This window comes from Euprymna scolopes, chromosome 30, assembly GCF_053919585.1.
Source record: "Euprymna scolopes isolate OS-2025 chromosome 30, ASM5391958v1, whole genome shotgun sequence".
Classification (NCBI taxonomy): domain Eukaryota; kingdom Metazoa; phylum Mollusca; class Cephalopoda; order Sepiida; family Sepiolidae; genus Euprymna; species Euprymna scolopes.
The window spans coordinates 20517306-20589394 of NC_136511.1; the positions used below are offsets into that span (position 1 = coordinate 20517306).

Here is a 72089-nt window from a genome sequence, read left to right on the forward strand (position 1 = left end):
ATTTGATCTTCAATAGATTCAAATATGAAGCGAGTGTTAGCGTAGATTTTGAATCATAAATTGTTAATTCGAATTTGAACCTTTTAGAGTTTAAAAGTTTCATTTTCTTGACTTTAAAGATTGTTTATATTGCAGTTCCCTTTAAATTAGAGTTAATTTTTCTAAGATGAAATTAATAGGTTCTGATGATTCAAAGAATCTGAGTATTTTCTTCTATTTTGATATTTAAATGTAAGATTATGTTTTAAAAAATGTTCCGTCTAATTTGAAATATTTTAATTAGTCACTTGAATCATGGAAACATGGAATTGAATACGATTCTTAATAGGTTCAAATACGAAGCGAGTTCAAACGTAGTACTTGAACTATACACTGTTAATTCGACGTTGAACTTTTTAGACTTTAAACGTTTCCATTTTATTTAAAGATTGCTTATGGTAAATCTGTTTTTTAAAATTCAACCTTTTTAAATTGGAAGTTAAGAAGGCTTAGTTATTTGAAAAAAAATGATGATGCAAAAATGTTAAAACGCATTAATTGATTTTTACTAGGTTCAAATATTAAGCGAGTTCAAACGTATCATTTGAACCATCAACTGATAATTCGACGTTGAACGCTTTAGACATTAACCGTTTCCAATTTATTTAAAGATTGTTTATATTGAGTCTCTCTTTTAATTAGATTAATTTTTTGAGATAAAGTAAAGTGGTCAGTGGATTCAAAGAATCTTAGGATTTGCTTCTATTTTGATATTTTAATTTAAAAATTTTGTTTTCATAAATGTTCTCCTGTCTAATTTGAAGTCTTTAAATTAGTTACTTGAATCCTGGAATTGAATACGATTCTTAATAGGTTCAAATACGAAGCGAGTTCAAATGTAGTACTTGAACCATATACTGTTAATTCGACGTTGAACCTTTTAGCCTTTAAATGTTTCCATATTATTTAAAGTATTTTTATATTGAATTTCTCTATTGTAATTAGAGTTATTATTTTAAAGATAAAGTAAAGAGACCAGTGGAGTTAAATAATCTTAGTATTTTCTTATCTTTTGATATTTTTAATCAAAGACTTTGTTTTTAAAATGCTCTTCTGACTAATTTAAAATATTTTAGTTAGTTACTTGAATTATAGAATCTAATACAATTCCTAAGAGGTTCAAATATGAAGGGAGTTTTAATGTTGTACTTGAAACATAGACTGTTAATTCGGCGTTGAACATTTTAGACTTTAAACGTTTCCATTTTATTTAAATATTGTTTATATTGAATCTGTCTTTTAATTAGAGTTTTTTTTTTTACTAAAGTAAAGGGGTCACTGGATTCAAAGAATCTAAATGTTTTCTTTTATTTTGATATTTTTAAATGGCAGATTGTGTTTTTAAAAAAAAATTTTCTGTCTAATTTGAAGTCTTTTAATTAGTTAATCCTGGAATTGAATACGATTCTTAATAGGTTCAAATACGAAGCGAGTTAAAACGTAGTACTTGGACCATATACTGTTAATTCGGCGTTGAACATGTTAGCCTTTAAACGTTTCCATATTATTTAAAGTATTTTTATATTGAATCTCTCTATTGTAATTAGAGTTATTATTTTAAAGATAAAGTAAAGAGACCAGTGGAATTAAAGAATCTTAGTATTTTCTTATCTTTTGATATTTTTATATTAAAGACTTTGTTTTTAAAATGCTCTTCTGTCTAATTTAAAATATTTAAGTTAGTTACCGGAATTATAGAATTTAATACGATTCTTAAGAGGTTCAAATATGAAGCGTTCAAGCATAGTACTCGAACTGTTCATTCGACGTTGAACCTTTTAGACATTATACGTTTCGATTTTATTTAAAGATTGTTTATATTGAAGCTGTGTTTTAATTAGAGTTTTTTTAAAAGATACATAAAGCGGTCACTGGATTTAAAGAATATTAGTATTTCTTTCTATTTTGATATTATTAATTTAAAGATTTTGTTTTTATAAATGTTTTCCTGTCTAATTTGACATCCTTTAATTAATTACTTGAATCCTTTCTTTATAGGTTCAAATATGAAGCGAGTTCAAACGTAGTACTTGAACCATACTGTTAATTCGGCGTTGAACCTTTTATACTTTAAACGTTTCCATTTTATTTAAAGATTGTTTATGCTAAATCTGTTTTTTAAAGTTCAACCTTTTTTAATCGGAAGTTAAGAAGGTTTAGTTATTAAAAAAAAAATGATGGTATAAAAAAGTTCAAACACATTACTTGAACCACGAAATGGCATCGACGGATATAAAAAAAATGTCTTCCGATGGCATGACCAACGCTATCATGACAGTTAGGTTTGAAATCGTTATTTCATCTTAATATGACTAAGAGGATTATAAATCTTGTCATTGTAAGTCCTTAGTTGAAGATTTCCTTGATTTTATTTATGAATTATTTTTTATCATAGACATTCTTCTCATCTTCAACGTTTCTTTTTTAATTCTTCATTTACCGTTCATGTTTTATTGTATGTTCGAGGCTCAATGTCAAGTATTTTCAGTCCATATCCGCCTTCAAATAAAATCAACGTTTTCTTCTACTTGCTCTTTGGGTTTTTTTTAAAATATAATTTGTTTTCTTTTCTCTCTGTCCGTCTACTCAACTATCTGTATGTTTTTTTTTATTATGATATTTAAAAAAAAAAAATAAAGTAAGAAGGTAAAAAAAAAAAATATTACAATTGTTTTTCTTTTGATAGAGACGCTGGAGTTTGGCTGATGAGGATGATTTCCCCTTTTTTATTTCAGCGTCTTATTTATACTTTAAGAAAATCTCATTATAAACGAAAGAAATTAATGAAAAAAAAATTCTTAAATCGCTGGTAGGACTTTTTTAAACGGTTGTTTATGAAACTGATTTTTTTTTTCTTATACATAGAGACATACACACATGAAAGCGAACAATATCTGAGTCATACATAAACGCATACATATATATGAATGTGATTATTATATTATTTATATACTAGAGTTGGGACGATTAATTTTAATCGGAATCGGGAACCGGAAAAATCAGAGCTTTTTGGAGTATCGGCATGGGTATCGGAATCGGAAAAATTTTAGCCTATTTTCCGATGCCAAAACTGATTCCTTAAATTAACTTTTGTTTTTTTTTAAATCTTTTTTTATTTGATTTTGGTTTAAAAAAACATCTATTGCTTGTAGTAATAATCACATAACTATTTATTGATCTAAACTTCCAGTAAAACTAAAAACTCTAGATCACCTCAGATGTAAGTGTGTGTTTTAAGTAAGTGTGTGTTTTACGTTTGAGAAAATCTATGCACATGTAAGATGTGGTTTTACAATAATCGACGGAAATAACACGTTTATAGTTAAACATTTTGAAATTTATAAAGAATCGGAATCGAAATCAATAATTGTTTCGGAATCGGGAATTTAGTATTGGAATCGGTAATTGTATCGGAATCGGGAAAAATATTTAAAATCGTCCCACCACTAATATATGCATATGTAATATGAGACACGAGGTGCCTTAAATAAGCTTCCGGATTTTTTTTCCGTAGGGGCACTTTTATTGATAGTGCCCATATAAACTCTAGTCTCCTTCGAAGTGATCTCCTCCGTCTGCAATTCCATTGTCGTAACGTTCAAACAACTTCCATGTGACCACATGAAAGTCCTTTTGCGTGAGCGTGTTAAGGATCCTTGTCACAGCATCTTTTATCTGATTTCTCATAACGACACTCTGTAAGCGTTTTTCTCTGAGTTTAGGGAATAACAGAAAATCACAGTAAGCAAGTTGTGAACTATAGGAAAGGTGCGGAACAGTTTTGATGCCAATTTTGGTCAAATAGTTTGTGACAAGGATGTAGCTGTGCAAATCTCCAGCATCTTCAGTCCCTCGCGAATAATTGTTTTTTAGTTCCCACACTGATATCAAACTGTGCACTTATTGTTTTTATAGACATGCAACAGTCCTAATCCATAAAATATATTCTTTGGCAAACCAACTCTGATGTTCCAACTTCTATTAGTCCTCTTACACCTACCATCATCCCTCACATACCCTCTGCTTTTTTTTTAATCTCTTATGCCACCTACAGCCTGACGCACGATTAATACAAGATGATCAAAAAGTAGTCAGAAGCATTCCAGACGTGTCTCTGGATTTTTCCCCAGGTTTAAAACAGAATTGTATTGCATATCGTTATTCTAAATTATCCTCGTGGCCAGACTGCATCTTTGAAATTGACCAGCTGTGAAAATCTGGCTTTAGTGGGGTGTATTCCAGTTTCTGTTGTAGCTGCTCATTTGAACCTAAAATCATAAAACAGATCAGTCATTTCATAAGATATGTAACGTAAACATACTGTATTTTTAAGTGTCTACGGCAATTTGAAAAGCTTCTGGTAAAATAAGTATGGACACTTATTGAAGACACTTCGTATATATAGTGCATCCTGCATAGATTTTTAGAAGTTATGTCTTGATTGCTATTAATATATTTTTATATTTATATTTGGAGAAATACTGTGAAAGGGCTTTATACATTAAAGACAAGTATATTTTATTATGATTATTATTCATACAATTCTCTTGAAATATTAAACTTTTTAGTCGGCGAAGACTCGTTGTATTTATTCGGTTCTGCTCCTAATTTAAAAAAAAAAAATCTTCACGCTTCTACAGAACATCTATCAGACATACATACACAGACACAGACACAATCAGACAGACAAACATACACACACACACGCACACACCCATATGTATTTATATATATGTGTGTATATATATACGTATATATATATATATATATATATATATTATTCTAATGTAAATATAACATGCGGCCGCAGCCGTGATTGAGCTCACTGCACGAGTTTGTAGTGTAATTCAAATCTTGTCCGTAGTTGAATATTTGATGCTTCGCCAGGACTATCAAGGGTTATTTTCATTGTGACGCCATCACTAGATGGGTTGACTACTACGGCTAAGAGAGGCCTATATACCATCAGATGAATTTTTTACGAAACGTATCTAAGAACATTGCCAGATATATAAATTACTTTTGTGCTTACTTTGCGAATAATAGACTCAGCCGTTCATGGACATAAGAATAGAACTCTCATACATACACACATACACAATGTGACTTTTATATAATTGTAGATATCTATCTATCTATCTATTTATCTATCTATCTATCTATCTCTATATATACACACATATATATATATATATATATGTATGTCCGCATATATATATATATATATAATTATAAAACTCAAATTACCTTGTAACGGGTGTTGTAACCTTACATTCGGTTTACGACTTCCGGTTGCGCATGCTTACATAAACATAAACCCATAACAGCGTAAAGAAATAAACACAAATCGCTACTTTTTCGTGTACGTTTTCAGCGTCCCAATTGTTTTTGTTGTTTTTTTTTTCGCATTTAAATTACAAAATAAACAATTGTTAATACCTTCAGCATTTTTACATCGTCCATTTTCGTATTACGTTTAAATTATTTTAACGCAATTTTATTACAAATAAATCAACTTTAACCCGTTGACAACCATAAGAGCATTGTACAACGGCGATTTACCCACCACCTTCCTTTTTTTAAATTTATTCTCAATTTTTAATACATCTTTCTTAAAAAAACATTCATACATTTTCTTCTACACTACCAACATAAATAAATAACCCCTAAAATTTGTTTTTTTTTCTTTGCGTTACAAATAAATAATCAACGCGACAATAAAACGTATTGTTTTACTGTGTAGGTTTTAAATTATCCAAATAAACAATTCTTAATACTTTATGCATTTTTTACATCATTCATTTCCGTATTACGTTTAAGTTATTTTAACTCAATGTTCTTGCAAATAAATTTACTTTAACTTAATTAGTTTTATTGACCTTATTATTAACATATAAATTAAATATTTGACCCTATGGGTCATGAATGTTTTTTTTTTAAATAAATGAAAAAGTTACATTTTATTTTCATTTTCCGTTTAAAAGACCCTTCTTAACATGAGGAAAGTGTTTTTAACTATTCTGTATTTTCAACTAACGATTTCATTCAAAAAAGATATATCCGCATTTGAATTTTACTTTAAGTATTATGTTATCTGTTCAGTGCACAGTTTCCTATAAATATGACAAACCACTTATAATTCAACGGTTGTAAGTTTATTTTTTTTAATAAGCAATTCCGAACGGAACGACTCATAGAAATCTATCAATATTCTTTTTAATATACCTTCATAGAAATTTTTCTATTATGTCACGAAAAACTATTTTATTTACCTCACAAGTGTCAGGGTCATACATTAATTCCATAGCTAATGAAACATACTGACCCAAGGGGTAACGGTAGTCTAGTGTGTGTATATATATATATATATATATATATATATATATATATATATATATTAGTCATCCATATACAGTACTGTTTCCCAGCTTATCAGTGCGGCTAGACAGGCAACTACCTCATGCCAGGATTTAAACGCGACCGTCTGTACGACAGTCAAGGCTCCTAACCATTACGCTATTGGCGCCTGCTGATCGAGTAGTGAGTTTAACGATGTTTTGACATCGTCCGAAATACCTCCGCTCGATTTGTTTACACAAAGAGCGTCGCTTATATATGCTAATGGTAATTAGTGTACCACTTCTCAATATGCTCAACTCAACATGAGGAGCATTATCTTTTTTGTTTTATTTTACTTCAGTCGAAGTTCTCAGAAATCTAGGGGCCCTCGACTAGGGGTTAACACTTGAACTCTATATGAGATACATAGATATTCGAATGTTCCATCAAAGTTCTTTATCTCTCAAGCACTGAGTTAGTAAAGAAATTGAGAACATAATTTTCCTCTCCTCAATTAACCATTTTTATACGTTGTATATATCTTTCATGTTGGTCTCTTGGTCTTACTAGATTCCAGGACAAGAATTTATCTAGTCTGGTGGAGTATCCAGCTTCGTGCTATTACTTGAGGTAATATCACTTGGAGAAGGTGCACCATTCCTCGGAAAAGCTGTGGGGTAGCCGTAGTGAGGAGATCTTATTTGGGCTGCGAATACTATGTGATTTTAGAATATTTGGTCAGGGTTTACTTCTATAGAAAAAGTATCCTCATGCCAGATTGTTCTGACACACCCCTGTACAGAGAGACCTTAGACACTCGAGGATAGTGTCTAGTAGGCATTCAAGTTCTCTGAGTTTTCATATGGCTCACTAAATTAGATTTTTGAGAGCAAGAAATACCTGAATACGCAACGTTTCGCCCAATTTATGCGGGATTTTTCAATAGGGATGGTCATTGACGAGAGAGTTGGAAGATTTGGGGGTTATATATAATGATGGCGGAGAGCAGCGTGTTTTCCGTATGTAAATTAGATGTCTATATACATATATGCATTTTATGATTGGAGAAAATAAATTAGAGTAAACTAGCGTAGTGGATTACGTCTAAAAGTAAAAATATCGTAGAGATTTAAAAGATTGCGTCTGGAAATATAACCGTGATAGATTAAGTAAATAAAATGAAACGAGATTACGAAGGGAGTTTTTAAAAATTAAAGATAATTGAATTGGGTTAAAATAGCGTAGTAACTGTAGATGGCGTCTAAAAATAAAAATAGGAGGTGATAAAAATGAGGTCTTAAAATAGACAGGGATAAAATAAAATATAGTAAATAAAAAAATAAAAAAAAATAAAATGAAGTGAAATTACGAATGGATTTATTTTAAAAATCTTTTAAATCTCTACGATATTTTAACTTTAACACGTAATCCACTACGCTAGTTTACTCTAGTTTATTCTCTCTAATAAAATGTATATATGTATATAGACATCTTTACATAAGAAAAACACGCTGCTCTCCCCCATCATTATATATAGCCCTAAATCTTCCGACTCTCTCGTCAATGACCATACCTCTTGAAAAAACCCGCATAAATCGGGCGAAACGTTTAGTATTCTGGTCTTTTCACCTCCATTATATTTAATATCGTCGGATTTAATCCAGTTCGACAATCATATATATATATAACTACTTCATTTACTCACATAAATTTAATATACGAAAGTATAGATTTATGCGTAAACTTTAAGTATTTACTTCAAAAGTGCTCAATACGTAGGTAGAGCTAGTTAGTAATTTATAAAATATATACATTCAAAAATAAAAAAAAAACACCGTATAAAAATAACACTAGCGAATAAATACTGGGAACTCAAAGAAAACGGACATTCGCCGGTAGTCGAATGGAAAATAATAAGACAAGCTACCACGTGCAGACATTTAGACGACCCATGTAAATTATGCCTCCGTGAAAAATTTGCTATCCTGTACTTTGAAGAACCCCAAAATCTATAAAACTGTAGACGAGAAATTGCAAACTACTGTGTCCACAAAATAAAACTTACTCTAGATAGCGATACAAAATAGCTTTAAAACTAACAATAACAATAGAAAACAAACAACTAAATAAATTAAATAAACATGAATATACATAAACGATAACACATATATATATATGTGTGTGTATATATGTGCATGTATGTGTGTACACATAGGTATATTTATATATATATTAAAAAAAGGAAAACGTCTACCTTAAACCACTAACCTAGTTCTAAAACAGATCCTTTGTTCGATAAAATGCATGCCCATTGGCTGATAGGAAGGGGCGCGGTGGATACTAGAAAGCTGATTGGCTAACTAAAAATCCTCAAATATATAAAAACAAGAAACAACCACAGAATTCACGCATAAGCCTGACGAATCCTATAGTGGATGAAACGCAGAATATTCAGTGTAGCTTAATCGCCATATATATTTTATTAATTACTATATATATATATATATATATATATATATATATATATATATATATATATATATGCATGTGCAACTGCCCCTACAGGAGGTATCCTTTGTCTTTCGAGACTGAACGGAAGCATCATATATATATATATATATATATATATATTATATATATACATATATATATATATATATATATATATATATATATATATATATACATATATATATATTTATGAGAGATACACCGGCACAACTACTATTTTATTAATAGAGTTTTTCTTAAAAAACAAAAAGTAGAAAATTTAATTGTAACTTTACATAACGAAATTATATTCTTCGCATATAAGATTGAAGTCAGTTGTGTAAATTAATAAAACATTTCTTTTCGGAAACTTTGTAAAATAGGTGAGCTTAAGTACCGCATGTTAAAAATGAGAAAAGAAAATATAACAAATAGAAATGTTGTATTTAAAAAGGAAAATTGCTTTCAAAGTATATCTATTTTCTTATTTTCCCTGAACTTAAATATATATACATAGATACACAACCCCCCATATATATATATATATATATATATATATATATATATATATATATATGCACGTATATATGTATATATGTGTGTGTGCGTGTGTGCGTCTGTGTGTGTGTTTGTCTGTGTGTTTGTCTGTGTGAATATTTATATATGCATATAAATGTGTGTATCTATCTATCTATCTATCTATCTATCTCCCCTCTTCTCCTCTCTCTCTCTCTTTCTCTCTCTCTCTCTATATATATATATAGAGAGAGAGAGAGAGAAAGAGAGAGAGATAGATAGAAAAATAGATAGATAGATACACACATTTATATACATATATAAATATTCATACAGACAAACACACACATACACGCACGCATACCCACACACCCACGCATATATATATATATATATATATATATATATATATATATATATATATATATATATATATATACATACCCACAGATAAACTGTAAATAAAAAGCATTTTATCATTATTCCCGACATTTCAAAGTTTTTAAATTTCTCATCAAAATTTTATTCAAAATAAGGATCTTCTAACAGTGTGTAGCCATCTTTTACTTTAAATGTTCCGCCCGAAGCTGGAGAAAAAAGCACGTGAAACCACCGTAACAACACATAAATGTCTCTTGTCTTCTACTCCGAGGCATCACCTCCTCTATGACACCAAAATGAAGAAAAGTAACAAAAATAAATCATGAACCAAACTTTCCACCCAGTGGCGTAGCATCAGATTGTGCCGCCCGCGGCGGTCGTAAAATTTGCCGCCATCCCTCCCCTGCTGGCATATAATGCCTGTTTTGCCTCCCATCGCTAGAATATAATTACCTGTTTCGCCTCCACCGCTAGCATATAATTACATATTTTACCACCTTCCACTGGCATATGATTACCTGTTTTGCACCCACACCGCTGGCATATGTCTCTTTTGCCTCCCCCCTTCTGCTGGCATACGACAACCTGTTAAAACCTTCAAAATTCCAAAAAGCACTCAAAATATTTATTTTCATTGCACTAATGTTCACATAATTTCCTTCAGATTAATGTTTACTAAATTCATTTTTTTATTTTAATTTAACAAATTATTTTCAATAATTTGAATAATAATAAGTCTGTAAACGTTTATATGCAAGAAAAGAAATCAGATATTGTTTTTCAAAACATAAGGAGATAATTCAAATTATAAAAAAAATGTTAACTTAAGGTAATTCGCTACACAAACAAACGTAATAATAAATTTAAAATGAGAACATTTGGACACTTTAACATATTATGAAATGATGAAACCATTTTTATTTATTTTTGTTGTTGTTGAAGTCCAAATTTTCATCAAATAACATGGCTGTATTAAAGAGATAATAGTCCGATGTAGTTTTCTTTCCTTTTTCTTCATAATATTATTATTAAGAGGTCGGGCATCTCGGAAATTTAAAATAAAACGTCTTGTATCGGCGCCTTTAAGCGCAAAATTAAAAAAAAAAGTCACACATTTTAGAAAACATCATTTTTTTTTATAAAATTAAATGAGAATATTTGAAATTTGAATCTAGAAATTTAAATGAGAACATTTGAAAACACGAAGAAGTTAAAAAATGATAAAATCATTTTCATTTACTTTTTTATTGTTGTTATCTCCGTATCTTTGCAACAAACATGGCTGTAGCAAGGAGAAGATAGTCCGATGCAGTTTTCTTTTCTTTTTCTTCATAATATTATTATTAAGAGGTCGAGTCTTCCGAAGAAAAAAAGTCTTTTATCCTTGGTTTTTGAAATTACTTGGTTTAAGCGCTAAATTTAAGAAATTTGTTGTTGTCAATAATGTTTCAATCCTTTTAAAAATAGCTTAAATTTAAAAAAAAATGCATTTATGAATTGAAAATAAGTTTATAAAATTATTTTTCTGAGAGAACTATCGCAAGGCATCGCCAGTTGAAAATTTACAAATATACTTTTCGCGCTTGTTTTGATAAAGTTATCAATAAATCTATCAAAATTCACTCTATCAACAAGTTCCCTCTCTATGGAGAGGATTGCTAAGCTTTTTTTTTTGATCGAACGTAGTTTTGTATGAGATTCAGTTTCGAGAAAGGGCGCTCACAGCTTGCAACGCTAATAGCTTGTGCAAGGAAAATGCGCAGCAAGATCACAATATTAAGGATGGAATCCACAAGGTAATATCTCTGTATAAAGTTCAAAATGTTACGCCGAAAGTTTCACATTCATTAAAGTAAGGACTATATAAGTATTTTGGATATAAAAATTATGCGAAACATTTAATTAAGAAAAAAGTAGAACCATATTTTGCAATTATATTTTTGTGTGAAAATATTAAATAAACAATGCTTAATTCAATGATAATATCGGTAATTTGAGGAATTAATTTTTCTTAGAGTTACATCGAATTCATTACAATGGAGTTTACAGGTTTTTGCTGTATTTATTTTTTATTTTTTTTATTTACGATGCTTTATTTTTTTTATAAAAAAAGTAAAAATAAATTCATGCATTTTTTTTTTACCACTGAAAACCATAACTTTAGTAAAACTATTTTTGTTTATACGAAAAAAAAAATACATCTTCACTAAGATTATAGTTATATATAATGTATTCCTTGTATTTCCTTATTTTGATAAATACTGAACATTTCATTAAAATTAATTAATATCCTGGTTTTTTGGTAGATTTTTAAGTAGTTTATACATTTTGATCATCGGCATTAATTTTGCACGTACATACGAACAACAGCTGGTGACATATAAATTGGCTTTGTATTAAACGTGCAAAAAATAGGCACAGCCGTTTGGGAACATATAGAGAAGGAACTCACATATACGAAGTTACTTTTATATAAAAGTAAATATAAAGATAGAGAAATAAATAAATACAGAGATATAATAAGACAAAAAATACAACATACACGCATTACAATTAACGACTATCGATCTACTAAGAGCAAACATGTAACTTGAAAACCGTAATCGTAACCCTGTTTTACAAGGCTCTGAGAGGTCACTGTAAAGTCTGACTTGGCCACACTGGTCTTCATGCAGCTGGTCAGCTAAGGGAAGAACTTTGAACAGCAGCCAAGTCGTTCCATTATCTGCTATATTTCTTTTGCTGCTCTCAGTGTCGAAGGCTTTTGTGAGGATTACAATATAAGGTACTTGTGCATTTAACGAACTGGACGTAACTCAGAGTTGATCGGCTTTGTCCGGCGCGTAACGTCAGCAGTTTGTGACGAAACATGGCTATCAGCCAATCAAAACACCGCACGCTTCGGGAATTTCAATATCAATTGGAAAGAGTGTAAGAAAACAAAAAAATTGCATTACAATTCAAGAAATGCTGACGATACCAATAACGGTAAAATGAATCTGACTAACCTAACGAACCGACTCCTTTTGGCAGTAATAAAGTTTTGCCAGTACAGAAAATTGGTTACGGAAGCGAAGGACTGCTCCACTAGGTGTATGAGAAATTTGGAGGCATTTTTCACGCCCAGTACAGAAAACTGCGAATGAAATATAAAAAAAAACTCGTAATTTCTCATTTTGAAGTGGGTTGTTTATTTTCCGTATGGAATATACTTCCAAAATAAACTATTAAAGTTGTTTAAAAAATAATAGAAATATTATTTTTTTATTTAAAAAAAAAAAAACAGTGTTCACAAAATGTTTACAAAATGCCGGCGTGCGTTCATGCAGCCATTTTTTTACGTAATGAAATCAATTGAATTTTACGAGTTAAATATTTTTCAATTTTTAAACTTTAAAAATCTATCAAAATGTTTCTATTGGTTCAATTTTACGATATTTTCAGGGCCAATGATAAATGTAATGCTCTTTTCAAGGACTGGTGGACTAGAAATCATCAATGGTAGAATGAATGGACGTATGCACAGAAGGACTTTGGGGAAAAACATCCAGAAATCTGCTGGTTTGTTGGGACATAATAGCAATCTTGTGTTTCAGCAGCACAATGCTCCTAAGCATACTGCCAAACTAATCAAAGAATGGCCCATAAATAACGGAATTAACGTTCTTATTTGGCCTAGTCAGTCTGCACCTCAACCCAATTGAAAATTTGGGGAAACTATTGAAGATCAATGTTCACAAGAGGAATCCACAAAATATTCAACAACTAGAACAGTTCTGCAAAGAAGAATGGCGCAAAATACCTGCACCTCTTTGTACAAAACATGTGTGCAACTACAGAAAGCGATTGGAAGCTGTTGAACGCAATAAAGGCTATGCAACCAAATATTAAATCAATGTATCCAATACTTCTGCGTTAGTTGATTTATATTTTTCCTTTAATATACAGTTTATAAACTTTAATTTTGTAATTACTACCCCAAATATGAGTTAGCATAGTAATGGGAATATACTGACCAACTTTTAGGTAAAATCTTGAAACCTTATTAAAGTTATGAAGACAAATGTAATGTATCCAATAGGTTTGCGGGGCACTGTGTGTGTGTGCATATATATATATATATATATATATATATATATATATATATATAATGTTATCAAGTAAGATCTTTGACTTAATTGCAGTTTCATCAAATACTTTTGCATGCGAAATCCGATCCCGCATTTTGATAATTCCTACCCTCTGGTGAGAAGGAAAGTATTTCTTCGAAATTCCGCGGATTAAGGACTATCTCCTTATTTAGTGTTTCCTTTTCAGATTAAATATGTTTTTAACTCTTTTTCAAAGTGTTTTTATCATGTTTTATTAACTATTTGCTCTTATTATAAGCTCTATTTCCTATTTAGTTTTATCGAGCTTTTACATCTGGTTGAGATTTACTTTATAAATATTAATTCTTTAATATTTATAATATACTTAAGTTTTACCATCTTGGATCTTTTTGGTAAATTTAATTGTAATTTTTATTTTAATCATTTTATATATATATATATATATATATAAACGATTACTTAATTTAATCATATAAATTAATATAGGAAGATATAAATTATGCGTAAATTTTTCAGTATTTGCTTCAACAATGCTCAATACATAGGTAAAGCTACGTAGTACTTTATGAAAATATATATATGGCAATTAAGCTACAAACGCGGACTATTCTGTGTAGCTTAATTGCGATTTGTTTATGCATATCACCACTTATGAAGGTCCGGAAGCCACTCGGGGTAAGGGTTATTGTGTGTACAGTAATCAATGGGATAGTATCGTAGTAATAGTTAGTATTGGAGGTTTGACAATATGTCTTACTTAAGGGGGCGATTTGTCAGAAATTTGTTTATGTTGGACTTGAAGACATCCAAGTTGTAGTCAGGTCGGAAGCAGGCAATCTAAAGAGAGTTCCACAGTCGTGCACTTCTAAGAAAAAAAGATCTGATCATGGAATCTACGCTTAGATTTCGGCACAGATAAAGAGTGGGGAAATTAATGACAGTGATTCAGCTAGACGGGTGTTTCTCGTGAAAGATTCGAGAGGAGGGACTAGAGAAGGATCTGACGATCCTTAGTCTTATATCTACGGTTTGATTCTGGATCGTAGATGGATTCACTCAAAAATGGTTTGTGTTGGGTCTCTTAGCCTGACTACACAGTCGACAAGTCTTCTTCGGTTGAGGCTTCCTAGTATGTCGAAGTGGAGTAGAAAATGTCCAGTTCACGGACGCCTCATTCCACAAATTCTCAAGTAGACAATTCAATGCCAGGGAGATCTCTGGCTTGATTGATACCAATGTGCGTAATTTCTACTCCATCCCATAATGTTGCTTGACTAATTTAGGGAGTGTTGAATAAAGAAGGCGCAACCAAGTGAGGACTATTAGATCTTCTAATGTAGGGGTGGCTTCTTCATCTTCTGTGAGAACACTTTCACGATGGCGTATATTGGTACCAGTGCTTAGTAAGGACTTGTCAATGAAAGCTGTAAGTCTCTGAAATAACACTTCTGGGCGTCCATCCGGATCAAGCCTAATAGAATCAAAGTCCAGGAGGTGAGAGCCGCTAGTCTGGAAGCTATAATGTTTTCTTATGGTTTGCCAAACATTTGTTAATGATGTTGGCACTCCACAATATGATGAGGCAGTAATTTGCCACCTGTCCAAGCACCATCTCCACATTATTATTATGTTTTTTTTGGATAGCGGTGGGTCTGTTGATATCAATATACTTAGTATTAAAAAAATCCTCCTTCGAAATACAGAATGAGGGTGATAAACCGCTGCCACCACGCCAGTAAATAGAGGTATATGACACGAAACTGTTTGAAGGGACGAAGAAACTTTATTCTCGAGCGTACAGAACGAAACTCCAAAACAAAAAAAACAAAAAAAAAACGTAAACACAAAATGGACGGGCAACAATTCAAATAACCCCGCTATGCTGAGTTATCTCCCTCGACTGATATGCGATTATAATTCAATACTGGCGCTGGATGAAGACCACTAGGCATGTGTACCTATTTACTATGTCTCCTCACGGGACAGAGTTAGACATCAGGGTCGTTTTTTAACGTGGAGAAAAGGTACAAAAATAAATAAAAAAAAATGTCTCAGTCGTGAAAAACTGATCCTCCACCGAAAGAGAACAAAAAATGGAAGTGCAGCATCTGAAGAACATATACTACACTTTGATCTTGGCCAAAAGGCTATATATTGGTTTTGATTATTAAATATATGATTTCTTAATTCTGGAAGGCACTTTTATCCTTTACGACGTCATACTGGTTCTATCAACTGCCATTCAACATTTATGACGTTATCAGTTTTCAAGTAAATGATCAAGATCACTTGGATTTTACACAAAGTCAGTTCAACCAATATAGAAATATCAGCTCCCCAGACGCAAGCAAGCAGTATGCACAATGTTTTAGTTGTATATGGTATTATATATCGAACCTTTTCTTATTTCTCATATTCTTCTTTATTTTTATTATTTGTCTTATTAATACTGCGATATGATATTGCGCATTGTAAGACTTATAAACTTGTGTTGGACTCTCAAAAATCCCCACCGGCATCAATTCCAACTGATCCGAGAAATTTAATTTACTCTGTGCCTCTTAACCAACTGACCAGTCGTCCAATTGTTGCCTATATTAAAGACCGTAATAATAAGCGTTTACCCTCACTTAACAACATTACAACATACGCCACAACTATGGACAAAAACCAAAAGAATTCTGCAGACTCAGATAGTTGGCGAGATTCAGGCGGAATGCTTTGTCAATGGACCAACCCCGACGAAGATTGGCCTGCAAGACTTAATAGAAATTTATACAGAACCACGTGTGGATCAACTTTACGCTCAACCACTTTGATAGGAACCGTATTCAAAGGAAAGGTAATTTTAGATTGGTTAATGCACGCTCACCCGAATCAAACATTGCCCGCAAATAACAGATTTATAAGAATTGAAATTCCAGATTTGAAACTCTCCATCGACACAAATATTTTCGAAATCACCGAACAAGCGTCGACTCTAAAGATCACGAAACAACCACCCAGGAATATTACTACAAACACTGGATTTGATATCACGGCCGAAATTCTCAATCGAAAAGGGGATCCACTAACAGTGGGATTAGATTCCGTTGGATTCGTTGAACTCACCGTCAGTTACAAACAGAAACAGTTTAAGAAATTATTTGATAAAGAACTAGTCTTAAAAAATTGTCCTATTCGTTTAGCTGGGCCGTTAGTCACGATATACAAAGCCACTGGAGATTTAGTCATTCGCCAAAGAGCTTCAGCAGGTAAAGTTTCTTTTACAGACGTACGCATTCTGGACGCTATATCTGATTTACGATTAAACTTGACAATGTTTATGTCAAAGGATCCGTTTGTAAGAATTCCTTACTGTGAAAAATGTTATTCCGATTTGAAGTATGCACATACAATTGGTAGAGTTGTCACATTTCAAATACCTCCAGCAAGTGTACTGAAGGATATACCATCTATGGCGTTTACCAATAGTATAAATATCGTTCCGCAAGCGTTTGCCAAGCTAAGATTTATAAGCAATTATGTGGGAACAGGTAAGATGGCAATAACACGTAACTTTCTGATCCCAGGACCACTAACTATTCAAATAGAAGACAAAAATGGCAATCGAATCTTTTCTGGTCCTGACTCAGAATTGGTATTTGAAATCGAAACAATTCCACGAAACGTGTGTCTTTCGAAGGATTCTGTCATGATTTCTGACGAGGGCGTTGCTAGATTTTTTGGATCTATATGTGAGATTAAGAGCTCAGTGTTTCTAGTCTTTTATTCAAAGAGAAATCCAGCGGTGAGCGTTAGATCACAAGAAATGTTCGTTGGTGGCAATGTAGAAATTGCACATTTTGGCCATTTCAAATCTGAAGGAATCAAAAAGAACACATCACCTTCTGTAAATTCATTTATTCACTTTGCCGCCAAGGACCTCAATAATGACGTAATAGCTGGTGTGTTAACGCCGTTTAACATGACACTGTCCATCTCTACAGTTGAAACGGATGATATTATTGAGCACGCTGTAATAAAGTATAAGAGTCTTCGGGAGCGGGAGCAACACAGCCCGAACCGTACGATCCGCCTTGCCATACTTTCCGGAAGTACACGGATCAGTGCGACGATTATCGGGCAGTCTTTTAATGCACAAACACCGCATATTTCATTGGATGAAAAAAGCGAAAAATTCACAGATTTTTCAATATTCAACAGAGTGTGTTGGAACTGGAGACAGATATATGAATATTTTATTCACTTATGCGTGACGAGTTTCTGGACGCGTCTGGCTATCTTGAAAACCTCAAATACTGATGTTCCGTATTCATTAAAAGATTATGCTCGAAAGAATAATATCGATCTCACGGAAGTGATAATCAATAACGATAAGTTTCGGTGGGGAACAGAAGATCCCTACGGGTCTGAAATTGTATACGGCGCCATACAAGAGTTGAAGGCTGCAGAAGTAAAAGTCATCGTGTGTTTTACCGATTACATGCGGGTTCCAGTTATACTACGTATCGCTTATGAACAGGGTCTATCATCCAGGCATGGTTATCAATGGATATTTATCGGGGAATCAGCGTGGACATTTCCTTTCAAGGATACATACGCATATGATTGGTTTCCAGAATCGGCTAAATATTACGGGGGGACAATACTGTATACGGAGGCATACAACACAACTTTCATGCATACAAAAGACTGGGAAAGGGTTCTGAGGTACTATTTCAAGGAGGATAGATCATTCCGTCTCGGACTACAAACTGTGTATCCTAATGAAGACGCAAGCGCTCGGATGGCGTTAGGTTACGATGCCGTTATGTTATATGCTACAGCTCTAAAAAACATCGTTTCCAAAGGCATCACAGCAACATCAGAACAAATCACTAACGAATTAAGAACTATCGAAATTGAAGGTCTATCAGGTATTTTAAAGCTAGATAAATATGGTGATAGGGAGAAATTTAGAGCCAATATTCGAATAATAATCGCTAGTAAGTATAATGAAACAATGGAAACGGCTGCCCCGTTATGTAAACATGTTATGAATTCAAGTAAAAAATATTTAGAATTAATATATGAGGGCTATGAAATCATACCTTATAAGAATATAACAATCTTATCGAGCGAGCCTCCTCTGTCACCAGTGTATAATATCCGTGTATTCCCGACAAAGACATGGAGGCTGAGCAAACACAATCTTCAGTTTATCAAACACAATGAATCTCGCTACCCGGAAACGGCATTGCGCTTGGAAAAAGCAGTTCCTCCTTTTACCTGCGAAAATTCTTGTGGTAACCGTCGGTCTTTCTTCAATGCGAACAGTTACGATAGTGGATCGTGCGAATCAAATAACTCATGTAACTGTGCTGATGGATTTTTCGGTAAACATTGCCAGAAGATTATATGTTACTGTAAATACGGTACGTGTAAAGCTCCGTTAAAATGCAAATGTTTCGCTGGATATACCGGTGTACAATGCACTGTTCCTATTTGCGTCGGTGGCTGCCATAACGGCCAGTGCGTGAAACCTAATAAGTGCAAGTGTTTCCATCGGTTTTGGATAAGTAAAACATGCGATACGCACATGACGGACCTCACGGTGCCTTTAACTATAAACATCATTCTGTTTATATATTTAGGTTACATATTTTTCATTTTCCTCCGGAGGCGTATTGAACGTACGGCAGCATTTTTTTATGTGGATTGGATAGTGGATTGGCAAGATCTAAAGCAGATACCGAAAGATGCCGCTTTGCTGAATAACATGTCTTTTAAGAAGTCCGGTACAGCGCTGCCATATGATGTATACTTTTGGAATAAACGAAATTGGTTTCTGCGGAAAATAAATTCGAACACAATTAACGAAAATGACGTGAATATCCGCCTCGAGATGGTAGAGTTGGTCAGATTAAATCACCAAAATTTAATTACATATGGCGGAGCATGCATCGTTTATCCCAACGTGTGTCTGCTAGTAGAAATCGCCCAAAAAGGTAGCTTGAATGAGGTTTTACTTAACGATACAGTCCAACTGGACTGGAACTTCCGTAGCTCGTTTTTGAAAGATATCTGTCGAGGAATGAATTTCCTGCACACGAAAACCAAAATTGGTTCCCATGGCCGCCTCAAATCCCCCAATTGTCTGATTGATAACCGCTGGTGCATTAGAATATCGGGCTTTGGAGCACCGACGTTACGCTATGGGCCTAACTTAATAGAAAAAAGCGAAACGGAAAAGGCAGATGAGTACTATGCAATGCAAGAGGATCTTCTTTGGACAGCGCCAGAATTACTGGAAACAGCGTCATGCCTCAATGATGTTAAAATGGGCACCAAAGAAGGTGACGTGTATTCATTTGGGATTATCGCATCAGAGATCGCTACACGAGATCTTCCATTCGCATATGAACGGTGTTATCTTTCTACTTGTACGTTAATCGACCTTATCGTTAACCGAGATGATCCCTTGATGTCAGCTGATCTAGAAATTTGGCAATCGCTTGAAAAGGACGTGAACATAGTCCGCCCATACATTCACAACGACTACCTTACTGGAACAGCGATGGATAAATTAAAATTTAAGAAAATGCTTAACGGTGTATGGGCTAACAACCCGCGTGCAAGGATGACATTTCAAAGAATAGCCATGGTGCTTGAAAATCTATTTCCAGTTCGAGAAGAATTGATGGACAATTTGATGCATATGCTAGAATCCTATTCAAAGAATCTTGAACGAATTGTCTTGGAGAGAACTGACGCGCTTGAAGCAGAAAAAACAAAGGTGGAAAACATTGTGAGCCAAATGCTGCCGAAAACTGTAATCGAAGAGTTGAAGTACGGTAATAAAGTTGACCCGGAATATTTTGAATGCGTCACCGTGTACTACAGCGACATCGTTGGTTTTACAACACTTGCAAAGAATATCCAGCCGATGCAAGTTGTGGATCTTTTGAACGATTTGTATATTTTGTTTGACAGTATCCTAGCAAAGTATGATGTCTACAAAGTGGAGACCATCGGAGATGCTTACGTGGTGTCAAGCGGAGTTCCAATCCTGAATAACAACTTACACGCTGGAGAAATTGCCACCGCATCGTTAGACATGATGTCTGCTGTAATGATGTTGGAGACCCCCCAGCTAACCTATTGTAAACTGCAACTAAGAATAGGCATCAACACAGGCCCTGTAGTTGCTGGAGTGGTTGGTATCACAATGCCTCGCTATACTTTATTCGGGGAGACGATGCAAATAGCTTCCGCCATGGAGTCGTCGTCAAAGCCAATGCATATTCATGTGAGTGAATATACCGTGAAGGTACTTAACCAACTCGGAGGTTATTTCACAAAATATCGCAGAAATACGACAGTTTGTGGGAGAAAAATTGACACTTATTTTCTAATTGGGAAAAGCAATTATGGAAAGCCACTGCCTGACTTCGTAGAAGATGAAAAAGAGAAAACATGAAAAAAAGTATATGATGCTTTAATCAGACAAACACCATTATGATCCGGGATTCCATTTCTTTTAATGTGTATTATTTGTATTATTCGAACCAATGTTATCTGTAATACTGTGTTTGAATAAAGAAATCACCATTTTATCGACTAAGAACTTAATGTGGATGCAACAATTTGGTAATTTACGACTACAAAATAAAACTTTTGTGGGTGTTTGTTGTGTATTTTATAAGTTTTAACTGGACATGTAATTACGGATGAATTATTATAAAGTAAATTCGTTATCGATCATTATATATTATGAGGAATAATTTTCGCGGTGGGCTAATTTGAAAAAAATAAAATAAAATAAAATAAATAATAATTATGTCATTCATCGAATTCCGCCTGTGTTTGTTTTAAATACCATGTCAGCTGATAGTTGAGTTCGACGATGAATACCCAGGAAAAGTCACTTCTGATTAATCGTTAATTTTAAAATACGTAAACGAAAAAGATATTTGCGGCGATTTTAAATGATACCACTTCTTTTATCGTAAACTGAAATCATAAATAAGAAAAAATAACATGGTGAGGTATGCTCTACTATTGAACTATATCTCCAGATAACTGTAAATCTGTGTTTTTTAGGAGGAAATTACATGGTGAGATCTTATCATCTCCTTGGTCGGTGTAAAGTAAAATATTTCCCTGTAAAAATTCTTCTTTCTCTACAAGAGAGAAAGACGTATTTTAAAATGTTTATTCGATTTTTAAAAATGACCTAGTGAAATTTTATTATCTCATTTAGCCGGTGTGACGTAAACCATTCCTGCGTAAAAATCCTTTTTATCTATGAAAAAAAACAGACAATTTTTTAAGATCAGATTTTCGGTACTCATCGATGAATTTCTGTACAAAATATATCGAAAAATACGGCTAGAATTATATTTGTCTGAAATTTGCAAAAGATACGCTCAGCCGTTTCCAAATGTATAAGAAACACACACACACTCTCTCTCTCTCTCTCTCTCTCTCTCTTTCTCTCGTTCACAGACACATAACTTTTATATGATAGTAGATACTGTGAGAAATTTAACTTCCCATAATTTAGAACTCGGCTTAGTCTGGTAGGTGATGTTTCGTAAGAAGTGTTAGTTAAATATCTAATAAGTAGAATTCGAATGTTCTTAATAAATGGATCCATTTAATTATGGTTCGAATAGTAATTTCAATTTCAGCATTCTTAGTCGATTTAAAGGAGACAATATCATGTCAAGGAAGCAAACCTAAGTGCGGTAAAATAGTCACACAGTACAGAGGCGGGAGAGCGCAATTAGGCTTTAAATTAATGAGTCCATGAATGCTTCAAGGAAAAACACAAACGTGATCCATCTTGTAAGAAATATATACACGAACTGAACTTTTCGTTTTGAACATGTCCCGTACCCGATGTTAAAATTTAAATCAACCAATGAAAAGGCTGCAAGAAGGGATACCATAAATTTCTTATCAACCAATCAAAAGTTCGAATCTCAAGTCATGCAATTTCTGACAATACAAATAGAGATTATTATTAACACTTTTATTCGTTTTGCTTCGTTCCTTGCGGATCAAGATAAGAATAGCAGTTTTAATAGTTCCAAGAATTCAAATTCTAAATCATTATCTAAAAAAATCATGAATGCAAAACTATTTCTTCAATTTTAAAATGTTATTTTTGAAAACTATTTCTATACGAGGGACGTTCACCAATAAAATGCCTCCTATTTTTCTATTCCGCCCGAATAGATCATAGCGAATGGCAAATTTTCTATCTTTGTTATGATGATTGAACTTATGCATTCATGGCTTGAAATTTTCGTTGTTCCGTTGCAGATATTGCCTGTTTGAGCCTCTCTGCCACGTGCTTCAGAAGCAGAGATGCGTCATTAAATACATCCATGTAGTAAAAAATTAGACGCGATGAACATTCACAAGCTTATGGTGAACGTTTACAAAGCCAATGCAGTTGATGTCATCAGAGTTAAGAGATGGGTTCGTCGATTTTCGAAATATGAATGAGAAAACGTTCTCAGTCGAGATGCAAAATGATGCAACGTTTTTTTGTAGAAAAATGAATTTTGAAGCACAAAGGTTCGCATGTTTTAATGGTTTCCTCCATTTTCGTTGCTCTTTTACGTTTTATTTTATTTTTTTATTTTGTTTAAAAATAGGGGGCCTTACTTTTGGAAGTATCCGCGTACGTACAGGAATAAAATAGAGTTTTAATACGTTAATGCTTTTAGTGTTAAGCACTCTCCCTGCGAGCAACAATGACTCTACCTATTGTCCTTTTTTTAAAAAAAAAAAAGAAAAACAGCTCTTTTTCGCAAAACAAACAAAAAACAAATTATATTGAACGAAGTTTGAATAGAAATCAACAAACTCCCCATGTTAAGAACGGCTTTCAGAATAGACACCACCAAGCTGAACATCTTAAGAACTGCGTTCGGAATAGACTCCTGCAACATCCCCATGTGAAGAACGGCTATCGAATTAGATAACCGCCTTTTCTTTGGGGCGGGGATTAATTCTCCAGAAGTATACCATGATCATCGTTGTCAACATCCCCACCAGCAAATACGAAAAATATTGTGGGTTGCAGTGTCGGTAGGAGAGAAGTAGAATAGATTATTACACGTGGATACACAGATATCAACTAGTGATCTATAAAAGTACTTGTCCCCGCAAAATTCCAATGGGATATTCTAAATCAGCATAGGCGATACCTATAAAAGTCGTCATTTAAAAGAAAATTGTAGAAGTGATGTTAAAATGATGTCAAAAGTTTTTTTTTCCTTAATCCAGTGTGCCACCTGTTAGAGAACTGTATTTTCCCCACGTCTAGAACATACCTTTTTGTCTGTGTCTCTCCTCTGCCATTAACTAACTATTGTTTTATTATTATTAATGATGGTTGGCAATATGTAACTATTTAAATTATATAACTATACGAAAAAAATAATGTAAAAAAATGTACAAATAAAATACTTGTATATGTTGGATGAAGGCATTTTATGAAGGCTATTAAGTTGTTATTTTATTACATTTTCACCCCAAACAAGGCACATTGTCACTTTGGTGTAGGGTGTACTATCACGGCCAACAACTACTGGGGTACTATGTTGGGATTTGGGCAGAAAGATGTCGGCTCACGTTACACTTGAACTTTTGCATGTCAGTACAGTTTTGGAAGCAGGTTACCTAGAATGGAATTCCAGAGCCTAGCGGTTCTGGGGAAAAACTACTGGAGTAGGAAGATCATTTACATCTAGGGATCTCTACTGTGTGGGGGTAAGATTTAGCTGCGTGTCGTGTTTGTCGAAGGTGTCTACATCGTGGGGGCACAAGTGCCTGCAGTTCGCCAGACCATTCATCATTAAAATAATGTAGAATAGGCAGAGGGATGCAACATTTCGTCAATGGCACAGAGGCTGAAGCTTAGATGCCAGTTCAGGGCCTATCAGATTGGCAACTCTCTTTTGAACCTTGTCTTGGAGCGAGAGACTAGTAGCAGATGCACCAGCCCAAATGTGACCACAATACTCCATACATGGGCGAATGGTAGCCTTATAGAGGTACAGGATACTTTCGGGTGTTAGTAGTTTTCTAGCACGTTAGAGAGAGCCTACTTCTTCGCAGCGGCTCTGACAATGCTTTCAATATAATTGTTACACCTCATGTTTCCTGTGAACGTTAGGCCAAGCAGTTTGAAAGATGTACTTTCAGATAAAGAGTCACTGGCCATTGCTATTAGTGGAAGAGAAGGTTTCTTGTAATTATTGAAGGAAACCAGTTTTTAAGATACAAATGTAAATTTAAAAAAAGTCACTGATACTTTTGAATTTGAAAAAGTCTTGGCGGATAAGGCAAAAATAAAAGTAGAAAATACCTTAGAAAAAATGACTGCATTAAAAAATAACTAAAATTAGCAAGTAACCGTTTTAGACAAGTGGAAAAGGCTGGATAACGTATTCTTCTACCTATCTGGAATACTCTTTCGTTGTTGTTATTTTAAATGCGTTTGTTAGGTTCGAAAAACATTAACCGTTGTTCCAGTTTTATCGGAGACATGGAGCCGTTCTCTAAAGAAAGTTAAATAATTATTTCTTTGTTAAATCATTGGTTTTCGGATGATAAATATTGCTAAATATTTTACTTATTTTCATTGTTGGATTCGCGTATTTTTGTTGTGATTGTGATGGAAACATGGAATCGTTTTCTGTAAAGAATTGTAACGAATTATTTATATATTTAAATCACCGATTTTTCGGATAATAAATCGTGCTAAATATTTAAATGATTTGCATAGTTAGATACTATGTTCTTGTTATTTTTTCGGATGTGCTGTAAAGTAGTAGCAGTACGGAGATAATAAGCTTATTTATTGTTGGTGGGATGCATTAGGATCAATCTATATATATAAAAGCGAAAATGTATGTATGTATGTATGTATGTTTGTGTGTATGTTTGGATGTCTGCTAAAAACTTTTGACAGACGCGACGAAAATTCACAAACGCGGTATCACATCGAAACTCCATCCTCTGCTCGAAAACTGTCGAAAAATTGGCCAAAAACGTTAGCTTTTTCACCCTGAAATCGACAATTTTTCACAGGGAGGTCAACAAAAACGGCCCTCCCGTGACAATGACCGATTCTACGTATGCGTCAGATGACGTCTTGACCAAATTTACTTTAAATAGTTGAAAAACCGAACAAATTGCGTGAACGTCGCCGTAACTCTGTTGGTTAAGGCTTTGGTTCATTATCCAAACTTTTTGGGTTCGAATCGTGGTGTAAGATGGTTTTTTTTTTCGATTTTAAAAATTTTCATATCGAAACAGGCTTATTTAAGCCATTTTTCACGTGTTCGTTTTCTGTTTTCATCGTTCGTTTGCCTTACGTTAGTTTTTTTTCCCCCGCTTAGTGTTAACGTTGTTTTAATTTTTTACTTCGCTTATAACAAAAAAAAAACTACGTCGTCGTCGTAACGCTCGACGACTTAAGGCCGCACACCTGTCAATTTGGTTCTTAAATAAGTTCAAACATCTTTCACGAACTCATTCTGTTTGGCCGATTTTATTTTCAAACTTCGCCTCAGGGCTTCTAGTTCGATCCCCCCACCCTGGGTTCTTTTTTATTTAACACCACACACACCTCCAAACACCCGGGCATCGCCGGGTACCCCCGCTTGTTTAACATAAAATATCTTACTGCGGGGTGTTTAGACTTTACGTGGGTATGTTTACGGCACATGGTAAAAGAATGGAAGAATTATAGACAAGAAAGAATATCACTCACTATTACATGACGATATACGTTTATTATGGAGACACACACACACACACGTTACGTCAAATCAAACAAAAGGTTAGAACATTTCTCCATTTTGAAAATCAGTGTTTGTCCTCCGCTATCTAATTTCGGTCGTTGACCTCGCGAGAATTCGCGAGAATTAAAAGTTTAGGACTACCGACAAGGGGAGACAAATTTGCCCAAAAAAGTAAAGAATTACTCCCCTTGTATTATATTTTGTATCGTCCTTACATCGTCTCCTTAAATGTTTTCGCTGGTACGACTTCAGTTGTGGAATTTCCCTGCAAACGTTGTGTTGGACAACGGCTGCGAGCTGACTTCCGGATGTAAGGTTCTTGCACTCCAGCTTTAGTGCTATGTGAAGCTTCTGGTGCTTGTTGAGGCAAGTTGAAGGTGTCCAACAAGATGTTTAGTGGAATAGTTAGATCTGATATTCTGTCTGAGAGATGTGATGGTCGCAGTTTGTTGGAGTGTCGAATCCAAATTGAATTTTGGACATTTACCTCGTATGTTACATTTCCGATTCGTCGTACAATGTGACAAGAGAAGGCAACTTTGTCCAAAGAAGGAAAGAATTACTTCCTTTTGTGTATCGTCCTATCATTTATGCATACGACTAAGAAGTCGGCGGGGTAGTTGGAGTGATGCAGAAATGGAAAAGGAAAACAAACTTAAGGTTGTGTGTATATGACTAAAAAGTCGGCGGCGTATATGGAGGGATGCAGAAATGCCATAATAAACGAACATTTTGCACTGTAATAGAAGCAATATTACATTAATGTCTTATTATAATGATGTATTTGCCATGTAAGACAAGAATTTGTGTTTTCTGTACCTAAAGCAATGACAGGGCCAAAAACATGTTTCGTAGTGACGCCATGTAACATTTTTAATAACCGTGTAGAGAGACGCCATCTTTCCGAAGGTTTGACGCGTTCGATATTTGAATAAGTTGTTTATTTCCAAATAATAGATCTATTAGTTCCTAGCTAATGAGAAAAACGGGAAATTTTGAAGGGAGGAATAAATATTTGATAATATGTAACTCGAAAGGTAATGGTATGTATATGAGTCTATGAATTAGTTACGAAGGGTGCTGTGGAAATTGTTATATGGTGTGTATATTGTCTCTTAAAAAGAAAAACTGTCAACCAGACCTTTTGGTAATGTGTTTTATTCTTTGCTAGTTGTGAAAAAGAATATGTAGTTTTTGGAATAAAAAACGACGTTTTGTTATAAACTGCTGACAGTGTGGGCGTTTTATTCTGATAAAAAAAACGTTGCGCTGTGATTTGTAAAGACCAGAAAGAATTAACCTAAATTCTATATATTAGCATTTCAGCTTGGAAAAACGAAACTGTTTATTTAGTTGACCCAAGTTTGGGGCATGTTTCGCAGTTGACTTAGTTAAGTAATTACTTGTAACTTGAATTATTTAAATTGTTGATGTTTTTTTTTACTTCTCCTAAAAGTTGTTTAAAACAAGATTTTATTTCTATGAACTGAAAAACCGAATTATCGAAGTTTTTTTTTTATTTTGTCTAAAGTTTTGATTTTTTTTTTTTTTTTTTTTTTTTTTTTTGCTTTTCCTGACTGGGATTGGAAGTGAACATATTTATTTTATTGAAACGTGGAATTTTTTTTTGCTAGCAGATAAAGAAAATATTTTTGTCGCAGTATATTTTGGGGAAAAAATCCCCCCCACCGATTTCAAACACACACAAAAAAAGAAAGAATAACTTTTTAGCCCCTTCGAGATTTTCTTGCCTAGTTAAAAAAAAAATGTCGTTCGCATGGGAAGGATATCCAATATGGAAGACTTTAAGGCAATAATTACGCAATTACTACGTTGTAGGAAAGTTTTAAAGACCAAATGTAGCAAGAAACAGAGCGATAACATATGTTGGAGGATAAATTTTTACTTCAACAGAAGGAACAAAACGAGAATTTGTTACTTCAACAGAAAAGACACGAGTAATTATTTTTAAAGGTGTTGAATAAGAGAAACACAAGTGATGACAGCACCGCATTTTCTCAAAACGCCATATGGAATTTTATCGATGCATTAAACTATCTAAACGACCAGGATATGACGCTGAACACTTTTTATAGGAGATATAATGACTTATTCACTGTTGACCGCCAAGGGTGGAGTAATGCCAAAGAATTCCTCCTACGTCTACGGAAGTTAGGCGACCAGAGAACAAAGTAAATTTGTCGACTTTATTTTTCCAGAAGCGGTCAAGCTCTTATCTGAACTTTTTAGCCTACAGAAGACGCTTTTTCGCAAGAGATGGAAGTGTTTCAGAATAGCAAAACACGACGAAGAATATCTCATCTTCACAGTTTTTGTTAACAAACTATGTGATAATTTTCGCTTAGTTTTGTTATCAGTGGACGATTTTAATTGCTTGATTGTTGCACGCGGTTTCGTTGGAGCAAAAACAAACAAACAAACAAAAAACGAAGACAGAAGAAGACCTGTCCTATCTAGACTCTAAAATGATCAAAGGCTCACTCTCCAGAATTTATCTGAGGATTACCAACGTGTAGGTAAGGGTAAAGAATGACTCCCAAAACATCGAGGAATCAAGCGGGTCACGCGTACGAAGGACTAGTTTTAGATCAAAGGATTATTCTCATTGGAAAACAAACCAGAAAAAAACACGCACAACCAAAGAGTGAAAATCCAATCTGAAAACCTAATTCGCCCCAAGGCATCCGTTGCAGCAGACAACATTTGTCTGTTATATGTTTTTACAAAATAAAAATATGCAATGCGTGTGGCAAACAAGATCTGACCAGAAAGTTGGGAGGAACTGGCGGAAATACGTCACTGTCAACATCCTCAATTAGATAGTGGAGTTACAGTTGCACTTTATCTCAGACCTGTCTATTATCAGCGTACAGACATGGAAAAGGTTGAAGCAATCAACCATGCCTAAGACAAATAAGTCAGCTTAAGCAGTCAAATGTAATAACGTAAACATTGAGGGAAAACTGACGCCTCCTGTGACATTAAATGCCACTACCAAAGAAGTGAAATCTTCTGCGTATAAGACATCCGAAATCCTTTTCGGAACGGATTGGATGGAGCGTTTTGAATTGTTGGACGATCATATGAAAGAATTCTGCCATAAGGTGGAAGATTTCTCATCGGGTTTCGGAAGATATAGCTAGGCTATAGCCACATTCGAACTGAAGGAACGCTCTACACTTTTTTAAGAACGAACGAAATGTTCCGTTTGCAGCAACTGATGAAGTCAATAAGGAGCTGGATCGGCTACAAAAAGCTGGACTACAATCGAAAGTGAGCACCAGTGATTGTGAAGCCCCTACCGTATATGTCACCAAAACGACCAATCAGATTCGTGTATGCGCGGATTTCTCAACGGGTCTGATTGCAGCTCTTAAAGAATACCACTATCCGCTACATATACCAGAGGAGGTATTCAACAAAATAAACGGTTGTAAAATTTTTTCTATGGTGAATTTAAGCGACGCATACTTACAGATCGCGGTCGGGGAGGAATTTTCTAAATTCCTCTCCATCAATATGCACAGGGGACTCTACAAGTTTGAGAGATTAGTTTTCGTGGTCAAGGTAGCACCTGCTATTTTTTAACAGGTCATGGTCACTATGCTGGGCAGCCTCGAATTCACTTGCGACGAATTGGATAACATCTTTATTTCCAGTAAATCCACAGCCGAGCATTGGAAATATATACATGAGGTTTTAAAAAAATTCAAAGCTTCAGTTCTAAAGTGAAAGAAGCTAAGTGTGACTTTCTCATGAAGGAGATAAAATAGCTAGGTCATAGAATTGATAAAAATGGTGGACACCCCGAAACCATAAACATTACGATGTGTAAGCACTGCAAAGTTTTCTGGGAATGGCTAAATACTATGAAAGTTCCATAAAAAAAAAACATATATGACTTGCACGCCCCAATGAACGAATTTCTTAAAGAAAAAAACGTGGGAGTACACGCCTGAATGGCAAGGAAATCAAGGACCGAAACCTACTCATAAACGTCACCAAAACAAATTAAGAAGATGTCGTGCAGATGACACCAGCAATATATATATCGACACTATTTTCGTTGCATTTTAATTCCGAGCCTCCCCAAACAGCACTTGAACTAATACGGTCGGTTCGGAAAAGAAAGGTCACCGATTTATTAATGATTGATCATAAACGTAAGAAGTGTTAACAGCTTTTATAGACAAAAAGCTTGACGTCACTTCCGGGTAACGAGAATCGGTTTACTAAAGACGTCAGAGACAAACACGCGGAGAGTATGATCAGCAACGACTAGTCCAGCAGTGAGTAAAGACATTGCTCAATTACCATTTTTTATGTTAAACCATATTTATTTAATGGTTACTGTGTCTTTCTCGTCAAGTAGTCAACCACTAACACTACAATACAGCTCATGCTGATATTTCCCTTGCACTCGCGCGTGCTCTGTTCTATTATTTATTTATTTGTGCTGTCAGCTCGTTATTGCTGCGCAAAGTTTGTGACTTGTATTACTAAAAACATTATGTAAAAGTCACATTGTGTATGTGTGACTGTCTTTAGTAAATTTCCCAGATAACTAATATATATGTATATATATATATATATATATATATATATATGTATATATACATATATATATATACATATATATATACATATATACATATATATATGTATATATATACATATATATATATATACATATTTATGTATATATATACATATATATACATATATATACACATATATACATATCTCTCTCTCTCTCTCTCTCTCTATATATATATATATATATATATATATATATATATATATATATATATATATATATAAATTCATCCGTTAAATATCGAAAAGTTAAAAAAATTGATCTTGGAAATAGTTTTTCTCATAAATAAAAAGGAATGATTTTTTTCAGGCGACTATTTCCCGTTACACTGACAAGGGAAATAATAAAATTTCAGCAAATTATTTGTTCTTAAAAACAGATTTATTATAATCACTTGTATAGAATTGCAAGACGTTCAGCTAGTATGTACACACACACACACACACACACACACACACACACACACACATAGTGAATAAATAAAAAAAGTTTATTCCAAAATTCATGATGTTGACCATCTTATAATGTATTCCTTTAATTTTGTTGCTATTTACACTCCTTGACTGTGTATGTTTCGTAGCGCAAAATCAATCACTAATTCTTATATCAATCAGTGAATCCATTATGCCCTTAACCCATCAGAAGAAATAGCAACAACCCATCCGCCCCTAAAATAATAAAATGCAATTTGACATGATAAAAATCCGAAAATTGTAAGAGAAGCTGCAAATACCTTTTTAATATATTTCCATTGCGCCATTTACTTAGCCAATGTTTGTAAAATCTTGATATTAACAAACGTAAAACTCATTTCAACAAACGCTATGGCTCGAATTTGTTTTTACCAAATGAGTCTTGCCTTAAGCCTAGTTGCTAGACGGCGATTTATTTACGTGTACTTACCCAGAAAGTTAGTAAATATTGCTATCCATATACAGTACTGTTTTGCTAATCACCCTCATCAGTGTGGTTAGAGAAGCAAGGGCTTCAAGCCAAGATCGAAACTCAACTGCCGAACTGACAGTCTGTACGTATTTACTCTCAAATAAACTTCTACTCTATAATCCTGTCTTACAATTCTAGAATGTTTATAAAAGTGAGAATGTGTGGGTGTCAGGACAATTCTCAACCTATATACTCAACGAATTTTTGATCTAGAGACTTGGTATTTGCTATATAGAATATTGAGACTTGTAGAAAAACTTTTAATTGGTTTTCATCTGAGAAAAATGGCTTCTCGGGGGTACAAATTGAAAAAAAAAATGGCATGTGGGTGTATTTGGGTATTTGCTAAATGTTTCACGATACGCATGCGTGAATGGTGTACATTACAGATTAATTATGTTAAGTAGATTTAAAAAATATTTTAATGAACGTGTCACGCTGGTCTAATGGTTATCGCACTTGATTCACTGTCTTTAGGGTTTTGTTTCGAGTATTTTTTTTTTACTTACTAGTAGTGACCTGTTATGAAAAAAAACATAATACTCGCATGCACATGTCTCTGTTTCTTTTCTTTTTTTTACTTCATTCTTTTAAAGTGATTTAAGATTACGTTTAATACCGCTGGATACTTTTGCTAGTATATCTATTAAAATTGAAATGTGTGTGTGTGTGTGTGTGAAGACACTCCCTAACCTATATACTCAATGAAGTTTTGATTTACAGGTTTGAAATTTGGTATATAGAGTATTCAGACACGGGGAAAAACTTTTAATCTAGAAAAAAGGCTGCTCAATTTCATAATTAGAAATTTGGTACGTGGGGTCGTCGGATTTTTATAGTTGTCAACTGTTTCACAACTGCGCATGCGCGGTCGAGAAACATGACATATTCTTTTTGTTAAGAATAGGATTTTTGAAAATGGCGTTTCAAGCTGGTGTAATGGTTATCGTAATTGATTCAGATTTTTTTTAGATTTGCGTTTCTATCTTAGCTTCCATTTTTTTTTTTTTACTTACAAGAAGTGAACTGTTTTGAAATAAACATAATAATCGGACGCTAATGCTTCAGTTTTTGTATGAATTAATTGCGACCGGGCAGTCTACTAGTAATAACTCCCTGTTAAAAGAATTCCTTTTTCTTTATTAAATCCTTTTCATCTTTTCTTTGTTTACTTTTAGGAAACACTTTTGTGAAAATTCTTCAATAAGATGGCCCCAACGTATTACTCCGCCCTCCCACCCGTCACAAACCTCCAAACCTTGTACTTTGTGTGGGAAGCTCTATTTAATCCGCCTAACATCTCATTAGACAAGCTCCTCTTAAGAAGAGGCGTGATCTTAGCAACTCTTTTCGGAGAATCTTATTATTCGCAGTTTAAGAAAGTGCGACCTTTTGACAGATGATGGTCCGCCTCATTTTAAGCCAATCATACGACATGACACGAGGTGAAGATGTTGGCAGTTATGGAGAGGGGTGCTTCATCAGCTAACCCGCAGATTCCTTGCCTTTGAATGATAAACAACGAATGTTTCACCCTCCCATATTTTTATTGCCATCGAAATCGGTGAAATCGCCCATTTTTCAATCAAGCCGATTGATTGCCCGCTCTAGTCAGGGACCCATCGCGGTGCTTCACGTGTTTCTCCACAGTGACTTAATCCAAAATACATTGCTGCCTATATTGCACTGTTGAGAACATACTGTTGATATTATAAAATTATTTGTATATAATGACTAGAATCCAGTATTTCGCTTTTATTATACTTTGAACAGAAACATTCATTTCGAACGCGCCCCTGCTACATCAAAGAATCTACTGTTGATTTTTTATGCATTTTCTCACTGCTCGTGCGATGATGATCGCTTTAAGTTGAAACTGAAAACGTAACGAATCATCGAGCAGTTGTGCTTTAAAGAGAAATATTAATTTATCAAAGAACCTTCTGTTGATTTTATATATCTGGCGTTTCAGTTTGTATGGTAATAAAACTGTTAAAATGCACTTGGGATGTTAGGCTGTATAAGGTGTTAGCTTTAGTAAAAATCGCCTGCTTCTTCTTTGATCGGATTATTTATCGAAGACATTCCGATACACAACTATCTAAGAACATTGCCATGACCATAAATTGCCTTCGTGTATAATGTCATAAAAATCAGCCCAGTCGTTTTCGAATCCATAGGGAACGAACTCATACACACTGTAAATTTTATATAATACTAAATAGTAATAGAGATTAATATTTAATATTGAGTCATTTTTGTACCAAGGTATATTAAGACACGTAACCATATACTTGAAACATACATGTCCCATCGTTCGTTGGTTTTAGAAGAAGAAAAAAAAACAAAACAAAAAACAGGTACAATTTTTGTTGGTCAAACTGATTCACAATTCGAAAAAAAATACTTTAGAAATACCAATATTGACAACCGGGACAAAAATATGACAGTAACCTCCATTTGATGTAGCCTCATTTTTAAATATCATGATAAAAAATATACTCATTTTTGTAAGGATGTCAGGAAGGAATCCGTAGTAATTTTCACATGCAGCTGTTCTTCGCCGAATAAGAGAATTCAGCGAAATGTTACATAAAAAAGGGAACATTCGAAAGAAACAGGACTAGTATATGCATAATCTTGAATAATCATTACAGTTCGAATAGTATCTAAAGCAATTTGAATTTAAAAGTAACAGTTACCCAACCAATCGAATTTTGTATCAATAACGGTTAAGTTAGAGCTTTAATTATGTGAAAAATCCCAGACAATCCCTGGTTGCCTTACTGTCCCATTTGTTTGATTGGTGACCCAGGCCAAAATAAGGAAAAAAGACTTCAGCTTAACGGATTTAGGTATTGATAATAATATTTAATAATGATATTGTTTCGTGAAGGAACCCATTGCATTGAGCATGGTAGTATTGGCGATTGTTTTCTCTAAACTTAGAATCAGTTGACCGAGGGTCAACACCAAGGTTGAGTTCGCGTGCAAAAAATCTTTTGAATGGAAATTACTTAATTAATATGCACAAGTAATTTTATCGAATTGGACAATCAAGTCGAATTCAATTTTGAATTTTGCGAAGGTTGATTAGCTGAAGGTGCCTCGGACATCGCAAGCTTTACCATGTTACTTTCCTATAAAAAGGTGTGTGGGAGCGAGTTTTAGACGTTGGGAGTAGTTCGTTTATTGAGATTGTCGGACTGACTACCTCATCTTGGTTGTTGTAGTCACAACGGTTCGGCCGGTATAACAATCAAGATTAGAAAGTCAGTCCGACAATCTCAATAAACGAAAACACCTTATCTCAAAAATACAGACAGTTGAGAGTAGTTGTTGTAAGGAGTTGAGTCTAGACTAGACCTCCAACCACAATACACCCGACCTTCAGTAAACGAGAGAGAGAGAGAGAGAGAGAGAGGAAGAGAGAGAGATAGAGAGCGAAGGAAAACGAAAAGGAGACGATCGTGCGTCGTAAATGTTTATTTTTCCGAGCGAACTGTTCGCGCGACTGTAAATCTCTGCCTTGTTGAAAATAACAGAAATGGCATATATATATATATATATATATATATATATATATATATATATATATATATATATATGGGTAGTTATTTTTGTGTATATCCGCTAGAAGCGTTGAGTGAAATTTGAACAATAAAACATGTATAAATACATTTGAAGCCAAAACTTTTTATAAAATAAATTAAACAGGCGTTTATTTTTTTATTTTTAATATTTAAAAAAAAATTTTAAACACCTGTTTATTTCATAAAAAAATTCGCGTTGCAGTTTTGGCTTCAAATGTATTTATACAAGATTATTCTGTATATATATATATATATATATATATATATATATATGCGTGTGTTTTTTTTCAGTTAACTTAACTGTAAAATAGCAAATATTGTAGTCAGAAGTTTATTTAATAATAAATCTTGATTAAAACAAGAGCTGTCGACAAAACTTTTATTTTAGTCTCCTAAGAATAGCAAATATATCCAACATGAAATTCAATCTTCTCATTGTTTATACGGTCCCGAGCAACGCCGAGTAGCCCCGCTAGTTTAATAATAAATCTTGATTAAAACAAGAACTGACGATAGAACTTTTATTTTATTCGTTACCTACAGGATTCGTGATTCAAACACCACAGCAATACCGTCTATCTGAGTTAATTTCTTTCGTGAAATAATAAGCAGAAAGACGGTAGCAAACCTAACGCCGGTAAGAGACTGTTGCCCTCGGCTCGTGGCACCCCTATCTTTCTGAAAACTTTGAGTTGTTTATTTTATTTTTACTCCTATTCTTATAATTTTTTTGTTTTTACCTACGGGAAACTTGTGAAGTTATGAATACTAGGAATCGTATAGCGGATTAAAGCTACGCTACCGATTTTTCTTAGGTGTTCCAAAAATCGAAACCACCTAGAACTACACTTATATACCAGTGAACACTTCGGAGTCTTCATGCGATTACATTTGGTGTTTACTTACCAAGACATGACTCTTTGTAAGTTCATAACGGTCTTCACCGCTTACGAAACATTCAAAAGAAATAGGGTAAAACAAAGAGAACATTGCTTGCCAAGACGTGCTGAAATAAAGGTGTAGACAGAAAAGTATCTCTAACACTGTTATTGTGATTCCTTTAGCCTCCTGACATGCGTGAGAGAACTGACAACTGCTTTGATTATGGTTAGAATAACTTTATTCTTGTACATATGCAGCTGTTAAAACTGCAATACAAATAAATAAAAGCAATCGACAAAAATGCAATACAAAATGTACAAAATTATATATTTTACAAAAATAAAATGAAAACAAATAAAATACAAAGAAAAGGATAGGAGATCGACGTGGCAGCGACATTAGACACGTGCGATACAAAAAAGGTTTTTGAAGACTATCACGTGGAATGAGAAATGTAACTGCCGAGCGTATAATTTATAAGAAATACTGTATATATTCTTAGTAAAAACAAGGTTACATATTACCTAATACGTGAATCATGACCAACAAATTAAGTAAAGATTTTGGATTCTTACGTTGGCACTTTTAGAAAAAAGAAATAACTGCTACTACATGTGAACTGACCGAACGATGGATGGACGACGAAGCGAAGCGACCTGTTATCTCTAAGGTATTATTTCAGAAATCCCCCAGCCGAAGTCATATCGCAGAAAGTATGACAATCCTTTCTGCGATATGACTTCGGCTGGGGCATTGACCGAATCACGACCCGGAAATAGGAATTCCTATCTTATTTTACTTTCTAAACTATATAAAACATAAATGTATACTTATTTATTTTATTTAAATATATTTGTACTACTTTTGCGATATTACTATAACTAGAACGATATTTTTCCTATCCTTTGTTACCTCATCTTAAGGGTCTATTTTACGGTGACCGATTTAGCCTGGGTCTATTAGGCTTTGATATTCGGCATTAAAAGGCCAGAATTCCAAAGCCCATCTATCCTAAGAAAAGATAAATCTAGCGGCAGCCACAGTTATCTTAATTATATTTTAAACATCTGTTAGTACTAATTATTTTTTTTAGTTGGTTCATTTTTTTTTAATTTTAAATATAATGCGCATTATTATTATTATTATTATTATTATTATGATTATGATGATGATGATGATGATGATGATAATAATGATGATAATAATAATAATAATAATAATAATAATAATAATAATAATAATATAAAAATGTTAACAAACTCTCATTTATTGATTGCGGAATATTATCCTGATCTATTCTTAGTTGTTTCATGACGTTTCGGCTAACTATTCTCCCGGCCTTCGTCAGTTACTGCCTTCCGTAGTTGTTGTTGTCTCACCACGTTTTTGCCAAGTAAGCCTCTGGCCGGCTTTGAGTAGGATTGAAAGCGCTATCTCCATACAATACTCACCTGGAACCGTAGAGATTCAACGTCTCTATCAACTGCGCCACGGGCAATGAAGGGCAACGGAAGGCAGTAATTGCAGTGCATGCAGTCAGGAGACTCAGAGTTCCTACTCTTTCGCGATTACCACCTGACGAAGGCCAGTTGGCCGAAACATCGTGAAACAACTAAGAAAAGATGAGTATAAATTACCCGCAATAAATAAAATCAATATATAATACTCATCTCAATGAATTCCAATTAAATAATGTATACTCTCTCATTTGTTTCGTGTTGTTAGTTTTTCTATTTAAAATCTAAATTTTTGCACTATCCAGTAAAATATTAGATTTATTAAAGCATATTTGTTGATTAAATATATTTCTTATTCTGTGGCATTTCCATGGGTCCTGCTAGTAAATAAATACTGTACTTAGACAGTGATAGATGTCAGTTTCTCGTATTTTCTTCTTGAGCGATGCTGTTTTTCATTTGACTGTCCAGCCGTCGGAATGCGAAGAGAAGTTGTATCCTTAAATGTTTTTCCGAAAAAAGCTGCCCCACCTTTGATTTACACAATGACCTTCCTTGATCGTTGAGCCTGGTCATTTTTGATCCACCGTTTTGATCAGCCGTTTTGATCCGCCATCAGCCATCTACATTCTTCGGGACTGGTGTGAGTTTGCGTCAGTAATGACGGAGGTCTTTCTTGACATGTGATATATTCACAAGTTTTACTTGACGTTTAACCAAAATCATAAGTACTAGAAACATTTTGTTTGTCTTCTGCTGTCAAATAAACAACACTCAAATGAAATAGAACGAGATATTAAGGTTTGCTGTCATTTTGGTAGTAATGTTTTTAGTATAAGATTTAACGTTTATAAAGACTAGATGAGTGTGGAATTGTATTTAATAAATATTGCTATTTATTAAAAATAAAAAAAATAACCAAGAAGAGCATGCATGGTCCCCCGTGAATGCACAGTGAACGAGGCATAAAAATATGACTAAGTTCAGCATTTGCCCCCACCCCCATTTAGCCCCAAAGTGCCCAGAGAACGTCAAATATTGGTGAAAATGAACAATTTTAGGCCTTAAAATATGTAAATTTGAGTTCTGCACCATGAAAAAAAAAAGAAATGACTAAGTCCATCATTTGCCCCCCCCCCATTAAGCTCCCAAAGTCCCCAAGGCCTTAAGATATTTAAATTTGAGTTCAGCTTCACCATGTAAAACCGCTGTGTGAACATACACAGAAAAGTTTGGAGAAATATGCTAAAAGCAACGATCGCAACTCCCTGCACTGATGATTGCAGAAACATGAAACACTAGTGTGTGTAGATAAGAAACTGATTTTTTATAATTTAAAATGATATACATGTAGAGAGAGAGAGAGAGAGAGAGAGAGAGAGAGACAGACAGACAGACAGACAGACAGACAGACAGACGGAAAGAGAGAGATGGGAGGGTAGTGAGAGGCAGGGGGGATAAAAGATAAAAAATTGTGAATTGTAAATCAGCTTCAAAAAGAGAAACAAAAAAAAATCGGAAGCATTTGAAGGTGATTTATGATTTCACTATTATAGATCTTTTAGCAGCTGTATTAATGTAGCCTTTTGCAATGCCTCCTCACGGAACAGAATTAGACACCAGGGTCGTTTTTTAACGTGGAGAAAATGTACAAAAACAAAAAAAAAATGTCTCAGTCGTGAAGGACTGATCCTCCACTTAAAGAGAACAAGAAATGGAAGTGCAGCATCTGAAGAACAGATACTACACTTTGATATCGGCCAAAAGGATATTTATTTGCTGCCCCACCAAGCAAATTAGGCACAAGGCCGATTTTTAATGTGAGGAGTGAAGGGGAAATGGGGACCAACTCCCCGGGGAGTAGGGGAGCTAGATAGTGACAATTGGTATGAAGGGTTGCCCCAACATTGACCAAGGTGTTATATGTGGGGTTTACCCCACATAGGGTCTTTGCTTGCAGTATCTGCCGGAACAGATGCTACACTTTGAGGTATTTATTTGCTCCCCCACTGAGCAACTTAGGCACAAGGCCGATTTTTAATGTGAGGAGTGAAGGGGAAATGGGGACCAAATCCCCGGGGAGTAGGGGAGCTGGATAGTGACAATTGGTATGAAGGGTTGCCCCAACATTGACCAAGGTGTTATATGTGGGGCTTACCCCACATAGGGTCTTTGCTTGCAGTATCTGCCGGAACAGATACTACACTTTGTATCTGGTTTATATATTTTATTGCTTTTAAAATTTTGAAAATACAATTAAGTAAAAAACAAAAGATTTTTAAACAAAAAAATTAGGCACAAAGCCCTACAAGAAATTGGGGAGGGGAAGGGTTCAGGCTCTTTGTGACTAAAGTGATTAAAAGTAATAAATGTAGACTTTGGAGTCTTACTCTTGACTGGCAACATTTACCAAAATACCTCATTCTCTCTATGGATCTTAATCTAACTAATAAATCCCCAGCGTTTAAGAGTCAAAAACATATTTACAATTTATAAACAGTTGTCTGTGTGTTTGTGTATGTATTTTTCAAAAATTTTTGTGTGTGTGTGCATGTTTGAAAAAATAAAATTCAATTTCATTAGAAAATAAATAGTTTTTGAATAAAGAGAAAGATTGTTCGTGGAGTGGGGAAAACTAATCCAAAGTGTTCATATCAAAAACAAAAAATAAATCCTACTGGGTTGTTAGTGATCCCCCCCCCTGTACTAATCTAGGTGACTAGACCCCCCCCCCCACTGTTTTTCGGGGAACCGAAAACAAGCAGGGCGATCCCTAATGGGGATCGGGGAAAATACCTTAATGGAAGTGGGAGAAAACAAAGCAACGGGTGGAGGGGGGTTGGAAGGTGACCTCTGAGTAAGGGAGTGACCGGGAATGTTGAAAAAACAAGGATGTGGCACAAAGGGGATGGAAGAACTCAGCGGTTCTCTAGTACCAAAAAATAAAATCAGGAACAGGATCTCATTTGTACCACCAGTCAAGAGTCTTCTTAAAATGACTTAGCTAGAACCTAAGCGGGATGGGTTCCGAAGGACTCAGCACCGCCCATGCCATGCTTAAGGAGGGAACACGTATTGAAACTTGGCTCCTCGACGGATGCACGGGTTAGTGCTGTGCACCCACCTCTTGTCTACACTTTGATCTTGGCCAAAAGTCCAAGAACAATGATGTAGCTCTAGGTAAATACACCTATCGAGTTTATTATATATCTGCAGTACTTTGAGTATAACACTTTTAAAGTATTCATACGTTAACAGAACTTTGCTCTTTTTAGACTTTTGGTTTATTAATCTCGATAGCAAACACACGCATATATATATATATATATATATATATATATATATATATATATATATATATATATATATATATATATATATACAGGGTGAACAGAAAGTTCTTGGACAATTTTTTAGTTTTCAAATTAAATATTGTTAAAATCACTTTTTCTCTTTTCGAATAAAGTAAGTATTTAGTCTAACTACTGATCTAATTATTTTCAACAAAAATATAAAAATAATTTTGTTTAAACTTTCAGAAAAATGAGCAAACGAGAGGCCATAATTCAGCTTCATTGCGCGGGAAGGACAAACTCAGAGATTATTAAGCTCTTGAAAGTGGCTAAATTCACCGTGTACCATGTTATGAACAGATTTAAGGAACTTGGTACACCTGAAGACCGCCCTAGGAGTGGAAGACCTCGAACTGCTCGAACAAGGAAGGTGATTAAAGCTGTCCGAGAGAGGGCAAGGAGGAACCCGAAGAGATCTGCAAGACAAATGGCTAAAGACATGAATGTGAGCGTGACCTCGATGAGAACCATCGTAAAAAACGATCTCCAGTTGTCCCCCTACAAGATGAGAAAGAGGCAGTACCTCACACCTGCCCAAAAGCACAAGGGACTTGAAAGAGCAAAGATTCTTCTTGGAGAACTGAAGGCTGGCACGGCAGAGCGAGAGATCCTTTTTTCTGATGAAAAACTCTTCACAATTGAAGCGACTGTTAACAATCAGAACGACAGAGTTTACACAAAATCTTCAGCAGACATTGACGACTCCGTGAGAATAGTTTTCCCGCGACAAAAGCCATCTTCCCTCATGGTGTGGGCTGCAGTCTCCAAATCTTGGAAGTCGCATCTGATTTTCGTGGAGCAGAGGGTAAAGATCAACACAGATCGCTATATTAACGATATTTTGGTTCCAGCATTTGAAGAAATGAAGAAACACTTCAAAGATCAGCCTTTCACCTTCCAACAAAATGGAGCACCATCTCACACCTCCAGAAAAACTCAAGACTGGTGCCAACGTAATTTTCCAAGATTCTGGAGTAAGGAGATGTGGCCTCCTGCATCGCCTGATTTGAATCCCATGGATTTTTCGGTGTGGTCTTTGTTGGAGGCAAAGGTCTGTTCTGTTGCTCATCCAAGTGTTGATGCTTTGAAGACATCTCTTCTGAGTGAATGGGCTAAAATACCTCAGGAAACGCCGCGTGCCTCGGTTGGTAACTTCAGACAGAGAATTGAACGTCTAATCGAAAGGAAGGGACATCACATTGAAAATAAATAATTTGAATTATTTCTTATAATTTTCATTCATGTTTAATTTATATTTTTGTAATTTTCTATTAATAAACCACTTTTGAATTGGTCCAAGGACTTTCTGTTCACCCTGTATATATATATACATATACATATATATATACACATATATATACATATATATACATATATATATACACATATATATACACATATATATATACATATATATATACATATATATATTCGGTTGGTGCAAAAATAATGTCGTTTTTGACATTTAACTTCAAACAATCATAACTTTCAATTATGAAATGTTATAGATTGAAATATGAATTATTAGAATCAACATATTTTTTCCAATAAGAAACAAGATTATGTGTCCCATGGACCACTTTTTCAAGCCCCCAAACTATTTTAACTGGCAAAAGACCCATGAAAAAACGGTCCATAAAAAAATCAAATTATTTAAAGCAACTTGTGTCGTTATGCAACTTTTCGTATTGGAGGAGATAGAGTTTGAAAATATGGAGACGGACAGACCGACAGACAGCTTTCATAGATTAGATTTTTAGTAAGTATACTCTCATTAGTTTTAGAGTATTTTTTTTCTTACAGCCAATTTTTTTGCTACGGATTCTGTCTTACTACATTTTTTTTGACGAGAGATTCAAACGATAAAATTGTCGCCTAAGGAAAAGAAGGCTACAGGGTCATTTTAAAACTTTTATTGAAAAAGATCAATTCACCTTACTTGATTATCTAGTGGTGCTGGTATCTATTCAGTGTAGCCGCCATAAAGCCTTAATCACCGCTCCCATACTGGTCGGGAACTGGACGCATGCCTTTTTCATAAACACTAGCGGGTATCAGTTAGGATACAAACCGAACTGTTTGAGAGAGACTTCAGATTGTTCTTGGACCGTTTCCGCTTACCATCCTGCGGGTATTTTTCTTTTGGACAGTTCACCTTAAGCAGTTATACCGTGATATATATATATATATATATATATATATATATATATATATATATATATATATATAGGCAAAACTTATTCCTATTTTCCGATGCCAAAATGATTCTTTTAAATTTCTTTTTTTTTTTATTTGATTTTGTTTAAAGCAAAATCTTCCATTGCTGATAATATTGATAAAATAGTAAATATTTATTGATTTTAAATTACCAGTAAAGCTAAAATCGATAGATCATTCTCCACAAATGTGAATTTACGTTTAGGAAAATATCTGCATATTTAACATGTGTTTTGTTTTTGTTTTTTTACAGAAATCATGGGAAATAACAAATCTATAGTTAAATATTTAGAGATTTATAAAAAGTCGGAATCGGAATCGATAATTATATAGGAATCGGGAAAAATATTGGAATATATATATATATATATATATATATATATATATATATATATATATAGAGAGAGAGAGAGAGAGAGAGAGAGAGAGAGAAAGAGAGAAGGAGGGAGAGACAGAGAGAGATTCATAACATTGTTAAGTATAATTTATTTTTATCTGAGGTTTCCAAATTGGGGAATCACTGACTGTCGCCCAGTTCCAATACTAGCTGAACGTACTTGCTAGTCTGGTCGCACGGATGAGCTGTGACACAAAGAAACAGTAGTGCATGTGGGTGACTATATATATATATATATATATATATATATATATATTCATATACTATATATATACATATATTTATATATGTACATATATACATACATATACATACATATATATATGCATACATATATATACATATATATACATAAACATATCACTACATAAACATATATATACATGATGATGATGATTGCAACGTCTTGTCAGACGAGTGCCACTCCCTCAGACATTTAAAATCCATGAGCCCAAATGCCTGAGGAAGTATCTATACAAAGATGATGTTACAGAGTCTTAGCTTTGTACGACAGCTAAGTCTCACTCTCGGTTCAAAATGTTGAGATCCAGCAACAAGCAAGAGTAAGATAGCCAGCAACAAATAAAACTGCAGACCACCTGAATGCGGGTACTGGTCTTCCGCTTTATGGTTTTTTAAATCAGAGATTTGCTTTTCCTAGAAAGGTTGCCTTCACCACGGCTTACGGGAGCCCTCTCCACCCCAAATATATATACATACACATATATATACATACATATATATATATATATATATATATATATATATATATAAATATATTTATACATACACATATATATACATATATATACATACATATACATATATATACATATATATATTTATATATATACATATATATATTTATATATATACATATATATATATATAGAGAGAGGCACAGAGTCATTACAATATATATATATATATATATATATATACATATATTTATACATACACATATATATACATATATTTGTATATATACATATATATACATATATATACATACATATATATACATACATATATATATATTTATATATATATGTTTATATATATACATATATATATATTTATATATATACATATATATATACATATGTATATATATATATATATATATATATATATATATATATAGAGAGAGAGAGAGAGAGAGAGAGGGGGCACAGAGTCATTACAATATATATATATATATATATATTTTAATTTATTTATTGTTTTATTCAATTTTCACCCCAAACAAGGCACAGTGCCACTTTGAAGCAGGGGGCTACTATTAGGGGATTAATTAGCGGGGTCATTATGAGGGGAGAAGAGTTGGAAAATGTTTGTTAACATTACACTTGAACTTCTGCATATCATTGCAGTTGGGAAAGCAGAGTCCCGGAAGGGAGTTCCAAAGACCCGCAGTTCTGGGGAAGAAACTATTGGAGTAAAAGGCTTTCTTGCACCTAGGGATCTCTACTGTAAAGGGATGAGACTTAGTAGCTTGTCGGGTTTTTCGGGGGTAGTTACGTCGGGGAGGTACAAGTGTTTGCAGTTCGTCAGAGCATTCACCATTAAAGTATTTGTAGAACAGGCAGAGGGATGCAACATCTCGTCGATGGGACAGAGGTTGAAGCCTAGATGACAGTTCAGGACCTATCAGTTTGGCGACTCTTTTTTGAACCCTGTCAAGAAGCGAGAGACAAGCAGCAGATTCACCAGCCCAGATGTGACAACAGTACTCCATACATGGGCGAATGGTTGCCTTATAGAGGTATAGGATACTGGCAGGCGTAAGTAGTTTTCTAGCACGGTAGAGGGAGCCAACCTTCCTTGCAGCAGCCTTGGCAATGCTCTCAATGTATCTATTCCAGTTCATATTCCCTGTAAACGTTAGGCCGATGAGTTTAAAAGAAGTACTTTCAGGCAATGTGTTCTTGGCCATTGCTATTGGTGGTAGAGAAGGTTTCTTGTAGTTATTGAAGGAAACAAGCTTAGTCTTAGCAGCATTGAATGTGATCAACCATTTTTGTCCCCATTCCACTACGGATTGGAGGTCGTCCTCTTGTGTTTCTGCCATTTCCTTGGATATGTGTTCATTTGTTTTCCCCTCATATCTGTTATAGAGAGTGGTGTCATCGGCAAATATACCCATCTCCGAAACAATATTATCAGGGAGGTCGTTTATGAATATCAGGAATAATAGAGGTCCAAGGATAGACCCATGAGGTACTCCCGCATTTATGTCATATTGTTTGGATGTATGTCCGTCGAGGACAACTTTGATTTTTCTATTACTTAAGAATGATTTAATTACATTACAGTGATTCCATATGATCTAATTTTCCTTAGAAGACCATCGTGCCATACCTTGTCAAAAGCCTTAGATATATCAAGGGCAACCGCTCTACCCTCCCCTGTTTTATCCAATGAACGGTATATACGTTCAGAAACTACAGTTAAGATATCTGCTGTTGAACGGGCTTGCCTGAATCCATATTGTTTGTCAGTCAGGAGTTTAGCAGCTGTTAGGTGCTGGACTAGGGCTTGATTAACTAAGGACTCAAATATTTTGGCGAAAAGCGGGAGGAGGCTAATGGGGCGATAATTTAGTGGGTAAGTTCTTTCACTAGAATTCTTGAAGACTGGTACCACAGAGGCGGTTTTCCAGCAGTCGGGAAAACAAGATTCGTTAAGGCATTTATTGTAAAGTTTGGACAGAACTGGAGCAACCTCGGCAGAGCATTTTTTTAATAGCACAGCCTGGATGAGATCTGGTCCACATCCTTTTGAGGTGTCTAAGTTTTTTATAATAGCATGTACCTGAGAAGGGGTGTTATATATATATATATATATATATATATATATATATATATATATATATATATATATCCACGACGTTGTGTCTAAGATCTAACTTAAGTGAAAGTGTGGGACTTTCTGTCGCCAAAGACAATTGCCTTCACAACTGGCCCTCCGCCTATTAAAATGGTGGAAAACAAAGCCAGATAACCTTGAATCAACATATATCCCGTTGCCGACAGGTATGAATATTTAAACACACGATTTCATAGTGGCAGTACCAGAGGTTAACAAACATCGGATATTTTTCTCATTGCTGACCTTTGGCACCTTTGACCGTTATCCCCATTAGCAGACGAAAAATTTTACAAATCCGGCTTTAACACGCGGAATTGTTCGTTTATCACCACTCCAATAGCACGAGCTCATGTTATCTGGCGTCAAAACCCACCTTACGCCAACATTTTATCAGTATCTTCACCTGAGAACATGATCGGAGGTGTTAATTAGAGACGAAACTAAATTTATTTTAATTTATTAGTGACTAGCCGTGTCTGTGGCGTCCGGTGTTGCCTGGTCGTAAAACAAACGTAAATATATTTTAATTCAGGAAGATTTCGTATTATTATTACAGAGCGAAATCTTTAGTAAACATTATATTGTACCTAATATATAATATTGATTTTAGAAGTTAAAAAAAACTGACTTTCACTCGGTGTGAATCTAAACCAAAACTCTAGCGCTCCATCCATGTTCCCTTCCGTCTGAGCTATCGGCGGATAAATAAGAAAGATGTAAAATTAAAACACTTCAAGCTATGAATGAATTTGCAAATGCGTAAAAGTAATAGAAATATTTCAGCAAGTTGAATTTCAGTGTTACTGGTTCGTAGTTTATGAGTTTATCGGTTAAATATTTTAAACAGCGACACACACACGTGCATGCGTCTACTGTTTTGTTTATATAAATATTTAAGTATTTTATTTAATCTTAATCTGAAGCTTAAATATTTTTATTCTATTGTTTCATTATTTTTGTACTGTCTTGGAGTTTCTACCGAGCAGTGATCATAGGTTACAATAACCGATGGCGTTCCCTTGCTGATAAGAAGTGTCTCCAGAACGCCAACACTCTGTATATTTTTTATAGAGTATTAATACTTTGTGTTATAGCAAAAGCCGTTTACCATTAATTTATTATATCGACCATTCGTTTTCACTGATATTAAGGTGGCAATCCCCAAAGCCGCTGTTTTCATCGCGCTCGTCTTATGGCAAGCTGGTCAGTGCTTTTTCCCCGGGGTCTTTACTTAACCCTTCACAAGTATTAGGTGGACAAGAAGGCTTTTGCGGAAATTTAAATTTTTATTTCAAATGATCTATTTTCAAATAAGTTTTGGTTTTAAAACCTTGAATTTATATAATCTTAGAAAGAGTTTTAAGCTCTATTCGATTACCATTAAGTGGTGACCTCCATGTAAAAAGAAAAAAAAAAAAAAAACGAAAAAAAAACAATTATGTCTTCTTTTCAGAAAGTTGGATACAAGATAGAAGAAAATCAAATTCGAAAAAAAATTTCATTTCAATACAAGCTAGACCTAAAGATGAGACAGCTTCAATGAAACGTTTGACCCAGACATCACTACCGATCAAACAGCACAATAGCGTTTAAGAAATTTCGTGGTAGCGATGAGAATCGTGAAGATGAGCAGCTGTCGGTTGTTGACAACGATTACTTAAGAGCTTTAGTCAAAGCCGGTTCACGCACAACTATTTGTGAAATGCTTTTGAATTAAACGTAACGTATACGACGATTTCCAACAACTTGAGAGAGATTTAAAAGACCAAAAAATACTTGATAAATTCGTGCCTCACGAATTGAACGACAACCCAAGAATCGCCGCCATGAAGTGTCATCTTCCCCACTTTAACGCAACAAGAACAACCAGTTTTTCGACTTGTGATTAAAAGTGTGTTCTTCACGACAATCAACGACGCTCAGCTCAGTGGTTAGATGCCGATGAAGCTCACCGACACTTCCTGAAACAAGAGTTGCACCAAAAGAAGGTAATGATTACTGCGACTGGCCTCATCCATTACAGGTTTTGAATGCAGGCAAAACTATTACGGCAGAGAACTACTGCCAACAAATGGATGAAATACATAAGAAATTTCGGCAACAAAACCCAGCATACGTTAAGAGGAAAAACCAATTCTCTTCCACGAAAATACCCTACTGCACGTCCAAAAACCAACAATACAGACGTTGAACAGTATTGACCTACGAAACTCTGCATCATCCGCCATACTCTCCAGCCCTCTCCCCTACCGACTACGCCTTTTTCAAGCACTTCGATAAGTTTATGCGTAGAAAATGCTACAAAAACCCAAGCGATATTAAAAAGCCCTTCAGAATATTTTTACGTTACTTGCATAAAGAAACTTGTTTTGTGTTGATTGTGAGGGTGGTTATATCGATCAATAAATCTCTGTTTAGGTAGAAATATGTTCATCAGAATTTAAAAGTTAAAACTTTCTTATCAACGTGATATATCTATCTATCTATCTACATATATATTTATCTACCTATATATATATATATATATATATATATATATATATATATATATATATATATATATATCTTGTATATAATAAAAGAGACGCATTTTCCCCCTGGACGAAACCAGCTTAGGTAGACGACAGCAACTGGTACATAAAAGTATAAGGAATCAATTTTGAAAACAAAACTGACTTTTTTTTATAATCCAATACATTTGGTCATTAACAATGTACTAAATTCATGTTTATACCATTCTACGATTGCATGACAATTTCGAAAATAGAATTTCCAAGAATGAATATCCTTTATTTGTCATGTAGTTGATTTTGTGTCCAACAGTTTTTCATTTGGGATTTGTGGAACAGGTTGACAGACTTGGTTAGAGCAGGCCTGAGAGGGAAAGTAAGGGAGAAAAGGAACACAGAAACATATTTTTGTAGCACATAAGGTAAATCCGTAACAATTACCCACTAATATACCATCAAGAAGCCCCACCAGAAGCTACTGCATGGTCCAGAATCCATTCACCAAATGGCAATACAGCAGTCCCAGTACTTTGCACCTGCTGATAGGACAGACTCCTTAGTGGTTAATCTACTATCAGGCAGATAACGCCACTAAATATATTCAAGATGTCGTTTGCTTTAGATTTGATTGTTTTGTTTTTAAGGACTCCTATATCACTGCAAGGAGTAAGTATTTTTTTTATTATTATCTTAGCCATTATATATATATATATATATATATATATATATATATATATATATATATATATATATATATATATAGGGCGAATGAACTCTTTTTGTGGGTCAACGGCCAACTAGCACCGTGTATATTTGTGTGGGTGTATATGTGTATTGGGGTAGAGAGGGCTCCCGTAAGCGGTGGTGAAGCCAACATTTCTAGGAGAAGCAAATCTCTGATTTAAAAAACCATAAAGCGGAAGACCAGTACCCGCATTAAGCTGGTCTGCATTTTAATTTGTTGCTGGCTATCTTGCTCTTGCTTGTTGCTGGATCTCAACATTTTGAACCGAGAGAGAGAGACTTAGCTGTCGTACAAAGCTAAGCCTCTTTAACATCATATTTGTATAGATACTCCCTCAGGCATTTGGGCTCATGGATTTTAAATGTCTGAGGGAGTGGCACTCGTCTGACAAGACGTTGCAATAATCGTATATATATATATATATATATATATATGTAGTAAGTTATAAAATGTAAATATCGATTAAACTACACTGAATATTCCGCGTTTCATCCACTCTAGGATTCTTCAGCTTAATCGCCATATACATTTTATAACTTACTAACTAGCTCTACCTTCGTATTGAGCCCTTTTGAAGTAAATACTTAAAGTTTACGCATAAATCTATACTTTCGTATATTAATTTTACGAGAGTAAATGAAGTAGCTATATATATATATATATATATATATATATATATAGCTATATATATATATATATATATATATATATATATATATATATATATATATATATATATATATATATATATATTGTATATAATAAAAGAGACGCAATTTTTCCCCTGGACGAAACCAGCTTACGTTTACGACAACATATAGCACACAAAGTATTCTACATTACATAATCTAACTATAGACCGACATTACATACACATTATTTCGTTATATACAAAAATTACATTTAGTCCAAGAAGCGCTATCACCATTATCGTCCTAAACTAAAATGGAAGCAGCTAAAATGCCACCTTCATTTTACCGTCTAATCTCCCGACGCCATGCTACACCGCGTTCTTTTATACTTTTTATCACTTTTCCTGGGTGTTAACCGCCATTAGCTGTCTACAGATTTCTAACGCATACGCATATTATTTCCTCTTACAGTCAATGCAAATAATGATTCATACCTATGAAATATCCGGCGCAGCTTAAAGCCGTTTTAATTTGTAACAGAGCACGGAGATGAAATCAATGTATCGATTGTAGGACAAAAATAATTCGTTTGATAAATCGATGTGTGGCGTACCGCTACATTGTTTCTTCTAAGGAATAAACTTGGTTACAGTTTATTTATATAAGAATGTTCATATATTTACCTAGCGTTAAAAGTCAAAATTATGAAACGGGGATGAAGTTGACTTTTTTTTTGTCTTAAACGCAACTGACTTTGATTTTATTAAGTTGTCTGTGTTTTGTTTTTTGAAATAATAACATTGAATAAAGTTTTTTTCACAATTAACGATTGATATCAATATATATATATATATATATATATGTATATATATATATATATATATATATATATATATATATATATATATATATATATATATATATATTACATTAAGTTTACCAAGGTAATCAAAATGGTAAACTAAAAATATATTATAAATATTAAAGAGTTAATATTTTCTAGTAAAGTAATCCCAACCACATGTAAAAAAGCTCAATAAAACCGAAAAGGAAATAGAGCTTTTAATATGAACAAATGATTAATAAAACATGTTAAAAGACATCTTGAAAAAGAGTTAAAAACATATTTAATTTTAAAAAAGGAAGCACAAGATAAGTGGATAGTCCTTAATCCGCGGAGTTTCGAAGAAATAATCTCCTACTCATCAGAGGGCAGGAATTAGCAAAATGCGGGATCGGATTTTGCATGTAAAAGTATTTAATGAAATCACAAGTAAGTCACAGATTTTACTTGGTTAAAAAAAGGGTGAGGTAAGGGGAATAGGAGGTAAAAGAAAAATGATAAAAATATTTCACATGAATGGATAGTCCGGTGAAGGGTAAAAAATCCAAGAATGGTAAAATCCAAACACGGTCGAATTAAAAATTTCCAATCCAACAATTAAGTTCCAAAGGAATCGCGTAACTGGAAGATGGTCCAAAATGATCCAAAAGGCAGAATTCCTTCGAAAAAATCACAAATGGAATGAGTTCCAAAATCATTAAAAGAAAAGTTCAAATGTGCACAGAAAAAGCACTGAAGAGAATATTTAAAACACGTCTGCCGAGACCGGAAGAATCAATCAATCAATATATATATATATATATATATATATATATATATATATATATATATATATATATATATATATATATATATATATATATATAATATGTTTAGTACTTTTTTAAAAATCAAATTTATGCAACGAGGATGAAGTTTCATGTAATAAAAAAGGCAACTTAATTCCCGTTACATGATTTTGAATTTTTAATAATACTAACCGTGTTTATTCATAAATATTTTCATGTTTACACATTCTTGTAACACTAAACTTAATTCAATAGAAAAAAGAAATCAACGGTAAACAACACAGTTTTTTTGTACAATCGAATACATCGAATTCACCTCCGTGGCTGGATTATGAAAATTTACTAGATGTGCTGTTCATATATATTTGGATGTTTATTCGCTAGATAAAAATGTAAAAACAAGTATTTGTTTGTACCTGTAGAAAGTGGGGCACTTATTTGTCGGAGTTTTCTTTTACTTATTTATTTATTTGTTTACATTTCGTTATTTATTGACTTCAGAAACACTCATAAAAAAGGAATTCATAATTATATTTTAATTTTATGTAACACATATGAGGATATAGTAATTTGCTTTTACATGGTGACCCCCAAAAACGGGCATCAACTCTAATTAGGCCCCATTTCTTAGTGTTTTGTCCGAATTCAATGAAACTTTGGTCATAACTAGTTTGTAATATTCAAATCAGCACCTCAAAACATTAGGGTCTTTGGACTTTTTTTCTTCGTTCTACAGCATATGTTCTAGATAGCCTCTATTTGGCTTTTGTTTTTTGTTTTTTTGTCACCCTGTACTATTATTATAGTAAATTATTACTATATTATTATAAATTATAAATATAAATTATTACTATATCATTATAAATATACATTATTACTATATTATTATAAACTATAAATATAAATTATAAATATAAATTATTACTATATCATTATAAATATACATTATTACTATATTATTATAAATTATAAATATAAATTATAAATATAAATTACTACTATATTATTATAAATATAACTTATTACTATATTATTATAAATTATAAATATAAATTATTACTATATTATTATAAGTTATAAATATAAATTATTACTATATTATTATAAATTATAAATACAAATTATTACTATATTATTATAAATTATAAATATAACTAATAAATATAAATTATTACTATATTATTATAAATTATACATATAAATTATAAATATAAATCATTACTATATCATTATAAATATACATTATTACTATATTATTATAAATTATAAATATAAATTATAAATATATATTACTACTATATTATTATAAATATAACTTATTACTTTATTATTATAAATCATAAATATAAATTATTACTATATTATTATAAGTTATAAATATAAATTATTACTATATTATTATAAATTATAAATACAAATTATTACTATATTATGATAAATTATAAATATAAATTATAAATATAAATTATTACTATATTATAATAAATTATACATATAAATTATTACTATATTATTATAAATTATAAATATAAATTATTGCTATATTATTATAAATTATAAATATAAATTATAAATATAAATTATAAATATAAATTATTACTATATTATTATAAATCATAAATATAAATTATAAATATAAATTATTACTATATTATTATAAATTATAAATATAAATTATTACTATATTATGATAAATTATAAATATAAATTATAAATATAAATTATTACTATATTATTATAAATTATAAATATAAATTATTACTATATTATTATAAATTATAAATATAAATTATAAATATAAATTATAAATATAAATTATAAATATAAATTATTACTATATTACGATAAATTATAAATATAAATTATAAATATAAATTATTACTATATTATAATAAATTATAAATATAAATTATTACTATATTATTATAAATTATAAATATAAATTATTACTATATTATTATAAATTATAAATATAAATTATAAATATAAATTATAAATATAAATTATAAATATAAATTATTACTATATTATTATAAATTATAAATATAAATTATTACTATATTATTATAAATTATAAATATAAATTATTACTATATTATTATAAATCATAAATATAAATTATAAATATAAATTATTACTGTATTATTATAAATATAAATTATTACTATATTATTATAAATCATAAATATAAATTATAAATATAAATTATTACTGTATTATTATAAATATAAATTATTACTATATTATTATAAATTATAAATATGAATTATAAATATAAATTATTACTGTATTATTGTAAATTATAAATATGAATTATAAATATAAATTATTACTATATTATTATAAATTTAAATTATTACTATATTATTGTAAATTATGAATATAAATTATAAATTTAAATTATTACTATATTATTATAAATTATGAATATAAATTATAAATATAAATTATTACTATATTATTATAAATATAAATTATTACTATATCATTATAAATTATAAATATAAATTATAAATATAAATTATTTCCATATTATTATAAACATAAATTATTACTATATCATTATAAATTATGAATATAAATTATAAATATAAATTATTACTATATTATTATAAATATAACTTATTACTATATTATTATAAATTATGAATATTAATTATTACTATATTATTACGGACACCCAGTATAAAATAATCGTTTACTTTTGTTTTATATAATTTTAATTAAAAATGTTTCACTAACTTTACATAATTTAGCATAATTTAATCACGTTATTATTGCACATGTGGCCTTGTGAGTTTTTAGGTTCTGTATGTGTATACAAAGTTATTTGTGTATTTACTTCCGACCTGCCCAATGGTAGTGTAAACGCACCAACCTCCTCATGTTAAGAACGGCTTTCGAAATAAACACCCAAACCTTCCTGAGTTAAGAACAGGTTCCGAGGTTGGGGGGGGGTTGTAGTACATTAGTGCAATGATATTCTGCCCTTTCTTTTATATTTTTTTATCAAAACCATTCGTTTACTTTTCTTTTTCTTACTATTTTTAACGTATGTTCGCTCGCGTTTCTTTTTCATCAATCGGTATAATCCGGATATTTCCGTCGTTTGCCGGGCGTTGCCCAGCGAGAATTACGGAAAGACAGACTTAAAACTGTAGAAGTACCGAAGTTTGACAATGAGTACATGTTCTTTTTTTCTTTTCTTTTTTATTGAAAGCGTTGAACAATAGAAAGTAGAATTTCAAGCGGTTTGATGATTAATGGTCGCTTTTATTTTAGTCATACATTCCTGCTTGGGGCATTCATTTCATGACTCGAACAAATAACCATGTGATTATTTAGCAACCCATTACAACAGTGAGGAGGGGATACTGTTTAGTTACTATTGCATACTTTCATCTAACAAAATATTTACAAATGCTGTTATGAAAAAAATATTTCGCTACAGGACGCAATAGTGCTAAAGCAAAACAAATACAACAATATTAATTGCCTCCTCACGAGGGCAGAGTTACACACAAGGTCGGTTTTTAATGTAGCGTGAATCTACCTCCAACTGACGGCTACTCTGGATAGGAACAATATAAAATTGTCTCAGTCAGGCAGGATTTTTCTTCAACTGACCAAGGACAGAAAAGGCGGAGTGTAGCATCAGAACAGATACTACACTATGAAAATATACCTGACCTCTTCGAACACTCGATAATCGCACACATATTAAAAAAAATCAACGTCTACGCATGATCTAATTTTGTATAAAGCGCATACGCAGTCTCTTGGAATTATTGATGATCGCTTATCATTATTAAAATTACATACTGGAACCCTTAAAAATTTGCTACCGTGACATCTAACAAAAGCTTTCAGAATTATCTGACATACAGTGGAATCAAACACATATTGCTCGGACGGAACACTCTCAACATGCAAACAGAACATTGGTTGGTCAATGTGCACTGGTCTTCCAACCGCCAAAGGGAGGTTATTACGGAAGCCGTTCTTAATATGAGGAGGTTAGGAGTATCCGTTTCTTATTTACAACCTGTCTATGTTAAGAACAGCTTTCGAATTAAACAGCCAGTGCACATTGACCTATTGGTTTGATATAAGTTAAAACACAATCGTATTATGCAGGTAGGTTTCAACGTACTTCATATTGATTATTGAAACACTTATTTGTTTCATATTTGTTTTCTTACAACTTTTAATTCTGGGGAATACTTTAGATGTGTGACAGCTTATTATAAAAAATAATGCTTGCAGTATACCGAAAAGACAAACACAGTAGACAGCAGTTATCTACCTCTGTTTCCACTAAGTCTAAAGAGTTAATATATGTTTTCTATACAATCACCAAATACCTGCAGATTACCGCCCGAAATAAACACCAATCGATAGTAACTGACCATCACACACAGCGGCTCTCACTAGCTGCCATTAGAAACCAATGCCCGACATTGGATGCCCGATTATTTTATTTGGGCCACGGCCGCCAGTAACAATTCTGTCATGGATCTGTCATGATACCATCGGGCAACGACGGTTAACGGGTCCTGCTAGTTTTGAAGTATTTCTTAGCTCTGTTTCTCTGGCGAATAAATGGCTAGTCACAAGTTTTGATCTATTTTCGTTGGCACCAAGATATCATGTTTCAAAATGAAGGGATATAATCTGCAGGGATACCATATAGGGGATTGAGCAGCAAGATGTGTGTTCACGCTTCATTGAACTTCTGATTCTCAATACAGTTAAGGATGCAGGAACTCGGAAGGAAATTCCAAAGACTAGCAGTTCTGGGGAAGAAACTATGTAGTAGAATGCTGTCTTACATCTACGGACCTTGCTGAGTAGGTGTGGGACTTTGCTGTTTGTCGGGTTTGTCGGGGGTATTTATGTCGAGCGGGTACAATGACTTTTAGTTTATCGGAGTATCCACCATTAAACTACTTGTAAAACAAGCAGAGGGATGAAACATTTCGTCGATAGAGCAGAGGCTTGATCTTAGATGACAAGTCAGGATCTATCTTTTGAACCCTGTCCAGGAGTGAGAGACTAGTAGCAGATGCATTAGCCCAAACGTGACAATACTACTCCTTACATGAAAGGATAATGGCATTGTAGATGTACAGAATACTTTAAGGTGTAACTTTCAAGTACGGTAGAAAGATCCCACCTTCTTTGCAGCAGCCTTGGCAATGCTATCTATGTATCTCTTCCAACCCATGTTCTCTATGAACATTAAACTGAGGAGTTTGACCGAATTACTTTCATGTAATGTACCTTTAGTCATAGCTATTGGTGGTTGAGAAAGTTTCTTGTAATTATTAAAGGGAACAAGCTTAGTCTTGGCAGCATTGAACGTAACCCTCCAATTTTGACCACATTCCATTTTAGACTGCAGGTCTTCCTCTAAGATTTCTAACATTGCCTTGGATAAGTGTTCATTCCTTCTCCCCTCATGCATATTATAGAGCGTTGTCTCGTCAGCAAATACACCCATCTCTGAGACAATTTTATCAGGTAGGTCATTTTGTAATCATATATAAGCCTTTTTCCTCTCGTTCACTACAACACCCCCCAGTCAGACGAAGAAAACAAATTACTCCACACAGCTATACACAGGCTAACATGAACAAGGTAAATTGGCGTACAGACATAGTGCCACGCTGCCAAATACTCACATGCATATATTATTTATATAGACATATTCATATATGCATATCTGACCTTGTTGGCTACTTCTTCAAAGTTATATAACAAAGAGGTGTTTGTTTAAATAAACACGTTCCTGTGAAAACTAACTTTCTTTTGAAAGTGAAAATTATAGCGAATTTGAATGTAGCAGAGAAAGAAAATTGGTAGTTATTTAGCGGTTTACTTTTTAACGGTCATCGGAATCACGTTTCAATTGCACTACACTTATACCAAGCATTGTAAATATACGACTCGTGTCAAAGATTGCTACTAAATAATTACTGAGTTAAGATTTTAATAAGCAATTCACTAGTAATGCCTTGTAATTAATTGATTAGCAACTATACAGATTACTAAGAAGTAACTAACAAGTATTGATTTCATGAATACTCCATAGATAAAATTGTATTTCACTTTAATGATTTGCATATTTTCTAGGCATTTTTAAAGCAACCAATAGTAAAAAAAAAATGGTAAAAAAGATATGATTAATAATTGTTACCAAAGGCATAGCAAATTACTCTTCTACCTACTTGGTTATGATTTTTGTGCTTTAAATTATCTTTCAGTGTTTTTACTTAAAAATGACTGCAGAATAAAATCTAACGAGTTAATACAGAAACTAAAATCCTTGGTACGCAGGTGGTGTCAGTACAGCCGGTTTCGATTATCGATAAAAATACTGTTGAAACATTATATTTGAGTACCATTGGTATTTCTATTCCGGAATTTTTTAATACGGTTTTTATTTTTATACAGTTTTTATCTTTATACGTTATAATCACGTTTGATACACCGATTCCCTCCAAGTCACCGAAGTTAAGCAACAATGAGCGTGGTCAGTATCAGATGGGTGACCATTTGGGACTTATGGTACTGTATATTCTCTCCGCTTATCTCATCAGTTTCCCGTCGGCTGGATTTCTTGCCACTCGACTAAGCTGTACCGAGTCAGGAGAGTTGGGGATGATGATTGCGCAACCGTTACCACACAATCACCCGCGCAGCTGCGATTATAGGGGATATCCTTTGTCTTTCGAGACTGAACCGAGGCATCAAATTTTGTTTAACTTTTGATGTCTGAGCTATTATTGAGATTCCAACTAACAGTAATGAAACCACGGGAACATCATTATTATCTGTTGGTTCTAACTTGACAAAAGTAAAAACACACACACAAACAGTTTAAAATAAGTTGAAACAAAACAATCTTATTCTGGATAGATAGAATAGATACTTAGCTTTCGTTTTATAACATGTTCCTGTGTATTTATCTTGTACCGATATTTTGTTTTGCTCTTTTATTCTTTATGTGCTTTTCCTGTCCTCTTTAGAAAATTAGAATAAATTATAAGATTTCCTTCAATTAAATTTGATATCGCCTTCTTTATTTAGTTTAATCAGATCTCGTTATCGGCGAATAAATGGCTTATCACGTGCCCTGCACTATTTCCGCTTGGCGGTAAGATATCCGGTTTCAGGGCGAAGCTATTTGGCATTCGGGACAATTAAATACTCTAATCGTCAAATATTATTTCTTATACACTTATCACACAGAGATATGTGCATGCATACAGAGTTTTCCGATATGTTAGTAAAATAACATTATTATTTAGTGGAATAGAAAGTGTCCACTTGGTGATGGCGTCCGTATTTGGGATCGAAACTTGACAAGTGTTTATCAAAGCTGCAATCTTCGTCATTTAGAGTATACCCATTTTGGAGGATAAAAAATTATCTGAATGCATATAGCCATATAGTAATGCATAAACAATGGCGGCGAAGTAGTTTAAGCCATGAACCATTTTTGGTGCTAGTGATCCGCGCTATTTTTAAAATCGTATTTCCAAGTTTAATAAAAGTTTTATGATATATTTGTTTATTCAATTGTAAGGTTGAAGTATAGAATACGTACAAAACACCCTCTCTTCCCCCATGTTAAGAATGGCTTTTTAAATAATAACGTTATTATTTACGCCCGGACCACTCTTTGAACTAGTACCCCATTTTTAAAACTTGCTTTAACCCTTTTTAACCTGGTTTAACTAATTCGTTCAGCATTTGGGTAAACGTCAGACACATCCAGATACCAACCGCCCATTGCTTACATTAGTTATGCCGCCATTTGTCCCACAGAGTAGAGTACTTCGTTTATCGTTATGAACACGTTTTTCAAGCACTATGGATAATAATAAAGGCAAGTTGATGAAATACAAAAGTACTCGGTACTAGTTTAACTATTAAACTTCATAATTTGTTCAGTTTGAAGACAATCATAGTATCATTAACCTTTAAACTAACGAAAATAAATAAATATTTTTCAATCATCTACATCATGATTGGGACCATAAATGGTTAAGAGAGTTAGCACTAGTAACAGCATTAAATAACCTATTTAAAAAGTTATATGCAGCTGAATTACGTAAAAGATATTCGGCTGCTACAGAATTTGAACCTAAGTCGATTTTTTTTGGCTAAAATAAACTTAAATCTAAGGTTAGGAATAGATTAAGGTAAGTTTAGGATTAGTTTTTGGTTAAGCTTCTCGAGTATTAGCATTAGTAAAATGGATTGATTACTAGTTCAATAATAATGTAACGGGGAAAAACTCATTAAAATCGATTGTTTACCAGTTAAATGATAATGTAATTTTAAAAAAATCATTACGTCTGTCTATCTCCGATTTTTTGCAAAGTGCATCGCCTTAGAGATGCAAGGTTTCAGAACGGTTCGGGGCGGTACATTGTTTTGTAAACTGTTGTGTTATGGGTTTTAGTAGGTAAAATAGCTGCTAAGGGATGAAATTTGCAAAAGATGGAACTTGGCAGACGTAAGTCGACTAAACGTGTTATTTGTAAGCATGCGCAAATATACGTACGTTAAAAGTCGGTTCATTTTTAACTATTTTTCATCCATCCGGGTAGCAAAAACGGGCACGACTACAACTAGAGCGCTTTATGGTTCCATTCGATTCTAGCTTACCCAAGCCAGATGTTTTTTTTATACTTTTGACATCATTACTATGTATTAAGTCCAATACACTATCAGGGTCCTGGATATGACCTTAAAATATATCCAGTGGTGAGGCCCCAGCTTGTGGGCTTTGGGGAGTGTTGAGCCACCCTTTAATTACCATTTCTCCCAGGTCCACTCTGACTCGGAGTGGTAGCACCTGTTAGGGTGCCAACTATGGGTTAAATAGAAACCGACTTGAAAATAACAAATATATTCTATTAAATTTTTTTCTTCAAAATCTTTGGATTCGGCATTAAATAACCCGAAAAGGGTTGATATGCCGTAAAACAAAAACAACCAACTAACCAACCAATATATTATCACAGCATAATCATGTAGACACAGCGGTTTCCGCTGAATCACCGAAGTTAAGCAAGGTTGCACGAAGTGAGTAATAATTGGGTGATCATTCAAGACTTCCTGGTGCTATATGTTCTATTCGCTTATCTCAGCATTGTTTCCAGTCATCCTGGACTTCTCCTTGCTACTGGACTCAAACAGTGCCGATTCAGAAGAGGTGTGGTTGGCGATTACGTAACAATCACATTCGCAGCTGCTCCTACAGGGGGTATCCTTTGTCTTTCGAGAATGAAATGAGACATTGATCGAATATAATATAAAATTAAATACGTAATCTGTACGTTTGAAACCAAAACAACACATTATTACAAAATAAACAGCTATTTATTTTGTTTAAAATTTATATTGAAATTCATAAATATATTTCGAAGATATACTTCATCATCAGTATATCTTTCCTTCTATTTTCTTTTTGTCATGTTGTTGTTGGAGCAGAGAATAAGCAAGTAGAAGTCCGTTTATTGTTTTTACGGTAGTTTTTTTAAATGTCGGAACGGTGCGTTTGTCACGCGGAATTCACGTTACGAATTGTGTTCCTCAGAAGCGCTGGTTGAATTTGAATAAAATAAAATACGTATTATATACGTTTGAAGCCAAATACGTTAGAACAGCAACATGGCAAAAAGTCGAAGGAAATACATACTGATGATGAATTATATCTTCGAAATATATTTATGAATTTCAATAAAAGTTTTAAACAAAATTAATGTCTGTTTATTTTGTAATAATGCGTTGTTTTGGCGTCAAACGTATATAATACGTATTTTATTTTAGTTAAACTCAACCAGTGCACCTAAGGAACAAAAATCTTAACGATGATATAAAATAATGGATAGAAAATTGATTCTGTATACATAATTAAGAAATCTCTTGAAATAAAATATGATATTTAAGCGTATTCTACGACCGGGCAACACAAGGCGCTCAGATAATGAATATCATGTGAGGATTTGCAATAATATAAAAATAAATAAAATTGGATGCTAGATAAGGACGTTTAATATAAAAGATTTGAAAATAGCCATGTTTAAACATAAGGCAATCAATAATTTGGAGCCGCGTTCCACAGTTTGGAAGTTTACGAAGTCTATTTGTTTTGGATGGAAATAAAGTTTAATATTACGAAGAAAGGAGAGAAATTTATTTGCAGCGGTGTTAGAAAAAAGCGAATTCTTGCTGTGAAAGACGGGTTTGAATGCGACTATAAGCGTATCAAGAGTTTATTATCTGTCGGCAAAGAAGAAAAATTCGTCTTTGAAGTTAGCCACGGCATCAGGGTTACAATAAATAACACGTTTTATTGTATGCGAGAAGGCGCGATCGTTTTTGTGCAGGTCGAAATAAAAACATTGAAAGAATGTGATAAGTACTCGTGATGACGTTGCAGGATGTGACGTCGCTACATAAACCGAACAACAAACAAATGTTGAGGCTTTTATGAATTGTTAAAGTGGCAATCATTTCTGCTCTAATTATTTACAAAACAATGACTACTTGCACTTGATGATCCGATCAATTCGCTCTCCAATAGATACTTTCATATCTATATATATCTATAAAAGTGAATACATATGTGTGTAAGGAAACTTCTCAACCTATATACTCATTGGAATTTGGTATATAAGGTATTCAAACATGTAGACAACTTTTTAAATCGGTTTTTATCTAAAAACATGGCTGCTAACGGGTCAGAACTGAAAAATTGTAACGAGGGGTGAGTCCTCAGTGTTTTGAACTCATTCACGAGTGCGCATGCAATAATCGTTCTCATTAGCGATTCCTTACGTTAAGAATAAGTAAATGTAAACACTTCTTAAAGAGTGAGTCAAACTGTCCTCATGGTTATCGTACTTGACTCACTTTCTTTAGGTTTAATTTTCATCCTAATATTTTTTTTTACTTACAAAAAGTGAGCTATTTAGAACAAAACGTACTTTTCGCATGCACATATCTCTGTATGAATTAAAATATTATATTTGCGCGTATTTTACGACCGGGCAACGCCACGTGGCCTGCTAGTAAATTAATAAAACATGTTCTTATCTATCTGCTATTCTTTGTTAGCAAATTAGACATTATCAGAATTTGTTCAGTGTATAAGTATTTCCTCATAACTTTAATCGACGATAAAAAAGTAAATGTAGTACAATAACAGTTACTACACTTTACTCTTAGTTGATAAATGAACTTAAAGTTTGCTGAACATGAATAGTAATTATTTCTCATCACTTTGTTTAATCGTTGAAGTTGTTCTTATGAAGTTGAGCGGTCAGAATTGCAATTAAAAGTGAGTCTTGTTCGGAAGTTCGAATCTTTCGATTTCTTAGAACAGGTATCTTTGGAATATATATATATATATATATATATATATATATATATATATATATATATGTATATATATGTATATATATATATGTATATATGTATATATATACATATATATATGTATATATGTATATATATATGTATATATATGTATATATATATATATATATATATATATATATATATATATATATATATATATATATATATATATAAAACGTAAAGCAGCCTGCTTGCTTACTTGGATGTTTCAATCGTTCATTCGGTTTGTGATTTCCGGTTTCAAAAGATGAAAAAATATTGTCTATGCTTTTAATAGCAGCACTGGCTTTGAGATCGGACTTAAGACACGGCGGCCATGAAATAGGAAACAAATGAGTCTTTTGAAAACCGGAAATCACAAAGCGGATGAATGATTGAAACATCCAAGCTAGCAAGCAAGCAAGCAAGCAAGCTGGTCTACGTTTATATATATATATATATATATATATATATATATATATATATATATATATATATATATATATAGATAGATAGATAGATAGATAGATAGATATAACTATTTCATTTACTCACATAAAATTAATATACGAAAGTATAGATTTATACGTAAACTTTAAGTATGTACTTCAAAAGTGCTCAATACGTAGGTAGAGCTAGTTAGTAATTACTATATATATATACATATATATATATATATATATATATATATATATATATATATATATATAAAACGTAGAGCAGCTTGCTTGCTTGGATGTTTCAATCTTTCATCCGGTTTGTGATTTCCGGTGTCAAAACATTCATCAGCTTTCCTATTTCATGGCCGCTGTGTGTTAAGCCCGATCTTTAAAGTCATCACTGCTATTCAAACATAGGCAATATTTTTTTGTTTTAATAAATTTCAACATGTTTTCCTTACAAATAAATGTAATTTATTTACCTGTGACCAACCGACGTGGCCACTAAAAGTAAACTATAATCCTAAACCATAATCCGAATACTAAACTTTAACCCTAAAACTAAACTCTAACCCTAATCCTAAAATTAAACTAACCCATGAACCTTAAGAAAGAATTAGGGTTAGAGTTTACGTTTTAATGGTCATGTCGTATAATCGCAGGTAAATATTTTGACGGTTTCTTGTTTGCGAAAAGTATGTCTCATTACAAAACGCAGACAGCTTTTTGCATTACGCATTTGTGCATATTTAGGCGAAATCATCGCTCACAGAAGCTCGTTTGTTTACGCTGCACTTTCTGCCATATTTCCTGCACACATATTCCGATGGTATTCTTTTTTTTTTTTTTTTTTGGCAATATTTTTGACTTGCCCCGACGTCTATAAAAAAAACCTCAAGGCTCGTTAAATTCATTGTCGTCTGTTTCATGATTTGGACTGATTTAAAGTAAACACTATTTTATTTTTACAAATTTATTAAAAGTCGTCGGCTTTGATTTTTCTTTGTCAAATTGCGTTTGTTATTGTTTTGTACTTAACTGATCGACTTGATTAGCGCTCGGCATATTCCGTTGGTTTACGTCTACTTTCGCTTGCACCCGGGCGGATATTTACGGACATCCGATGCGCAAAGTACAGCAAATTCAAATTAACAAACATTATATCAATTTGAAATCACACGCTCTTTCCGTTTCGCGTTTTGAATTCTTATGACTTTGGCCAAAAAGAACAAATTTATTCTTTTAATGCAATGTGCTCTGATGAACATTACATTTGTGGCCCCTCGACATATGTATCCCATACAACACTGCTTAGCAACAAAACCCCATTTCTTCACGGTCGAGGTCCCTAAATGTCAGAATTTTTTCTACTTTAATATATTCTTTACTCGAACAGGTAGACTTTGGAATTCCCTTCCTTCTACCTGTTTCCCATACTGGTATAATATGCAAAAGTTTAAATGTAAATTGTTAATCTTTTCTAGACATGGTCCCAATTAATAGCCACTTATCCAAGTGCTTTCTTTGGGTTAAACGTGAGTAAAAAAAAAAAATCAGCCATTTACCAACAGAAGTCATCGTCAAACTACACCCGAGGAAGGTCGTAGATGATATCGCCCCCAAAATTGAGATAATACAACGCAACACGAGAACAGTAGTCTAAACAAATCAAATAATATACACGCTATAAAGTTTAGTTATTTTAAATATAAAAAAAGGGGCTGATATGTCGTTAGATATCGAAATTCGTTCTAGATTTCACTTTTCCGGTTGGGATATTCAAATATTTCTAAGACTACATTTAAAATTTTTGTTTCGAAATTTCTTTCAATTTTATTTATTTTTTTTATTTTTCCGAATGAAATCATCAAAGTAAAATAAGGATTCGTTCCGCCATTTTGAACGCTCCTCGCCCCCTTATGCCAACCGGCGCTTGTATCATAATGTTGGATTTTATTTCATTTTCATTTTATCGGCAACTGTCCTGTCAGAAGACGCGTCTTTTATGTACCGCCTTGGTAAACAACAGACCCCACGTGGTTTCCAAAATATGACATTACACGTCATCTATGACGTACGAAGGCCGGTGGAATAAAATGATTAATTTTTTTTTTAAATCAAAAATAAAATAAAAAAAATGCAGGAATGTGAAAAAATGGGGAAGAATGAGAGCGAAAGGGCGAATAAAGGAATTGTGGAAAGGAAAGAAAAAAAGAAGGGAAATTGATGGGAAATACATTTAAATAGAAGGGGGGAGGGAATAAAAAAGAAAAGAGAAGAGTAAAAACAAAAGCAAGGGTAATAGTAAGAGGAAGGATTACTTCACTTTGGTTTACGGCTTGCCAACCATCTATAGGTTAATTAATTCCTAATAAACTTGTCAAATACGGCACAATCACGTTGACACGCCGGTTCTGGCCAGATAACCGAAGTTAAGCAACAGTGAGACTGGCTAAGACCATATGGGTGACCATTGGGGAAGGCTAGGCGCTGTATGTACCGCGCCGAGTCATGAGAAACATCCAGGTTGGTATTTGGAGGCGCATTTAATTCACTGGAAGAGATGCATCCCTAGTCTTAATTAAGACATGCATCTACGAGAAGATAACTCTGATGACGTCGGCAGCAGGACGTTGGATGGCCATGGATGAGGATGAATTTCTAGCACATCAACGGTTCTATGATATTAAGAGTTACGTAATTCGACTGCAGCTATGCGGATGATCTAAGAACAACGAATAGGTGCATAGCAGGCGAGTTAGAGGCCACTGCGCTGTAGGAGGTAATGGTAACCCACCCCATGTATTCTGACAGGTTCAAAATTATGTGATGTCTTCAGAGGAATCGGACCAACAATGGATCGAAAGCTGTGGAGAACACTAACCATGATTTTATCTACTGCAAGAACATGCCACGATACAAGAAGAAAAAACTTGTCAAATAGCATATTTGTGTTAAACGTACTTTGTAAAGGGTGTAACGATAAAATTATCAGATAAGAAAAGACAACATAATTCCATTTCCGTTTTATGAAACCCGTTTTTCTATTTTTGTTGCAGACCGTCTACTAGTTGGCTAGTTTAGTGCAAATCTCAAGAGCGATAGGAGCCTTTTATTCTGCCTGAAAGTGAGACAATATTCAAGCAGCGAGAGTGGACATGCGCCGCTGTACAACTCATGATTTCTAAGGATCTAGGTTATGATAACAGGACGATTGCCAGCACCCTCAAAATTCAAATCCTGACGATTCAATGCTTGAGAGCAAAGCCCAATGAAGTTTCTGGAAACACAGATATGGTCTTTGGTGTGGTTTCAAGTGAGAGTCACATCATGCCACCTCACAACGTTGAAGTCGGCTTGAAAGTTAATACCAAAGTGTACTTGAATATGCTGAAGCGTGTGGTGATCCCCTGGTGTAATCCTGTAGCCGCTGACAGAGTCTGAGTGTGCGAACACTACTCAACGCCGGTCCACAAGTTCAAATAATACCAGGCTTGTGTTCAGGAGTGCTACAACTTTGTACCCTACTCGCACCATTTCCCAAGCTTAACTCACTGGACTATTCGTTTGATCATACGCCGAGAACACCACTAGTATAATCCCACAGGACACCATAGCCAGCCTAATCGCTAATATCCGCCGAGTATTCGCTAAGCGCCCTCCGGCTCTTGTGGAAAGGGCATGCTCTCCGTTCCTGACTCATATCGAGGCGGTGATTGAGGCTGAAGGCGGCTCCATTGAATATATGGCAGCTCTGCTACATAATCAAGTCACCTTAATTGATTTTTTAAATAAAAGTTTTAAAATATAAATGTAGTGCTGTTTTTTTAGGGCGACAATTTTATTGTTCCACTCTTATGTTGTGTGTGAGAAACGGTTTATTTTTATAAATCACACACACATGTACTTTATTTATCTGGGAGTGCTCTTAGATAGGTTTCGTAACACTGATACAATCGCGCAGCAAAAATGTATATTGGAAATTTAATAACCACACAAGCAAAAAGTCCTGACCTATAAAAAAAACAGTAGGTTCTTGGGTATGACGGGGATAAGTTCGAACCGAATGTTTTTGTTTAGCGCACGATTGAACTATTGTGGACGAAGACAGTGCGGTGAGGCATGTGAAGAGCAGGCATCTAATCGATTTGATTGAAAAATAAGCGATTTCACCGATTTTAATGACAATGTGAAACATTCGTTTCCATCATTTAATCCCGGGCAACGTCGGTTCTCATTGCTAGTAATTCTATAAGTAAGATAATATACTTATATGTACATGAGCCTGGGTGGTCGGCGTTACCCTGGTGTTTGGTGGTGTGTGTTGAGCAAAAAAAAAAAAAAAAAGGTAATGTCGAGGGAGGGTCGAAGCCGAACCGCGAAGGATGAAAAAAAACGTAAAAAAAAAGTGACGTCTTTGTCGTTGTGTTCATCGCCAAACCGATAGTGGCGAAGGTTTAAATTAATTTTGATCAATCGAAAAGAGGGGATGACTTTCGAAAATATCGACAAAAAAGCGACCCCTCCTTGTAAAAAGTGTCAAGTTGAAAGAATTAATATTTTTAACCAATTTTTCGATATTTGCTGTCCGAGAGGTGTTGTTTTAACACAATATCGATTTTGTGAAAATCCGTCTCTTCTGTCAAAAGTTTTAGGCGGACAAACAAACATAATACATACATACAGGTGAGGTGAGAGGTGAGATTTATATCACAGAGGAAGGCACTTTGTGTGTGTGAGGTCGTTCCCTATAGACTTCGACATGATTGGACCGATAATTTTTATAAATTTCACGCATGTACCTGGGAGTGTTTTAGATAGGTTTTGTATCGGTATCAAAAATCGGCAATCGTTAAAAATCGGATTAAAGGAGGAACATTCCGATATGTCCAAAGTTAACACTCTGATACAATCCCACATCAATATAACCAGTGCATATTACGAGATTGATTACCGCACAAAATGATAAGATAAGCGTATGAAATCAACAGAATGTTCTTTGATAAGACAGGGGCGCGATCGAAATGAATGTTTCTGTTGAAGCGAAAATAACACTGGTCAACAAATTTTTATTTTTTTTCTTTGGCAGACCATCTAGGAGTGTTTTCTGGGGTTTTGAAGGTCGCTGATTACGAATATAACATTGGTTTTGCCAGATTGGCTCTAGTTTAGAAGATACTGATAACCCCAAATAAGCCTAAACTGCTAAAATTCTCCCTGAAATACTTCAATATAGAAGCAGTAAATAATAATTTTCTGATATTATTGAATCATTATAATGATTATGTATATATTGAAGTATTTCAGGGAGAATTTTTATATAATTATTTATATAGGGAGAATTTTTATATAATTATATACTGTAACTACTTAATAACATGTTCCATAAATATAGTTGCAGTATAAATTAAACAGTAATTAAGAATTTTCTTTTTAATTCCACAGTTGAAAATGAGTTCCAGAGAGAAAATGAGTTCTTCTAGAAGATGTTGCAGATATGAACCGGATGTCTTTTGTTACATCTGGACAGTATATGATGGCACAACAAAAGAGGAATATTACAGACTTTGTCAAGAGGGCGTACAAAGCATACTTCGATATGATACTTGGTGACCAAGACAAGTCTTGGGCCCCACATATGGTGTGCAAAACCTGTGTAGAAAGTCTCCGCGGTTGGACCAACGGTAAGCTGAAGTTGAAGTTTGCTGTACCAATGGTGTGGAGAGAGCCCAACAATCATTTTGATGACTGCTACTTCTGTCTCAATGACATGACGGGGTTTAACAAGCACAAGAAAGCAAATTGGCAGTATCCGAGCCTGGATTCTGCTATCCGTCCTGTTGCGCACTCTGAGGATCTACCTGTGCCTGTTTTCACCAGTTTGCCTGAAATCGATGAAACCGAAGAGATTCCAGCTGATCTTTCAATATCAAGTGATGATAGCTGTAGTGACTATGAAGAACCCTCAAATGGCCCTCAGCTTTTCAATCAATCTGAACTTAATGACCTAGTGCGAGACCTTTGTTTGTCGAAGGAGCAGTCTGAAGTTCTTGTATCACGACTCCAAGAGAAAAACATGCTTGATTCTGCCACAAAAGTAACATACTATAGGACAAGGGAAGGCAGCTTGCTTCGTTTCTTTTCTAAAGAAGACGATCTGGTCTTTTGTAATGACGTTTCTGCACTTCTTAACTGCATGGGGATCTCATCATATGACCCAGCAGATTGGCATCTCTTCATAGATAGCTCGAAAGCAAGTCTAAAAATTGTACTTTTGCACAATGGCAATAAGTTTGCTCCTGTACCAATTGGCCATTCTACCAAGATGAAAGAAGAGTATGATGCTATCAAATTTGTTCTTGAAAAGCTGAATTACAACACTCATAAATGGCTGATTTGTGTGGACTTGAAAATGGTGAATTTTCTGCTTGGTCAGCAAAGTGGGTACACAAAGTATCCCTGCTTTCTTTGTTTGTGGGATAGCAGAGCAAGAATCCAGCACTGGAGAAGGGAGAACTGGCCAGAACGAGAAAGTCTCGAAGTCGGCACAGCCAACGTCATCAATGAGCCTTTGGTACCCAGGGATAGAATCATCTTCCCTCCATTGCACATAAAACTAGGGCTCATGAAGCAGTTTGTTAAGGCGTTGAACAAGGATGGGGATTGCTTCAAGTACATATGCAGGCAATTTCCAGGTCTTTCCATCGAAAAAGCTAAAGGTGGCATCTTCGATGGACCTCAGATTCGAACGCTCATGAGGGATTCTGACTTCACTAATCATATGAACACGGTTGAGTTAAATGCTTGGGTGTCCTTCACAGATGTAGTGACAAACTTTTTGGAAAATCACAAAGCTGACAATTACAAGCAATTGGTCCGTAAGATGCTTACTGCATACGGAAAACTAGGGGCAAATATGAACATTAAAGTTAATTTCTTGTTTAGCCACCTCGACAGATTTCCTGGTAATCTTGGTTATTACAGTGAGGAGCAGGGAGAGAGATTCCATCAAGACATCAAAACAATGGAAGAGAGGTATCAAGGCAAATGGGATGAGCACATGATGGCAGACTACTGCTGGAACCTTTTGAGAGACTGCCCAAAAGTTGCTCACAAGCGAAAATCGTATAAACGTCAATTTTAGTTTTGTGAATAAAATATTGTTTTGTGTGTTCATTGTAACTTAGAATCTAGTGTATAATGCTTTGCATTAATTTATGATATATAACTGATTATGTAAATGTTTTTTTTCACTTGGAGAATTAAAATTCAGCAAATGTTTAGCAAATTTTTTGTATATCCTCGAAATCTATGAAAAGTGTTCAGTTATAGGATAAATGAAATGATGTTATATCTAACTTAACTTGTTCGATTGAGATTTTACACTGTCTTTGTGGTTTAAGATTATCATAAAAATCAATATCTGACATTTATGCACTATTTAGCCGTTTTTTTGTACGTTAACTATGGTCGCGAATGGGTGATTTCAGACAAACGACCCCCCTGTGATATCTCAAAAACTAGAGCCAATTTGAAAAAACTAATGTCAGATTCGGATTCAGCGCCCTGGAAAACCCCAGAAACCAGTCTTACTTTGCCTGCCAAAAATATTGTGTTGACCAGTTATAATCCAATGAAAGAAGGAACAGTCCGATTTTGACAAATGTTACTACCTTATACAACCTAACATCCA

General features: G+C 33.7%; 1 protein-coding gene across 1 annotated transcript; it reads left to right on the forward strand.

Annotated features, from left to right (window-relative positions):
• Positions 1-16156: 16156 nt before the first annotated feature.
• On the forward strand, positions 16157-21711 carry LOC145254691 (uncharacterized). The gene has a single exon (XM_080113353.1). The coding sequence runs from the start codon at positions 16234-16236 to the stop codon at positions 21337-21339; it is 5106 nt and encodes a 1701-aa protein (XP_079969479.1). The 5' UTR covers positions 16157-16233; the 3' UTR covers positions 21340-21711.
• Positions 21712-72089: the final 50378 nt, after the last annotated feature.

Bases quoted from the DNA above. Each gene is read 5' to 3' on its own strand.
- LOC145254691 (XM_080113353.1), top strand. From the start codon at position 16,234: ATGCACAATGTTTTAGTTGTATATGGTATTATATATCGAACCTTTTCT.